This window comes from Helianthus annuus, chromosome 15 (assembly GCF_002127325.2).
Source record: "Helianthus annuus cultivar XRQ/B chromosome 15, HanXRQr2.0-SUNRISE, whole genome shotgun sequence".
Taxonomy (NCBI): Eukaryota; Viridiplantae; Streptophyta; class Magnoliopsida; order Asterales; family Asteraceae; genus Helianthus; species Helianthus annuus.
The window spans coordinates 34,887,974-34,960,062 of NC_035447.2; the positions used below are offsets into that span (position 1 = coordinate 34,887,974).

At 35.0% G+C, this 72,089-nt stretch overlaps 2 protein-coding genes across 2 annotated transcripts; both read left to right on the plus strand.

Moving 5' to 3' along the window:
- The first annotated feature begins 5,287 nt into the window (after positions 1 to 5,287).
- Positions 5,288 to 10,915, plus strand: LOC110913573 (protein FAR1-RELATED SEQUENCE 5-like). Its single transcript, XM_022158395.1, has 7 exons — positions 5,288 to 5,381; positions 5,809 to 5,886; positions 5,970 to 6,095; positions 8,614 to 9,421; positions 9,532 to 9,790; positions 9,996 to 10,418; positions 10,529 to 10,915. Exons 1-7 carry the CDS (start codon positions 5,288 to 5,290, stop codon positions 10,913 to 10,915), a joined length of 2,175 nt encoding a protein of 724 aa, XP_022014087.1.
- A 56,856-nt stretch (positions 10,916 to 67,771) lies between these two features.
- LOC110911350 (cytosolic sulfotransferase 12) lies at positions 67,772 to 68,965 on the plus strand. The gene has a single exon (XM_022155958.2). The coding sequence runs from the start codon at positions 67,794 to 67,796 to the stop codon at positions 68,781 to 68,783; it is 990 nt and encodes a 329-aa protein (XP_022011650.2). The 5' UTR covers positions 67,772 to 67,793; the 3' UTR covers positions 68,784 to 68,965.
- Positions 68,966 to 72,089: the final 3,124 nt, after the last annotated feature.

Genomic DNA, 72,089 nt, shown 5'->3' on the forward strand with positions numbered 1-72,089 from the left:
ACCATAAGAGAAGCAACAGAAATACCGGCTTAAAAATTCTTTCTTATATTGTCTATATAACATACTTGAAAGTTCATTTATAATATGTCGTACAGTACACTTCTTGAAAGGATTTACAACGATCATTCTTGATTAATACATAAATACAAGCTATGAGACCGTTCTTCCCGTACAATCCTTGCTGTTTCACTCGATCTTCAACCTCTTAGTCTCCACAATGATGTTTATTCTGTGCAACCTAAAGCGTCCGTATACGCATCCGCTTCCTTAGCTCCTTCCGACCCGTTAGCCTTTCATGCTTGAGTCCATCTCGACATGATCCCTTATGATCCCCTTGTGAAGGTGATAATTAACTCATGTTCATTTATAGGTTTGAGCTTCGATTCACCCTTCAATATGAAGATCTTTCATAACTAGGGTTTGGCTCCCCTTGTGTTCATCTGAACGTTCCAGACACATACATACACACACATGATGTTTGTGTGGTGTTGAATTCATGTTTTTATAAAACATGGGTTTTCCCATGTTACAATTTAGTCCCTCTAGTTTGAAATCTTATCCCTTCTCCCATAACTTTATTCCTTACTCTTAAAATTTGACATTCCATTTAACTAGGTTATTTATTCCTAACATCATGTTAAATTATTTAAACACCCACTTTGGTCAATAAAGGGGGTTGGGGGCGTTACATTGGTGCTGTATTTTATGCTTTATTTTATGCTTTATGATAGAGCACTAACAAATATGGCACCAAATGATGGGATTTGTTGGTGTTATTCAATAAGAGCACCATGAAATCTCCAAATACACCACCAAGAAATCAATGATGAAACACAAGTCCAGCACCATTAAATCTACAAAAACAACACCAGAAAAATTTACATAGGACAAAAAAATCAATGATGAAACACAAGTCACCATTAAATCTTTAAACACACCACCAAAAAATCAATATACACGTGTCAAATAATAACAAATCTCCATAGCACCAAAAAAAACAAATCTCCATAGCACCAAAAATAAAACAAGAAAAAAATATAAATTTTTAATATTTTTAATATTTTTGCAAAATTCCAGAATTTTCAGTAATATATCCCAATTTTATTCCAATTACACACAAATACACATGCTGACGACAAAAGTTAACTTGTATTAAATAACCCATTCAGGTATATCGAATTACAAAAGTATTAAACACAAACTAATGCTTACAATATCAAAACATCTTTTTAATAAATTCCAACAATAAATCTACCACTAAATTCTCAATTTGAGATTCTTCAAAATACCCTTCTTCATTCCAAATCTAAAAACAAATACAAAAGTTAGATTGCAAATATATAAAATTTAATACAACAGACAAAGTTTATGAATATTTACAAAAACTCACTCGGTTAAACAAATCATGTTGTACAAAGTCGATAAACTCTTTCGTATGTTTGATTACCATATACCCACATTCCCAATTATAATAAACACAATAATATACTTGACTAGATGCAGAGGTGGAGGCTAGGGTTCAACTGGATTCTCACTTTGGATGAAGTTAGGGAGGGGTTTGAGTTAGGGAGAAGATTAAACAGCACGAGGATGAAAAAGTGGTGGCGATTTATTTTTGGGGTTTGAATATTTTGATGGTTGTAGGTGGTTCCCCATTTAACAACTTCACCCTAAGAAAATGGTGTATTACGGTTCTATTAACAACTTCACCCTCAAAAAACCAATTTTATAGTGTTATATAACTTGTAAGCATTTAATGGTGCTTTATAATCTATTTTTTTGTGGTGTGTTTATTTAATAGTGTGGTAATATTGTTATTTGGTGCTTTGTATTACAAGGCAACACCAAAAAAATGAATTTGACACCACCAAAAAATGGGTTTGGTACTAGTGTCATAACCTTCACCTGACGACTCACACACTACCTCCTTGACCTACTACCACTTCCTCCACTTTCAACTATTACCACATCAACATACTCTTACTGGTTCAGAAAATCTTACTCGGTAGACCTTTTTATTGGTCCAACACTTAACACTTAATGATCCTTTATCTTGTTACATTTTTACCAATTTAAGTACACATGATTATGATAAAGTTATTCTATAACGGCTAAAATAACTAAGAAGAGTAAGAAGCCATTATAGAATGACAAATGTCTAATGAGGAATCAAGGGGGAATTAAGGGTAGTTTCGTTCAAGGGAAAAAAATCAATATGCACATGCCTCTCATATGCTAAGAAAAAGGCACATGCAAATCACATGTTATACCCCTCCCATTTTTTAAAACATATGTAATTTTGTATACGCCAGTTGTTTTTTAATATGTATATATGTGTATGTGTGTGTATATATATATATATATATACTATAAAATCGAGTGTCTTTTTATCCTTAAATATAACTAAAACTCGGTTGCGTAAAACACGATGGACATAGCGCAAAATATAATGAGTATCAAACAAAAAAAAAACACAATGGAAAGTAGAAAAAAACACAATTGATAGTAGATAAAACATTCAATGGACAACATAATAAAACAAAACGGATAACATACTAGAACCCAATGAACGACATATTAAAGCACCATGAACAATGGACAGCAGACTAAATGCAATGAACAGAACTTGACAATATATAGAAAACTCACCCAGTTGAAAAATACAATAATAAGAATCAATAACACAATGTATAGAAACCTAAATATAACATCATCTTTATTGTGTTATAAGTTTTGATAATAAAAACACAATGGACCAAACCCAAAATAGCATTGCATTATAGGTTCTAATAATAACACAATGTATAGAAACCTTAGTAAAAAACATAATGACCAAAACCCTGTTTGAAAAACACAATAACCAGAATATTTAACACAAAGTAGAGAAAAATATGTTTATAAATATTAAGAAAAATCCCAACTGGGACCTAAAAAATGATGGTTTAGCACCATTATTTACCTTGGTATACAAGTGGTAATACTCCTAGAGGTGTTTTAAGTATAGGGAAGAAGAAAAGTACAAGAAGAAAACCAAAACTCACTGTTTTGGTCTTTGATGGTGTTTGAAAGAGATTTTGGAGTGATGAAAGTGTTTAGGAGATGTTAGAGGTTGGTATTTATAAGTATGATTAGTGGTTGGGGCATTTAAGGAGTTAGTTGGGAGTTCAGATGGAACATACAAAAATGGAAGCTGATTTACGTATTCTGCTACAGATGTACCCCTTGCGGACTGCAAGGGGGTCAACACGGGCAAGAACCATCGGGATTTCAAAAAAAAAAACCATTTTGGTTTGTTGGGATGTTTTTTTGGTTATTTTATGCTATAAACTCATAGTTAGGCATATTTTTTGTTTATTTTAAGTGTATGTAAGTATGTAAATAATATAATTACTTTCGAAATAGCATTACAAAGAAAGTAGAATCTAGATCTATTGCTCGGTTTCGAATTAAAATGCGCATTCGTGAGTGTTTATGTATTATGCATGAATAATTAGGCAAAAATAATATAAAAACTAATTACAATTATGATTAAGTCTCGAAATTATAAGAAATAAAAAAGAGAGTATGATTTACATTAAAATGAAAAGAAAGAAATATACGGAACGTTAAAGTCTTGGTGTTGCATCTCGCAGATTTATGCTTTCTCTGTGTGTCAGATCTGCTCAAAATACATGAAGGTGTGGAAGGGTCCGTTGTTAAAAAGAAAATGATGCAAATAGTGATCCTATTATCATGTTGGATAATTTGGCGAATTAGGAACGACATCATTTTTAACTCAAAAGTGTTGGAGATTGGTAAATCCTTGATGAGCTTCGAACATTGGGTTTTCTCTAGGCAAAGAATAGATCCAAGCTTCTATCCTTGGATTGGGAAAAGTAGTACAGGTTTGATTATTACTGTTAAAATGTAAACTGTGGTCGTCATGTCTCTATATATTGGGCTAGCAAGTTGCTCAAGGTTTAATAACAATTTGTCTTTAAAAAAATAATGATAAATGAATACATCCTCCTTAGGTTATGGTTTCGAGATAGATTCAATACAGGTTGTTAATGAGATTACCATTGATATTAACATCTCTTAATGAATTTCTTAATGATACAACTATCATCTTTTTTTTTTAAATTACGGTTGAACTACTATGTTTTATTATATTTGATTAAATAAAAGTCTAATTAAATAAAAGTCTAACGTATAACAAAAATCTAGAAATGGGAACATGACAATGACATGATACTAAGCATCACCAAATACCAAAAGTTTATGAATATTGTTTACAATAATTTGTGATGGTTTTTGAGATTTAACATAATATATATATATATATATATATATATATATATATATATATATATATACATATATATATATACATATATCTGTGAGGTTCATCGGGGAACTCTAAAAAAGTGGGGAACAGTGGGGAACCGACTCAAACGAACTCCGATAGGACTCATTCCAGCGGCGTTCAAACCGGCTCGTCGAACCCTAACTAGGATCTCTTAACCCTAAACCCTAAATCATAACCCCTAAACCCTAAATATATTAGGGTTTGGCTTTTAGGGCTTAGCTTTAGGGTTTAGCCTTAGGGTTTACCTTTAGGGTTTAGCTTTAGGGTTTAGAGTTTCACTTTAGGGTTTAGGGTTTAGCTTTAGGGTTTAGCTTTAGGTTTAGCCTTTAGGGTTTAGCTTTTAGGGTTTATAGTTTAGATTTTACGGTTTCGCTTAGGTTTTAGCCTTATTTTTTACCTTTAGTGTTTAGAGTTTAGGGGTTAGGATTTAGGGTTTAGGGTTAAGAGATCTTAGTTAGGGTTCGATGAGCCGGTTCCAACGCCGCTGGAATGAGTCCAGTCGGAGTTCGTTTGAGTCAGTTCCCCGCTGTTCCCCACTTTTTTAGTGTTCCCCAATGAACCTTCCCCCATATATATATATATATATATATATATATATATATATATATATATATATATATAGTGTAAGTATATGGAGAAAACCAATTTTATTGAGAAAACTTAGCAAACTAGAATATGTGGACCACATTCATCCAAATCACCTCATCCATACCCATGCTTTAAAGGTATTTTGGTCTTTTTGTTCTTTTCTTTGAAGTATGTGCTTTCTACTTTTCACCAAACAAGACACTTCCCAACCATCCCCACTCGATTACACCCCAACCCATCATCCATCACCTTTTTGTACTTCTTATCTTCTTATAGAAACCATTTTTTTCAAAACTCCATTGTTCTTTCTTCAACTTTATCTGCATTAGAATGGGAGATCCACACCAAATAATGGAAGATCTTCCTACATACTCTCCCACCAATGTTATCCCGAACTGCTTTATCCTTGATGAATCTTCGACTCACGGTGGTTCATCTTCTTCAGGTGTGTGGTGTGTATGTGTGTGTTTTTTTTTTGTGTGTAATGTGTTTTAATGGTTTACTTAGTCTGTTTCTTTGTTTTGTTTCAAGCATAAACATGTATAAAGGTTTCCTTAGTTTGTTTCTTTGTGTTGTTCAAGCATAGTCTATTTTAATGGTTTACTTGGTTTTTTTTCCATCGGTGTTTATATGGTTTACTTAGTTAGTTAGTTAGTTTGTTATCTCCAAGCATAAATCTGCATAGGGATTATAATATAATGGACTGTTTTATCACAGTTACAATATTTTGATCTTTTTCTCATTTGAACTTTATGTTTTAACTTTTTGAATAGGTTTTATTGTTGATTTGTTTTTGAATATGTGTTTATATGATTTTGTTTTTGTTGTTTCTTTCACAACTTTCATCTTATTATTTTTCTAATCATAACCAGGTGTTAGAGATGTAGGAGGTAAAAACATCCGATCAGAAGTAGCTGCACACTTTCAGATCTATTCACCAACTGAAGAAGGTTCTACAGTCACCCATAAATGTTTGCTGATGTGTTATTTTTTCATTTTTTAGCGAATGTTTGGAAAACTCCTTTTTTTGTAGATATGTGGAGTAGTGATGAGTCCGGTGAGGAACCGCTGGGACCAGCATGCCCTAATGACAGAGGAAAATCACCGCTAATCATTCCTGACGCCCACAAGGTAACAGTTGGCGTTTTAATTCTGTCTGGTATGCAACGTTGTATATGTTTCATACTCAGGTCTATTTTTCACAAGTTACACCACTCAGCTTTGTCTTCTACCTAACATAGTACCCTGACACTTGCAACATGTTATATCACATGAACTTAATTTTCGAAATTAAAAAAAAAAGTTTGGGGAATCGTGTAGTGTAACATGTCTTAAGCGGGTTACTCAGTGTGACACTTGTTACAAGGCTTAACTTGTAACACCTGTCACATATGGTTTCCTAAGAATTTTAAAAAACATCCATCTGTAACACGTGCTACAAATAGAATCTCATTTGTTCAACAATTAAGATTTAAAAAAATCAGCTAGCATAAAAAACATCCATTTTGTACTACTGGCTATCGTCAGGCTTGTCACTTATTTGAAAGTTCTGTAAACAACCGTTGTAACACGTGTTACAACTTTTTACTCGGTCGTGCATTTTCTTTTTATAATCCCCCCCCCCTCAACGTAAAGATACATCAAATGTGCATTTTCTTTTTTATAATCCCATCCTCATCGTAAAGATACATCTAATGTAACACGTGTTAGATTTTTCACATGTTACCAAAGGAAATTACCTACTTACACGTCTCTGTTGCGTTGATTAAAACAGTTATTTAAAAACATCCACTTTTGCTATGTTTTGAAATGGAAGAGGAGGTGGAGGGGGTTGGGGCGACCGGGTAAAAAGTTGTGCACGTGTTACAATGATGGATCATTATAAAAACAAGCTTCATAACATACTAACTTTTTACTCATTAATGTTATCATGAGTTCACAAAAAACAATTAATAAAGAAAATAATTATATATCCAATGTAACATGTGTTACACGTTAAACCATATGACCTAGTGTTGCCTTAAAGGTTCACTACCGGGTTCAAAATTGTATACAATCTATGTAACACAATAATAAAGTAAAACATTAGGTTTCCAATTCAAAATTATATACAATCAAATGTAACACGTGTTACAGCAGGGTTTTACCTACTTACACGTCTATATTACGTTGATTAAAACAGTTTTCTTTTGTATAATCCCATCCTCAACGTAAAGATACATCCAATGTAACACGTGTTAGATTTTTCATGTGTTACCAAAGTAAATTACCTTCTTAAAAGTCTCTGTTGCGTTGATTAAAACAGTTATTTAATAACATCCACTTTTGCAACACTTGTTTATTTGAAAGTTCTTAAAACAACCGTTGTAACACGTGTTACAACTTTTTAAAGTTGTGCGTTTTCCTTTTTAAAGTTGTGCATCCACCTTGTAACACTTGTAACTTTTTTGAAAGTACTTAAAACAACCGTTGTAACACGTGTTACTTATGATGTTTTTAAAAAATTACTTATTTAAACCTATAGTGGTTTCTCAACCACTAGATCAGTTACAAAATTACTATATCAGTGGTTATAAAGGTTTACGTGGTTATGCTTTACATTTACAACGTAAAGGTTTACGTTTACCAGATGGCTACGTAGAGGTTTACAAAACGTTCATTTGTTACATGTATGCCCCTGTGTAACACGTGCAACGCCTGAGTTATGTACAGTGTTACATAAAAATAAACTTTAAGAACATGCAGTAGTAACACGTGTTACAATGATGGATCAATATAAAAACAAACTTGATAATATACTAACTTTTTACTCAATAATGTTATCATGAGTTCACAAAAACAATTAATATGGAAATTAATCATATATCCAATGTAACACGTGTTACACGTGAAACCATATGACCTAGCGGTGCCTTAAAGGTTCACTACCGGGTTCAAAATTGTATACAATTTATGTAACACAATAATAAAGTAAAACATTAGGTTTCCAATTCAAAAAAATATTAACAAAATAATTTTAAAAAACAACAGAGTTGTAACACGTGTTACAGAGTTGTAACACGTGTTACAGAGTTGTAACACGTGTTACAGAGTTGTAACACGTGTTACAGAGTTGTAACACGTGATACATCAAATGTAACACGTGTTACAGCAGGTTTTTACCTACTTACACGTCTCTATTACGTTGATTAAAACAGTTTTCTTTTTTATAATCCCATCCTCAACGTAAAGATACATCGAATGTAACACGTGTTAGATTTTTCACGTGTTACCAAAGGAAATTACCTTCTTACACGTCTCTGTTGCGTTGTTAGATTTTTCACGTGTTAAAAAACCACAGAGTTGTAACACGTATTACAAAGGTTTAGGTAAACATACAATGTAAAGGTTTACGTGTTACAAGGTTTGTGTTTGTCACATATAGGCCCCGTGTTGCAAGGTTTTACCCCATTGAATTGTCTCCAATGCTAGATATGAACTTTTCAAAGAACATACAGTTGCAACACGGGTTACAATGGTGGAAGTATAGGTATAACATAACACGTGTCCCATGTTTTTCTTGTGCTGATTTGCACAATTTATGTAGCACAGTAACAAAAAAATATAAATTCAAAACGCTAGTGGGTAACACATGTTTACATGGTGTCCGTATCTAACTTGCTTTTCTTCTTTTATAGATGATCAACAGGGAACACCCCGTTACTACGTAACTCAAACCCCAGAAGGAACCAAATTCTGGACTCCTTTTGTGGACAAGGAGTTCCTTCCTGTTCTTGGAAAATCATATGAGACTTTCGAAGAAGTAGTTGCAATGTATAAGGTGTACGGATATGAAGCTGGGTTTAACGTTAAAAAGGCTCAAACAAAGGTTCGTAACGGATGCCCCACGCACAAATACCTCAGGTGCTCGAAGGCTGCTAAACCGCAAAAGAAAAGGACGTTTGACACTCTCTTTGAGTCTTTGGCCATGTGCAGCAGGAACAGTACATTTACACTCACTGATTGTAAGGCCCGACTTCTTATTGTAGCAACTCAAGACCCTATACGGTTTGTTGTGCATAGCTGGAGTGATGTGCATAATCATCCGCTTATTGACACCTTCAACCGCGACTTATCAAAATTTTCAAGGAAACTCCCGTTTGCAGCCCAACAGTTTATTCACCAAATGAGCCTTAATCGCATTGGTCCGGTGAAGACCCACCGTTTCCTGGTTAGCATCAAAGGCGGCAATCACAACGTGCGTGGCACCACCGATGACTTTAAAAACTACAGCCAACAATTGAGGATTTTCATAGGCGACCGAGATGCTCAACTGCTTCTGGAACGTCTACGCGATCGAAGCGAGAATCTAGCAAACTTCTATTACGACTTTGTTGTATCCGAAGGGAAATTGAAAGCTGTGTTTTGGGCTGACGAGATTTCCAACCTAAACTATAAAGCGTTCGGCGATGTTCTAGCATTCGATGCCACCTATCAGACAAACAAGTTAGTAGATGTGCTACATACGTAACACCCGCACATAACATATGTAACAATATCTTTGTTAACCGGATTTTTTATATTCTTACACATGTGTCTTGTTTAACTGTTTATAGGTACAACATGATTTTTGTACCTTTCACTGGTGTCGACAACCACATGCATTGTGTCACCTTTGGCGCAAGGTTGCTTTTAAATGAAACAGTTGAATCTTACAAATGGTTACTCCAAGCATTCATGAAGGCATATCATACCGAACCCCGGTTGATCTTAAGCGATCAGGACCCGTCGATGAAACAAGTTATCCAACAAGTTTTCACCACTGCCCGCCACAGACTTTGTATGTGGCATATCATGAAAAAACTGCCAACCAAGGTATTATTCTGTATTTTTTTTTTGTTTGCTTACACTAACGTAAACCGTCTCATTTGTTTGCTTATGGCTATAAAAGATAGCTGGCGACGTATTGCAAAACACGGACTTGAGAGCTTGCTTTCACCGGCTCGTTTGGAATGTCTACATAAAGCCTTCTACCTTTGAAGAACGATGAGCAGCATTGCTGGAAAACTTTTCACTGCAGGACCACCAATGGCTCAATGAAATGTACGAAATCAGGGAACGTTGGGTTCTGGCATTCTTTAGGGACATCCCCATGTGCTGCTTGATGAAGACAACTTCACGATCTGAAAGCTCAAATGCATCTTTTAAAGTTAACTCCACCAGCGCAAATACCCTTGTTCAATTTATGCTATGTTATGAGGCACGGATTGACAGCCAACGTTATCGCCAAAGAGTTTCTGAATTCAAATCTTCGTCAATCGTGTACCAGGGGAAAAGTAATCTGCCCATTGAACAACACGCTTTCAGTGTTTACTCTCATTCCGTTTTCCATGTGGTTCGGAAGGAAATCCTCAAGGGAAAGTTTTGTTGCTTCATTACAAACCAAACGTTAGAAGCTGGCATGACTGTTTTCTCTGTCCAGCACGAAGACAATCTGTTCACGGTTAGATTACATAAATTCTATTTTCTCTATTCCACAGGAATGACTAACACATGTTACATCTTTATTTCGAAAGTCGCTTAGCCTCTAACCGATGGACCTAAAAATTGCAGGTAAAGTTTAACAGCATGGATAACACAGCTGAATGCTCATGTCGTGGCTTTACCCGAATAGGCTACCTGTGTCGCCATGTCTTCTGCGTTTATCGCCTACAACATGTGGACGCCATCCCATCCAAATACATTGCCAACAGATGGAGGCGTGATGTTTCGCCTAAGAGGGTGTTTTCAATTGATAGTCGCTACGGTGTGGACACACAACCGCAGGCTGTTATGCACAATGAGATTATCGATGTGATCACCGACTGTGTGGACGTTGTTAGAAATAATACTGAATCGCTTTCAACTTTACTTGAAACAGCTAAAAGTGATCAAACTGAATATGTTAACCAGGGGATCTATTTTGATGCCAGACCAAGTGTCAACAAAGGATGTCTTTGAAGAACTGATTGGCCCTTCAAGAGAGGACACGGTGGTTGTGAATAATCCTGATGTGGCGCGTAACAAGGGTTGTGGTAAACACCGTCGAATTACCGGTGGTAGCGAACAACCAGCACCAACTCAGCAAAAGGCCCCTCGACTGTGCCGAACTTGCATGAAGTATGTTACCAACCATGATTCCCGTAATTGCAAAAAATTCACAAATCTAGAGGTTATCAACTAGCCTGCCAACCCCAATGACGCGGGGCCGTCATACGCCCCTTAGATTTGGTAGCCGTGGAAACACACTTCACAGGTTTCAAGTTTTTGAGACGTGTTATAGACGTGTAACAGTTTGCATTGGCGCATCTATATGCTACAACAAACTGTTACGTATGTAACACGCGTTATCTGATAGTTGTTTTTGTTGACTTAACAAACTTTCCACAACTTACATTATTATCGCGGTCCTCGGTGTGTTGTCCCTATGTTAATTTATAACATTCCTGCTTTCATGCAACATGTATTTTGGTTTGTAATATGACAATGGCATGGTTGCCCTTATCTTATGTTAATTAATCCAGGGTTTGGACAACATATTTGTGAATGCAGTCCTAAACATGTGCCATGTTTTATCTTTTATTTTGTTACCTTGTTGAACTCTTTGTGCACCTTGGTCACTCACCCCTCTCCCCCCTGTTGGTGCATACATCTGTCGTCTTCGTCTTATATCGAGTCTCGGTTTACTACACTTGAAGACAAAAGTTTGAAGGCATAAAAGTTTGAGGAGTGCCATAAAAGTTTGAAGAGTGCCAAAAGTTTGAAGAGTGCCAAAAGTTTGAAGAGTGCCATTTCGTTTGAAGGGTGTCATGCCACCTTCAAACGGAAGGGTCATTTCCTATATATAGCCTTCATGTTCATTTCATTTGTAACTTTCCGGCTTGTGCAAGAAGTGCTGCCGAAGTGTTGTCAGGTTGTAAAACGTCTTTATATCAATCATACAATAGTTTATAGTGTGAATCTTGTTGAATTGAACTCTACACGTCTGTTTCCGCCTTTCGTTTAGAGATAAACTCTTCTGATCGACTCGTTCGGGTCTGAAAACTATCCTACAAGTGGTATCAGAGCTCAGGAGGAAGAGTTTATATCAATTCAGCCGCTAATTCTGATTTTCTACACCTTCTTTCAAAATTGAACAATTTTTCACGGTTAAAATCGGCTAAAACTTTCGCAATGTGTGCATAATTGTGTTTTAACAAACCCTTGAGAATATCAGATCTAAACTCTAAACTCGAAGTAAATGTAGTAAAAATGGACTGAAAATACCATTCCGTTTGAACGAAGCTTGGCACTTCCGTTTGAAAATTGACATATCGTTTGAAGTGTACCGTTTGAAACATGACTTTCGTTTGAAAATGACTATTCCGTTTGAAAATATCGTTTGAAGTAACCATCTCGTTTGAGGAAATGTCATACCGTTTGAAAATTCCGTTTGAATTTGATTATCTCATTTGAAGAAAGCATTCCGTTTGAAAGAGTTGGGTTATCTCGTTTGAAACAAGACTTCCATTTGAAATGTGTTCAGTGTTTGTTTTTGGGCGGCCTAATCAATATTCAAGATCAATTTCTCAGCCCAATAAGATTACACATTGAAATTCATAAGCTGACAAGTTTAATCAGACCCATGTGCTTTCATTTAAAGCAGAGTTGATTTTCCATGTGAATATTGTCAGGTGTCGACCATATATGAACATTATTTGATAAAGATATTGTTCTCGGTATAATCAATTTGAAAACACATTCAAAGTTTGACTTTGTATGTGATCTGATTCAATCTTTTCGGATCAAGAAGTTTAGCAATTGCATGTGATTTGTCAGTAACCATGTGATTTTAAAAGGAAGGTCCAATTAGATTCCATATAGTTGCGACTCATTGAGTGTTATTTGAGGACCAATCAGTTGAATTGAATACATGTGATATAGTTGAGTCTAAGGTGCTAATGCCCAAGTAATATATTCTCGGCCCAGTTAAATCGATTAGTTTTTCGGCCCATTCAATCAGATCACACGGTTTGGTTTCAGTTTGCTAAGTCATTTGAAAGGGTCAAGGTCTTGTGGTTTAGCCAGGTCATTGAAAAGGTCGTTTGAATTTGATCCGGGTCATAGCAGTCCGCACAGTGTGTCAACCTTCAATCCGCATAGAACATTCACCAGTTCGAGTACCAGTTCGTTTCTATTAATTGATAAGTCTTTAAACTGATTTTGTTTTGTTTGTTTGCTTGTCAGGTGACTCAGGTGATCCAGGTGATTCGAGGTGATTTGTTTACCAGCTCGTTTAAAGAACAGTTTGTGATTTCTTGAAAAGAATTATGGACAACGATTTTTACAACGCGTTTGCTACTCCATCTACTCCGGCTGTCATTGCTCAGAACATGAATCTTGAAAACGAAACCGGAACTACCCAAAAACCCCCTAAACTGATGAGCATTGAGGAGTATTATGGATGGAAAGACAGATTTGAGAATTGGGTGCAGGCGAATCATCTTAGATCGTGGGAATGTATCTTGAAGAAATATGTGTTACCGCGTACGGATTTGCAGGTTATCAAAGAGTTATCGGAGTTTAATGACAAAGAAAAAGATATGTACAGAGCTGAGAAAATGATGATCAGTCTGTTACAGCAGGCAATCAAAGAAGACATCTTCATATTGCTTCAGCATGACAAAACGTCAAAATCAATTTGGGATGCTCTACGTGTTAAGTTTGAGGGTAGTGAGAACATGATTAAGAGCAAGAAAACATTGCTCAAGAAAGAGTTTGATCTCTTTAGCAGTCTACCGGGTGAAGACACGAAGAAGCTGATTGAGCGATACTACCACTTAGTGCGATCCATGTCGATGTTGAGTATTACAAAACATCGTAAAGAGTGGGTAGACAAGTTAGCGGATGCGTTACCGCAAAAAGAGTGGGGAACTTATTTGATGATTCTGAAAAATACGGGTGTTTATGATGGGTTGACTATTTCTCAGTTTATTGAGAAGATTGAAAGTCCGGATTTGGAACAGCAAAAGATCGCGAGGATGAACAGTCCAAGTGGTCAACAGGATGTAAAAATGTATTACAAAGGGGTGTTCCGGTTCCAGAAGCTGAGAGAAGTCCGAAAATCCAGACTGCATTGAGTGATGGGGATTCAACAGAAAAAGTTGATCAGACTTCAAACAAAAGCAGTGGATTCTCATCATTTCCGAGTGTAAATCCGAAAGAGTCAACTACAGGCTTTCAGCATCAAAGCTCAAAAACGGGAAATGGTTGTGTGATCCAGTGTAACATCGCATTAAATCTTCCAGAGGGTCAAAGTTTTTCGGAAGAAGTCATGAAAGATCACATGGCTTTACTTGGTTCAGTGTTACTCTCATACGAAGGATTGGTTGCTGGTCGTATCGGAAATCCTATGCTCATAAAGGAGGATTACGATCAGATAGACGCTGAAGAAATGGAACTGATGGACATCAAATGGTGTCTAGCTAGTGTTCTTATGCGTGCTGAAAAGTTCAAGACAATTACCGGGAGAAATGACTTTCTTGATGCATATGTTTCTACTTTAGGTTTTGATAAATCTAAAGTTACTTGTTTTCGATGCAGGGAGAAAGGCCATTTCAAACGGGAATGCAAGAACAGAGAAGCTAGTGAAGCTCAGAATCCTTTTGGAAAAGACGATTACTACCGGAAAGCCATTTATCAGCAAGTTGGTCAACAGCAGCAGCAAGAACCGCAGGTGGCACATGGTAGAAGAATCGAGGATTCAAAGAGAGCATGTCTGGTGGATTTCAATTGGAATGATTACATATCACCTGAGAGCAAAGTCTGTTTAGTCAATCAAGATGATGAAAGACTACCTGAAGGCTTCAGCTGGGATATGTTTATTGATGAAAAGGGAGAATTTAAAGCATTCATTGCTAAGATTGTAAGAGAACCAGATATGTTTGCCACATGGATGAAGTCTATTGGTGAGACTGTTAAGAATGTGGAGAAAGAGTATGTTGTTTATGATGAAAGCTCAGAAAGTGCTGATGAAAGCTCACAGTGTCCAGACAAGTCTGTACAAAGTGATGCTAGTTCAGAAAAAGAAGTTGTCTTTGATCAAACACCATCTGATTCTGGTTCATCAGATAATAATTCTGAAAAATCTGTACAGTTTGATCAGTCACCACCTGATGACAGCAGTGACGATGAGGAAGAGAAACATATTAATATTGCTAAATCTCATCTTTCTCCTGAAAGCTTTCATTTATATTTTGCAGATCGCTTGGAGAAACTGAAGGAGAAACGAACTGCAAAAGAACAACAAGAAGTAAAGACTGAAAGTGTTGTTCAAAATGAAGAAATTATGGTTGATGCTGAAAAGGTGACTGAAACAGAAAAAGTGATTGAAGTGGTGAAAACAATCGAAGTCGAAAAAATTGTTGAAGTTATCAAGCCTTGCTTGAAGTGTCTAGAAGCTGGCAAAGAATGTGCAGCTAAAGATGAGAAGTTGGCAGAGTATGAGAAGATGAAGGAGCAGTTACTGTTCAATCTCAATTATGTAAAAGAATCTTATGATGTTTTGAACAGAACGGTAACTGGTCTTCAAAAGACAAACTCAGAAAGCGAAGACGCTTTGACAATGATGAATGCAGTGATGATGTCAAAGCAGAAAGCTATCAACTTCTACATCGAAGAAAGTGCCAGGTGGAAGCAAGAGTTGGAAACCGAAAAAACTGAGAATGAGAGAATTAGACGTTTATTAGAAAGTTATTCTAGTTCTGATTATCTCATTGACCGAATTTATCCAACTGTTGCAGGTATGGAAGCTTTCTAAGAGGACAAGCCAAAGAAAAATGATAGTGGTAAGAAACCGACTTTTAGCTATAACAAGTGTCCGCCTCCGACCTGGGAAGGGTATTCTCCTTGGAAACCAAACGAGGAACAACTTGAAAAGGCAGTCAATATAAAGCTAAAAACCGACACAACTGATGAATTACCAGAAAACATTGACGTCATTTTCACATCGTCTGACACTGATTATGAGTCTGAGTTAATCAAAAAGGTGGTCGATCAGGTGTTAGATACTGATGAGGAGTCTGAGTCAAAGTCTGAATCTGGAGGGTCAAGTTCGTCAGTCAGTGGTCCAAAATTGTCGGTCAAACGTTTAAACAAGAAAAAAAGGTTACAGTTCTGGTTCTGGTTTTCAAAAGAAACCAAACCATAATAGTAAGCTCATAAAGAAAGGTCTTGGTTATATTCCACCAGAAAATTATAAAAATGAGAAAAATTCTAAGATAAAAACAGAATTTGTTTAAGGTGGAAGTGCTGATGAAGAATAGAAGAAACCGTTCTGGAAACAATCGAACCAGGAGTTTCTTGCTGAGAAGAGAAGGAATGGAACTGGAGTGTTTCATCCAAAAGAGATTCGAACCTGTTACAAATGCAATGAAGTTGGTCACATTGCATGGAACTGTCCGAAAAATGCCAAGACAAAACAGGGAGTTTCTGAAAAGTTAAAAGAAAAAGTTGTTGATGTTGAACCACCAACCGAAAAATTTAAAATTTTTGAAAACTCAACTTATGAGGTTGGTGAGTGTTCTAAAAAGAATGTTTACAAAAAGAAAGCAAAGGACAACCAAGAGTGGGTTGTGAAAATGGTTGGTGAGAATGTTGGCGATGAATCTGGTTCCACAAAGCCAGATGAGCCACAAGTTGAGACAAAAGTTTCAGTGAATGGTGATGATTTTCCATCACTGAAATTTGAAGAAATTAAAAAGAAAGTTGGTAAAGTTGAGATCTCGGATCAGTTTTACTCCGAGAAAAATGAATTTGATGTCGAGAAAACATTCAATGGGAATGTTAAGAAAATTTTTGGGAAAATGCTTAATGGGAAAGCAAAAGGGGTTAAGGATTTTTATGCAACTAAAAAGGCAACATATAACCCTACTATGCGAGAATTGAAAACCCTTAAGTCTGAAAAGACTTGGGTGGAAATTCTTTTCCATTAATGTCTAAGGACTTTGCCGGAGATCCCAAGTTTGTAATCGTGGATCAGGAATCGGCATCATTCTGGTTTTGAATAGATTGTTTGAAGGATTTTAAGTGAGTTTAAATTTTACCAGTTGAAGGACTATGCCGGAGCTTCCAGGTTGGTTAGTGCGAAGCAGGAATCGGCATCTTTGATTGGTAAAATGTTGTGTGTAGATGTTTGTTTCCTACACATGATATAGGTGTTTGTGTTTTTACAATTGGTACAAAGGATTCGTCAAGGTCATTGAATTGAACTTGATGTAATCTTCATTAAATTGGTTGATGAACAGTATGATGAACCATACCTCTAACTTTCAAGTGAACCTACAAGTGGTTATAACAAACTTATTTTCCGGAAAAATCATTTTGATTAAAACAAACTTAAGTGTTTTGAAATCTAAATGAGAAAATAGTTTGTTGATAGGGGGAGTTCTGATTGTTTATGCCAAGTGAGTGGCGATTTGATGCGATTCGATAACAGTTGTCACTTTATTTGTATAGTTTGTTTTCTAATTTCCTTTGAAATGTGTTTGCATTTTAGGGGGAGTAGAAAATTTTAAAAAATCCAAAAATATTAGAAAATTTGAAAAAGGCAAAAACATGATAAAATCAAAAATGAGTTATTGTGTCAAAGAAGAGGAAATGATAGTACATCAGTAGACAGTTACAGTATGCTAAAGAAATGTAATGTTTAAATAGCATTAAACGGTCTCACTAATGATATGCTGATAGGTTTTTACACATTTAGTAAGCTTTTTCGGGATATGAACTTAAATTCAAACTTGCTTATTTCGTGGGGAACACTACTTGGATATATAGGTAACCCCTGAAATCTTGTTTGAAAGGTCCCTCTTTCTGAGATACTAGGTCTTTATACTCAATGATATCCGGGGTATTATCCCGGGACTTCTGCTGAATGGAAATTCTGACCTAGTCCCCGGAGAATACTTTCCACTTGCTTGAAATATAGCGCCGCCCTCAGCAAATGATGAAACAATAAAATTGATAGTCATTGCTGTTGAAATTCAAAAGATCCTCTAAAGGGGACCCACCCAAGACGAGCCGTCATCTTTCTGCTGAACGGAAGTTCTGACATGAGCTCTCACGGTTTCGTACTCTTTCATAATTTATTCCCTTACAGATATCATTTATGGTATACTCACCTGTAAGACTGAATATTGGGATCTGGATACGGGAGTATATTCAAGAGGTGGGACACATGAATGAGTTTAAGTTCTTAAAACACCTAACTCATATCCTGAATTAGTTGAAATTTGTATGAGAATTTAAGTGGATCAGTATATCGGCAATCTAAGTGAATTGTTTAATTCTTAATGTGTAACTAAGCTCAACGGTACTTGTGACTTGTCAAAAACTAATATGATCCTCTTGCACAAACTCACAAAAATATTGTCTGTAAATATTTCTTTACTGCATTTCTTTACATTAAAAAATCCAAAAAGATTTTCAGTGTGTTTTAGCATAAACTTTTGAAAAACTCGTAAAGATTTTCGACAATTGATGTTGGAGAGCTGATTTTCAAAATTCCAAGTGCTAAACATGATGACATTTTGGTGAAAAGAAGTATGTGTTTGAAAATCAAATGTATTTTGATCAAATGTTAAAGTGGTTCATCAAGAATATTGAGTTATTTTTGAGGGAGAGTCAATGTTAGTGCATACATTGAATTGTTAAATTTAGAAAATTTACTTCTGGGTTAAGAATGTGCAGGTGTAGCCAGGTTTCGATCTTGAACCTGAAGATAGTGTGCCAGGTTCTGATACCTGAGGTCTCTGTGATTTTAACAAGCCAGGCTGCGATCCCAGCAAATCGAGAGGGGGAGTCTGAAGACATCTAAAGGAAGGAATGTCTTGGTGCAGATAAAAAAGAGAAGAGAGGAGATTTGAGGATACTTACACTGTAAGACATTTCAAAGAGTTCGAGAGGAATGATAAAGACTGAAGATGCGAAGACTCGACACTTAAGACTCGTCAACATCTGAGGGGGAGTCTGTTGGTGCATACATCTGTCGTCTTCGTCTTATATCGAGTCTCGGTTTACTACACTTGAAGACAAAAGTTTGAAGGCATAAAAGTTTGAGGAGTGCCATAAAAGTTTGAAGAGTGCCAAAAGTTTGAAGAGTGCCAAAAGTTTGAAGAGTGCCATTTCGTTTGAAGGGTGTCATGCCACCTTCAAACGGAAAGGTCATTTCCTATATATAGCCTTCATGTTCATTTCATTTGTAACTTTCCGGCTTGTGCAACGAAGTGCTGCCGAAGTGTTGTCAGGTTGTAAAACGTCTTTATATCAATCATACAACAGTTTATAGTGTGAATCTTGCTGAATTGAACTCTACACGTCTGTTTCCGCCTTTCGTTTAGAGATAAACTCTTCTGATCGACTCGTTCGGGTCTGAAAACGATCCTACACTCCCTTTATCAACGTGTAGTTGTTTGTGTGCATTTAGTGAATGCTACGTGTTCACCGGTAACCAGTTTAATACCACCCACTGCCTACCACTAACCTTAATTGCGCAGAGGGTAAACGTGATAGAGCTATGTTTACCGGGAAACTGAGTATATCACCATAAGGTACTCACATACTAAGTCCCAGAGCTGAGTGACTTAACGCAAACCACTTTGCGAGGGCAATCATGGTAAACTTCTTACAATTCACCATAACACGCCAACCATCAAGATCATGTTCAATGTTGAGGAGTAACACACGTTACAAACTATGTTACATACTTATGCTTGTTTTCAGATGCTTTTTTTGGGAGGCACTCATGATACACTGGTTAGAGTTGCACGCATGTCGTTTTGTATTAATCCATCAACGTAACTAATGTTAGGGAACTTTAACATAGACACACATGTACCACATGTTACATAGTTCCACTTTAGATACCAATCATACATCCAGCGATTACATTTCACCATTTGTTTTGGTACAAACAAGTGTTTACAAATCGACACCAATAAGTGTCATATGTATCTGTTCGTCTATGACCCTAAATCAAAAACTACATAACTTTAGATAAACAACATATGTGGTGTCCATGATAACTACAAAAACCACCAACAGTTGGATGCGCGCGACATGACGACAATAAACAAAATGGTTTGCGTAACGAGTTAAATCCAAAAACCACTTGCCGTGTGGACCACACCAAAAAGTTCAATTTAACATTCTACGCCCTAGACATGGCGCCTTGTATCTTACCTTTCAAAGTGTTTGACGGTGACAATAAAATATGACTGCCATACTTCATCCGTAGGTGTCTCACCTCTTTCATTTTCCTGCTACCATTCAAACTAAACCCAACATCAAATGGCACGTGGCTGCCCATGTACTTTTCCATATGCCGCATCAAGAAGACACCGCAGTCTGTGCGGTTCCCATTTGTCGCCCACTCCAGCTTCCGCTGCTTTATTTCCAAGCTTTTGATCACCGCAGCCTTCGAATGGTTTACCTCCTCCAAATAATGTACAAACATCTCCTTCTGTTTACATATAACATCAATCACAGTCAAATAATATTCTACCAATGCACACTCCAAATACAAGCATTTCATACTTGCATATTTATAGGGTACTGATTTGTTGATGTATGAATCGCTATCCAAAACACGGCGTGTGTAGTTTTCAGCACCGTTGTCAATCAATGTAATAGCTGGGTTTTTCAACTCAAAAGCAAGAAGATAGAAGTGTCCTGCCACCAATACCGGAAACAACACCATATCGAAACTTCGCAGGTCAAACAACTTTTGGTTGCCATACACTCCTGCACGCATATTCTTCCTAAACCGGTCCATACGTTTTTCATTTTGCATTTGTTGATCCATCAGCATCCACTCAAACTGAAGCGCAATTCAATTACCAGTGATTAATCTTACTTATGCTCCCACAAAGCATTCATGAATATAAATAAATAAGAAAACTTACAACCACCCTTGTTCCCATGAACAAACGGCTAAGCGACTCTGGTGCTTTGAACCGTTCTTCATAGTTCAACACCTCAGACCAGCAATCAATTATCTGATCAACCACGAGAGCCCCAGCCGACAAAGTCTTCAACTGCCTTCAAGTTGCCTCTACATAGGCACTGCTACGGTATAACAGCTCCCTATAACACAAAACACAGTTAGACCAACACGTGTTCTACTCATGTTACCATTTAAACTAACTAATTTATCTTACTCTGCTCTAGGGTTAGCTCTATATTCCTCGTTGGTAAACCCCTTAGCCCACGCCTGTCCTCGCTCTCTCCTGTCACATCGCATTATCGCCTGTTACCCAACATAGAAAGGAAAACAAAAACTATTTACAATGGTATAGGGGCACTTACAGATTGACTTTCATTACTTCTCTTCTACTCGAATCACCATGCAGGTTATAATATGTGGTTTCATTGTTGCGGATGTACTCCCAAACACACTTATCAACTTTACTTATTTCTTCATTAATGTCAACCCCCCTTCGGAAATAAGGAGATCTGTTAACATATGCTATCGACTTATCTCTTGCTGGGTTTCGCCGCCCCGCTTCCAACTCTGCTAAAACCCTTTCCTTGTTTGTCATTATTGTCTCTTCTCTGTAAAATCCCAAATTCTCTACGAGACTCGTCCCGTCAAAGATGCTAACGGGGTCTACCATCATTGGCTCGACAGACATATCCACGGTGCCTGATGTACCAGTCACTTTTTCGGGTATGGAACCTAACATGAAGAAATGACACATATACCATCAATGTGTTACACATGTTACACGTGTTAGATATTCGGCGACACATGGCATGCCTCACCGACAACCATGTAAAACAACAATGCTTTATGACACCTACCAGATGGTTTTTCATTACTCGTGCCCCCATCCTGTGCTTTAGTCTGCTCATCACGGTTTGTACCAGCTGCCAAGGATAACATAAGTTACATTTTTTTTTTGAAAACTAACAGTGACAGTCATAGAGAACACGTACCTGTACTATTGTTACCCCTATCATCTCCCACTTAGGTCAACTGGGTCAAACCAAGGCTCCAGTTAGGCCATCATAAACAGCTATCTGCAAGATATCTTTTCCAACATCCTCATTCCCAACATCATTTTTTGAATCAATGGTCTCTTTGGTAGCCTTCCCTTCTTCAACATTATCCGGCAAAGGGGCCATATTTCCATGAGGTTCACAATCAGAACCTGTTCCCACATCAAACATGCGGCAGAAAGCCGCATCTTTCACTATTGGTTTCGGGGCTGTGAGAATCAACAAGTTACACAAATGCCCAATAGTTAATATCTCTTATTACGTACGTTATCTTTATTATGAAACGTTCAGTTTTCCTGAAACACACATACCAATATCACAGCTTCCCCTTACATGTGCAACCTGGTCATCATTAGTTTCACCTGCTGCCAATTCCTGTCCGCTAGCTGAACATCCTACCTTCGGAAGTTCCTGGGCGAGCACCATATTGATGTCATCCGCTGGCTTCTCATTTAGCCTTCTACCTCCTGAACAAAGAATAAAAACAATTTAGTTAATGTAAAACAATCCCCCAATACCAAATTATGTTAATACATTGATTTTTAGGCGGCTGTGGCCGTTACACGTGTTACTTTTACTATGTCTCTAAATCTTAATACACATACCAATATCCTTTTCGTTACAACTCGTTACAATACCCGCATCAGCATCAGCAGCCATACTACAAACTTTTTCGTCTTGGGCGGCCTCAAAGTGTTCAGTTTCTATTGCCACTACCTCATCACGCTCTACCACTGCATCACAAACCTCTGCTGTGCCTCCTACAAAAAAAAATTGAAAATTTGGGGGAAAAAATTTTCAAAACTCTACACTTTATCAGGTGGCAGTGTTGTTTCAAGATCATTTTATAGGCGACGGTGGCCGTTACACATGTTACTTTTATCTATGTCCCTAGATATAAATACACCTACCAATATCTTTGTCGTTTAAACTCGATGAAACACCCGCAACAGCATCATCTTCCCTACTCCCAACTTCTTCGACTTTGCCGGCCTCACATCCATCTATTGTACTCACTATTTTTAAAGGCCCATCACCTATAGCATGATGCTCACCGCCATCAGAGACAGCCTCTTCGAACTCCACTGTTAGATTTCTCGTCGTTTCCTCAATGTTCTCTATCATCTTCGGGGATTCAACATCTGTCATATCATTTCTCGCAACCTCGTTGCAACCTAGCGAAGGAACACCTTTTCAACCGTCAAAACAAATATCAACTATATCATATGTTACACATCTTTTCTTTTGTGTAAAAGGAACAGAGATTGTCCAGTTTTTTACCTTTCTGCGCTTCATTGGTTGGCTCCATTGAGGTCTCCATTGCGGTATCACTTAGGATGTCTTCGGTACCCTGCAAAGAGATGTTTTTACACATGTTAAAAGTTTTTGCTTCAAAAAACTATTTCTGTACCTAAATATAGTTTACTAACGGACATACCTATCGACTTACTTGATTTGAATTAATCCTACTTTTAGCCTTACATTTTGCTTTACTTTTCAACCTATCTTGCTTAACAAGCGTTTTCCGATACAGGCTTGAAACTACTGGACTTATAACAGCAGGACTCGCAAGCTCCACAACTCTTTCCTCTATTTGACTTATCAGACATTAGAAACGTTTTAAATTGAACAAACAATATGACATGTTAGTTTTCTATATTACCTTCACACGCGGAATCATTAACAGTCTCGTCAGCCATCGCCAATTCCGCTAAAACAGTATTAAGCTCTTTTGTTGCCTTTGCAGCCCCCTTTATCTCATCTTCAAACCACGTTGCTTTCCGATCAAACAGGCTCTCATACCGAGCTTTTAACGTTTGCACTTCTACATCTTCTGGGCGCTTAGTACACATTTGGCCCAACATGTCTTTGATTCTTCGATTTGTTCTCTCCACAAAATTTATTAAATTATCCACCAACTGTAGCTTCTCCTACATTTTCCACATAATGTATAAACTGTTAATAAAACAAGCAATATCCACACAACGATATCTAACTAACGTTTAACTTTTATGCCCATTTACTTTTGCACATACATGTACAGTTGTTTCATCATCATCCTAAATTTCTTCACAGACTGTTTGAGCTTTTAACTTTCCAGTCCCAAAAGAACCCTTTCTAATCTCCAACTGTTGCCTTTGCTTAAGCTTTTGCTTCGTCCAGAACGTCACGGGATAGATATTGTAATCTACATCCATACCCTCGCACCTCACTGTCCACGTACAGCAGCTGCAATTTTCACCCACAACGGTTACATATGTTAGGTATTCAAATGAACGTATTACATACAAATACACTAGTACAAATGTACATCACACAAACACTTACAACTAGGATTGTCAACGCTCCGGTGAACGGCCTATTCGGGTCATTGCTTTTCCATCCATTCTTGCACTTCTTTAACTTCTCTAACATAAACTGGCACCAATCGATTTTTGAAAAGTCCATGTCACTCGTTATGCGGTCTAATATCCAGGGCCGAAGGCATCCTTGTTTGTGGAAATCGATCATCAAGGTAACAAAACACATCAGGAAGTCCATCCGGAAATTAAAGTTGTCTTCCCCATCCGACGTCTCAATCATGTCGACCATTTTCGTGGGTGGAACATAGCGTCCTGAGAACCTGTCTCTCCACTTTGTAACTACTTCATCCTTCGGCTCTACTTTAGGCAGAGAACTTAAATGCACACCACCACGTGGTATGCCAATTAACTTATGAATAGCCTTAGCGTCTACCTTGATCTTCCCACACGGCAAATTTATCTCCATATCTAAAGGATTAAACCTCTCAACCACATAATTTACCAGCTTCGCTGGAAGCCCGTCTACCTTGAACTTAAGCAAACGTCCGAATCCCATCCTCTTGACTGCTATTCTTTGTTCTAACGACAACACATTAATGCATCTCGCAAGTTGTATTAGCGAAGATCTGGTTCTAATGCCTGGCCAATTATCCTTCTTTGCCCTCTTCCTCACCCTACCAACCACATTTCCTGCACTTTCCTCATCTTCCTCATCCCATTCTTCATCTGTTTCTTTGCCGTTCTACTTTCGCTTATTAGCCAGCCTACCCGTCACGGACCTGGTCATTCTCCTCACTCCTGCAAATACAACCGCCATATTAAATACATAATAGCACAAGTAATATTTCTGGAGTTATTTAACACAACAAACAGGTACGAGATAGGTAACACATCTTACCTGAAACTGTATTCTGCACCGAAACTACACAATCTTCAACATGTATCTTCTTTTCGTCAAGCAATGCCCTCGCTACAAAGTGTTATAAATCATTTTAACACATGTTAGTATGACAGTTTGGGGGTTTTGTTGGTTCGACGCGTCAAAATCATACGCATACCTCTTCGTTTTCGAGTCTTTACGCTTGTACTGCCCACTACAATTGTCTCGTTCACTATAAATAGAAAAAAAAAAAAACCCAAACGTTACACACATTATAGCGGGCGAGCCTACTATATTCAATACAATAAAAAAATACACACCATTTGGTGTTTTACGCTGGGTCCTTGTGCTGCTTAGATCAATTAGCACCATGCCTATATACAATTTAGAAAAGTTACACAAGTTACTTTCTAAAAAATATATATTATAAAAACAGCCACAACTAGTAAAAGGTCAAACCATTCTTCCTCCTTTGAATTTCGGCGATTGGTGTGTCTGAATCCCAGTCATTCAAATCTGCAATATGCTCTTAATATATCAATCAAAATCTAATAATTCCAATGATAAAATCATTGGCATTTTACGAATCAAAACATATCACTCGCCTACGGTTTGTGCGATCGCCCCAACCCCCTCCACCTCCACCTCCTCTTCCATTTTAGAATCTCCGTCGGTGTCATCCAACACGATCACACTCTCTGATGCACTCGGGACGCTGCATTTTTTCTGCACACATCTTTCCACCCTACGCCTTCACATTTTAACAAAAAATGCCCACATTCAGGTAATCCGACACTAAAAACCCAATCTCAATACTAAATCTAAAAACATTACCAAACCAAACCGCTTAAACAGAGAAAAAATAACATTTGAACAGTCCTAAACAAGCAATAATCACAAATTAAGTAATCTTCACGGTTATAATATCCAGAGAATCCAAACCAAATGACACCTAATAACTAATGTTCACGGTTATAAAAAAAAATAGATTTAAACTACATAAGATTCTGATTCTGAAGCAAACAATAATCACAAAAAACTTTCCCCCAAAAAAACAAACAATCAAATTATCGTTGAAATTTAGGTGATATATAAACTGGACTTACTTTGAACTTGGTTTCTTCCCTTTCCGGCGACCTTTACCGGAGGATAGCAGCCGGAATGTTGCCCTCATAACTAGGTTTTTTTCGAAACAGATGGTTGCCTACGTAAAATCTCTCCCCGATTACGATCGTACAGCCTACTTCCACCTTTGCTCACTTTCTCGCCGGCGTTTGCGAGTTCTCTGTTGGGGGTTGCTCTGCTTGTTCAGAGAGAGAAGGAAGAGAAGGAACCAGATGTCTCTGTTTGTGTGAGTGAGCAAATGAAATTTGAAAAGGGTTTCTGTGTTGATATCTTGGATAGCTTAACTTGTTTTCCCTATGATTTGACGTACCCTGAACATGCAGTCATTCCATCAAATCCAAACAATATTTTAATATATGGTTTGTACTTAGCTTGACTTGTTTTGGACAAATATACCCCTCTTTGCATTTCCATAGGAATAAAAATAATGATTTAAGTCTTCTTTTTCCTCAACCATTAGATTACCTAGATCAATGGTGAAAAAGTTGGTTTCCTTAGTTTTCTCACTAATAAATGGTTTCCTATATATCCCTTCCCTATATATATATATTTATATATATAGAGAGAAAGGTTAACATACTTCACAGCTTATCATACTTCACGTAGGAGACAATAGTAACCGTTGGATCAGGGGTATAATCACGCATGGAACATATAATCACGCATGGAACCACATAATCACGCATGGGACCACATAATCACGCATGGGATCCAAAATCACGCACGTTATTTTGGTCAAAAAAAAAATTACGCATGTTATATATTTCGTGAAGTACGTTAATGTACGTTAAGGCGTGAAGTACATTATACTTTCTCTCTCTCTCTCTCTCTCTCTCTCTCTCTCTCTCTCTCTCTCTCTATATATATATATATATATATATATATATATATATATATATATATATATATATATATATATATATCGTGTGTGGGGATCCTGCGGAAAGTGTGTTTTCCCTAGAAAGTGTAGCAAGCGATCTGGGCCATCAGATGAGTGTGTTTAATGGTTGAGATCATTCTTGTGGCATTTTGGTAATATACGTGTCTTTAAAATAGGCTAATTTAATTGATTGGGGGTAAATGTGTCATTTAAGTTGTTTTAAATAAGAAAATAACTACCAATTATAAAACTACCTCCAAAAATGTCGAAATTTTTTTTCTCTCTCGAATCCCTCACATTTGAAAACACCAAATTATACAAAAAAATAACGATAAATCAGATCTAGATGTGTTCATAGTAGTGTGTTTTAGCGATAAAACACAATGTGACGAACTAATGACTGACTGCTAAAACACAACATCAAGAATGCCAACTGATAAAACACAACGTGAACCAGTAACTGATAAAACAGAACATCAAGAATGCCAAAATCATATCAACCAGTAACTGATAAAACACATTGTGATGAAACCAGTAACTGATAAAACACAACATCAAGAATGCCAAAAATCATATCAACCAGTAACTGATAAAACACATGTAATTAAACAATAGCTGAAACTAGTAACTGCTAAAACACATTGTGATGAACCCAGATAAAACACAACGTGAAGAAATTGTTAATGATTTGAACTTCTTAGTTTAAAGTAATTGCCCTTTTGAAATCGTAATAATTTGAAATTGTTAAAGAGATATATGTTTCCATAAGTATCTGGATAGTTATTTTAGGATATATAATATTCTAAAATTAAATTAATAATCAAATTACTATCATGCCATTTTGAATAAAAAAACTAAAAAGCCACATGTCACCACTCACTTCCCTATTGCTTCCTAGACTTTCTAGGAAACTTAGGCTTTCTAGCCAACTCCCGCTATATATATATATATATATATATATATATATATATATATATATAGGGGCAAGATTTAGAGAAAACTGTAACACCCGTTCTTATAATTCAAGGTTTAACGTATATTTTAAGAAAAACAATCATGTAATTATGATTACAAAAACATCGGAAATACGGGTTTATTAAAACTTTTACAAATCATAAGTTATTTGATATAACGTGATCAGATTCGTCACTTAAAATTTATGACGAGGCGAAGTGCGGAAGCATATTTCTTTATCGTGTTCGGTTCTTCGTTGAGCTTGATTGTCATCCGGAGTTCCAAGTTATACCTGCATTTCATAAACCATGAAATGATTAGTTATACGAGCTTAAACTGAGTTTAGAACGAGTCCGGATACGAAAAAGGACAAGAAAACTGAATTTGCCAGCATTTAGTTCTCACGCGTGTCGCGACAGAGACACCCTTGTCTCCCGCGTATCGCGTCATAACGTCGCGTGTCGCGACGTATTTCATGTCACCTGTCGCGTTGCGCGGCAGGTACGAATTTCCAGCGAGTTCAGGTCTGGGTCCTGCATTTTCAGCTATGCCTGTTTTTACGGAAACGGCCATAACTCTTTCGTTATTGATCCGTTTTACCCGATTCTTTTTCCTACGCGACTGTAATTTAATTCTCCATCATATGGAGTTAAAATCTAACATCCGACATAATAAACTTTCAGACTTCAAATCTTCGGCTTATTACCCTTTTTACCAAATTTTGACCCGTTCATAATTTAAACATCAAACATGTTTATTTGGTCCTTGTTCTCATGATATTCATAATTTCTATAATTCCTATCATATTAAGTTCAAGTTACGGGTCTCATACGTATCTTAAACCCGTTTACGCTCATATGCATATTTTGACCGTTAAGGGTATTTATGCATATTTTGATCATGAAACGCTCTCATTCGTTTCTAGCATTAACATACAACATTTCTTATCAAGTGATCTTCCACCACAACTAAGTTTGTGGTGGACTTAAGGAGGTAATCTATATAATCCGAGTTTTTCTCGTCGGAATACTAAATTTACGACAAAGACTCATATAGAGTCATTTGACCAAAGGTTTACATCTTTTGCTTCTTATACTTATTTCAATTACTTACTTCTTCATAAAACTCGTTTCAAAACTACCTTTAAAGGTCGTTTGTCCAATTTAGCTTATAAGGGCGTTTTAGTCCGTTTAGCCAATCATTTACGATGAAGGACTTTTGAAAGTATATTTGACCCATAACCCCTCTTTTTACTCTATGATTTTTGTTTGAAAAGTCACTAAACTTTCCAAACGCAATGTTCATTATTCAAAACATTCGGTTTACTTATCAAGTAACCAAATGTTTATTTTGACATCTTTTAACACTCATTGAACCACATATTCGAAATGAGTGTTACCCTTTTTCACATACCTGGCGCGGATCAATATATGACCCGTTTTTGAATACCTTGCTTTTATAACCGCTAATCCATAGCGTTGCTAATACCATTTGACACTTACTCCTGAAATAATATAACTCGACAATGATCATTAGTCGTTAATGTCAAAAGGTGATATCTTCACCTTTTGACCCATTTGGTCTAAGTGACCGATTATGTTGGCGAGATGATGTTTATTACCATCTCATCTATATGACTCGCTCCGGTTCACACCGTGCGGTCATTTCATTTATTAATCGTTTCTTAACGCTTTTTAGCCCATCATTGCTTACGTCATACATTGCCTTTCAAAACCAATAGTTATGGTCAACGCGTGACCAATTTACCGTTTTACCCTTGTTGTTTGTTTTGGTTTACCCTATAAGGTACCCATTCAAAAGTTTCATTTTCCATTTGTCATAAAATGATCGAATTACCGATTTAGCTCCTTTTAAACCATCAACATGGTTTCTTGTCATGCGCGACTATCTTGTTCCGTACGTTTAGAACATCATAGCTCAATTATGTATTTATCTTATTCGTAACTAATACAATAAGAGAATATTCTAAAATATAAGACTAGTGTAAGCTATACTTACCTTACCTCCAAATTATGCTTTTCCGTCATTCTTTCTTCGATTGACCCGCTTTGTTCCCAAGCTTTCACCTAGCTTGTTAATCGTCAAACTATCATTGTAAATTGTAAGATGGTTAGATTAGTCATAATCATTCACGACTATTCCATCTCACTTATTTCATACGTCGAAACTACTATTCGACTTCATGATTAGTTAACTTAGCTTATTAAAGTTAACCATTTTAAATCACAAGGTTCACTACATTAAGCCTAAATCAACATTATATTTAGAACCCTTCTCACTTCATATTACGCGTAATCACCATATCATTCAAATGCGCGTTTTCGCTCTAATTTCAACACTTTAGTTTTCACTTAGGCATTTTAACAAACACCTAATGTGCATACATTTTTACACATTTACAACTAGTTCATAACTAGTTATTTTTACCAAGATTAACCTCAAAATTCACCACTATCACTTATAATCAAATACTCAAACTTGCAAATTGTTTAAGTATTTCCCGATTACTAACATGCATGATGATCCTAATCACAATCATATCATCAAATTCATCATATGATTAAAACCCACATAACCTAGTGTGGTAAATCATTCAATCATTCAATCCATAGCATGTTATGTATGATTTTCACTTAGGGTTTTGTTCCTAAGCAAATATACATCACTAATCTAGCCATAGCTTCTCTAATCCATGCCTAATTCGCGATTAGGATGATTATCCAATTTTTACAACTTCAAGAATGTTAGGAATTCGACATACCTTACGATCCCCTTGACTTGGTGACCGTTTCTATGTGTTCAAATCCGAATTTGACCCTTGTTTGATCCTCCAATTTGAGGGTTTTGTTGAAGTTTAGGGTTGAGCTCCATGGGAGCTTTCCTGAGATCGATCCAGAACACACACTTGTGTGTGTGTGTTTGTGTTTTGTTTAGTTAAATAACTTTTCTAGTTATCCCACTTTAACCCCTCGTGTTTGGTTCGTTATTAAGTAGGCCACAACCTACTTATTTTTAACAATATTCCCACTTATTAACTAGGTTTAATATTCCTATTTAACTTAGCGGGTTCAGGAATATTTATGACTAAGTTTATTTTAAGTCCCGTTAAGTCGGGCCTTCTATAAACTTTATTTCCTCAAAAGCCTTTATACTACTTTCATTTAATATTAGGTTTATTTATTTAAAATCCTAATATTCACCGGGTTACTCTTACCACTAACGGTACTTTACCCGTCTTTTAGTTTTAACATGGGTTAATTACCAAACCCGTTTTCGGGGTGTTACAAGTCTACCCCCCTTAAAGAGGTTTCGTCCTCGAAACCTTTTCTTACATAATTCATTGAGTTTAAACTCAATGTATTTGATCCGAGATATCATTTAAACATTACTTATACTTTTAACCAATTATTAGTATTACCAGATAAGCATGGTAACATCTTTTTGGTCACTAATTGTCTACGCATCTCATATGACTTAGTGCAACTTAAAATAACGTAATCTCGTTATTTCCACTAGTTTAGTTAACTTAGCGATATCCATCGCTTTCATATACTATCGAATTCCTTATGAATCCGTTATTTTGACTAGTTTAAAGGCCTTTAGTGAAATCTTTTCACTTTTAGCAGCAATTTCTTTTGTCTTCAAATTTATTTATCCGGTTCAGTCATACCGAACCTACCGCTTACAAGCAAACAAATTTATTTAAATGACCTTGACCGGTCTCACTAATTAGACTTACTAGTCCAGTTACTTTTTACTGCTTGCTTGGTTATAATGTGATTCTACTTCACATTACATTTCTTGACCGTGATCGTGTTACATCATGTTTAATTTATAACAAAATTTCCTTTTCGAAATATCACTTTTTGAATATAACGTCTTGCGCCTATCAGTGTCAAGACTTGAACCTTTCATGCTTAATATTCAATTTCCTATCAGGATTCACATTCGTAAAAACGTTATTTCTTACTAAAACCAAGGTTTTAGTTTAGGATCTTCTCTTTATCTTTCGTCAATTATCCGTAACAGGACATTGACAGTCTGTAATTTATTCTTTTACAGACTTAGTTTTATGCGGGGATTTTCAACTGGTTCTCTCGCTTTGTTAAGTAACCCGTAGGTTCTTTCACGTAGCCTCGTAGGCTATTTCCTTAGGTCTTCACCCCCTTTTTACTGAAAACACTAAGGTTTATTTCCTTTTCTTTTCGTGACCCAAGGGTCATTCTGGTCCCGTAGACCTTAACACTGTGTTTAATCCCGTAGGTTATGATGATCCCGTAAATCATCTTTTATTTGTATCTACATTCAAATGTATATATATATTCATATATAGCTTCAAAGCATGTCTTGCTATGTTTAAAATCGTATATTCTCGCTTATGAGCTTTAGTTGACCTTGACCGTAGTCTAAGGTTTCATTTGTTTATTTCCGGGCGAAATTTTCTGACTTTATGATTTCTCACATCATTTATGCGTCGGTTTATCTTATACTTACCATTATCCAGTTTACCTACATACGTATTTGATTATGTCCCATTACCGGGCTCGTTAGTCTTTTTGCTCTTAACGCTACTATTATCCCGCTTGTGTTTACTCATGCCGTCCGGCATGACATTATTTTCGACCCGTTCAACTTTAAAATAGTTGAACATAATTTATTAACAATCCCTATTTACATTATCTTGTCGTCTTTTAGTTATGACTCAAAACCCGGGTCTTTTAACTTTCCATCCGAGTTCTCGTTTCTCGGTTTATGCATGTGTTTAATTCTTACCCATCACCCGGGTGTTTTACCGAAGTCATTATTGTTGCAACCCTCCCGGTATGCATTAAGACCTCGCTTCATTTTTTTATATTCCGACTTTGTCCTTAAGTTTGACGTTTTACTAAAATGACCCGTTAAGTGACATATTCGCATTTTCCGGGTTCGAGTGTAAGTACACTCCCTCCCAATGCATATCTTGATCATTCTACCTGTTCATATTCTTCGGTTTCGAGTTCAAGTACACCCCCTCCCAATACATGTCCTTCATTTTACATGTTTGCATTTTCCGGGTTCGAGTGTAAGTACACCCCCTCCTAATGCATACCTTAATCGTTTTACATTAATCTTTGTTCCTTCACTCGGGCTCATCATCCTAATGTAATGTTAACACATGACATACACGACCTTTTTATAGTTTTCACACCACGCCCTATGTAAGTAACGCCTCTATTTGGTTTCTCTTGGAAACAATATCCCGGATAGATTTTCTATTCGGGCTTTTTCCAAGTTTTTAATCTACATATGCAACTTTCAACCTCTACGTATTTGTTGCATATTACTATTCACGTAATAACTTAAAATGCGCACCTGTAAGTGCTTGCCCTAACGGGCTTTTTATGTCGTTAACCTTGTTCGCGATCGTCACGTAATTTAGGTCCTTGATGAGTATGCTCCTCTTGTCATACTTCGGACCGCTCCTCTATCATATCCTTGATTTGTTCAACTCTTGTCATTTTTGAATGCAAGTGTCCTTCAATCAAGACATTCACAAAAGTTAGTAATGTCAACTTTACTAAATGCCCGTATCGTAATACAAGGCTTTTCTATTATACGCGTCAACGCGCGCAATTTCATCAACTATATTCATCATTTAATGTAGGTATCGTGTGTCACACGATATCCTTATGTGTTGTTTACAACATTTTAGCGTGCTTAAACTTATTAACATACATGTACTTACCGGATTTGCGATCAAGCCTCGAACCGAACACTAATCTTTATCAAGAACGTAAGGTTTAAGTCCAAGCATAGTTTTCCCACCATACTTGAATCTCTTAAACCAGGGCTCTGATACCAACTTGTAACACCCGTTCTTATAATTCAAGGTTTAACGTATATTTTAAGAAAAACAATCATGTAATTATGCTTACATAAACATCGGAAATACGGGTTTATTAAAACTTTTACAAATCATAAGTTATTTGATGTAACGTGATCAGATTCGTCATTTAAAATTTATGACGAGGCGAAGTGCGGAAGCATATTTCTTTATCGTGTTCGGTTCTTCGTTGAGCTTGATTGTCATCCGGAGTTCCAAGTTATACCTGCATTTCATAAACCATGAAATGATTAGTTATACGAGCTTAAACTGAGTTTAGAGGTCGTTTCAAAACTACCTTTAAAGGTCGTTTGTCCAATTTAGCTTATAAGGGCGTTTTAGTCCGTTTAGCCAATCATTTACGATGAAGGACTTTTGAAAGTATATTTGACCCATAACCCCTCTTTTTACTCTATGATTTTTGTTTGAAAAGTCACTAAGCTTTCCAAACGCAATGTTCATTATTCAAAACATTCGGTTTACTTATCAAGTAACCAAATGTTTATTTTGACATCTTTTAACACTCATTGAACCACATATTCGAAATGAGTGTTACCCTTTTCACATACCTGGCGCGGATCAATATATTGACCCGTTTTTAAATACCTTGCTTTTATAACAGCTAATCCATAGCGTTGCTAATACCATTTAACACTTACTCCTGAAATAATATAACTCGACAATGATCATTAATCGTTAATGTCAGAAGGTGATATCTTCACCTTTTGACCCATTTGGTCTAAGTGACCGATTATGTTGGCGAGATGATGTTTATTACCATCTCATCTATATGACTCGCTTCGGTTCACACCGTGCGGTCATTTCATTTATTAATCGTTTCTTAACGCTTTTTAGCCCATCATTGCTTACGTCATACATTGCCTTTCAAAACCAATAGTTATGGTCAACGCGTGACCAATTTACCGTTTTACCCTTGTTGTTTGTTTTGGTATACCCTATAAGGTACCCATTCAAAAGTTTCATTTTCCATTTGTCATAAAATGATCGAATTACCGATTTAGCTCCTTTTAAACCATCAACATGGTTTCTTGTCATGCGCGACTATCTTGTTCCGTACGTTTACACGCCGGAACATCATACCTCAATTATGTATTTATCTTATTTGTAACTAATACAATAAGAGAATATTCTAAAATATTAGACTAGTGTAAGCTATACTTACCTTACCTCCAAATTATGCTTTTCCGTCATTCTTTCTTCGTTTGACCTGCTTTGTTCCCAAGCTTTCACCTAGCTTGTTAATCGTCAAACTATCATTGTAAATTGTAAGATGGTTGATTAGTCATAATCATTCACGACTATTCCATCTCACTTATTTCATACGTCGAAACTACTATTCGACTTCATGATTAGTTAACTTAGCTTATTAAAGTTAACCACTTTAAATCACAAGGTTCACTACATTAAGCCTAAATCAACATTATATTTGGAACCCTTCTCACTTCATATTACGCGTAATCACCATATCATTCAAATGCGCGTTTTCGCTCTAATTTCAACACTTTAGTTTTCACTTAGGCATTTTAACAAACACCTAATGTGCATACATTTTTACACATTTACAACTAGTTCATAACTAGTTATTTTTACCAAGATTAACATCAAAAATCACCACTATCACTTATGATCAAATACTCAAACTTGCAAATTGTTTAAGTATTTCCCGATTACTAACATGCATGATGATCCTAATCACAATCATATCATCAAATTCATCATATTATTAAAACCCACTTAACCTAGTGTGGTAAATCATTCAATCATTCAATCCATAGCATGTTATGTATGATTTTCACTTAGGGTTTTGTTCCTAAGCAAATATACATCACTAATCTAGCCATAGCTTCTCTAATCCATGCCTAATTCGCGATTAGGATGATTATCCAATTTTTACAACTTCAAGAATGTTAGAAATTCGACATACCTTACGATCCCCTTGACTTGGTGACCGTTTCTATGTGTTCAAATCCGAATTTGACCCTTGTTTGATCCTCCAATTTGAGGGTTTTGTTGAAGTTTAAGGTTGAGCTCCATGGGAGCTTTCCTGAGATCGATCCAGAACACACACTTGTGTGTGTGTTTGTGTTTCGTTTAGTTAAATAACTTTTCTAGTTATCCCACTTTAACCCCTCGTGTTTGGTTCGTTATTAAGTAGGCCACAACCTACTTATTTTTAACAATATTCCCACTTATTAACTAGGTTTAATATTCCTAGTTAACTTAGCGGGTTCAGGAATATTTATGACTAAGTTTATTTTAGGTCCCGTTAAGTCGGGCCTTCTATAAACTTTATTTCCTCAAAAGCCTTTATACTACTTTCATTTAATATTAGGTTTATTTATTTAAAATCCTAATATTCACCGGGTTACTCTTACCACTAGCGGTGCTTTACCCGTCTTTTAGTTTTAACATGGGTTAATTACCAAACCCGTTTTCGGGGTGTTACAAAAACGCTCAAAAGTGTGTGAACGGATAGAATGCTTATGGATCGTCCGATCAAAACAATCTATGGACTAGATTGGCGCGGTGACATTTTAGTAAATAACACCAATTTTATTACGTGGACGCACGTCAATAAGGTTAAAAAGGTAAAAAACTATTCCTCACATAAAACGCCATTGAAAAATAAAACGCTAAACAAATACAAAATGCCAATTTTATCACTAGGTGCTTTTTTCTGTGTTTTTATTTAAGCTCTCTGGCTACAAAAACGACATAAAATATGAAACGCCATTATATACAACGCCAAACTTTACATCCGAATAACTTTTATTTACATTTTGGGTTATAAAAATAACATCCCGCATAACCTACGCTCCAAAAAAATTCTATAAATAGAAACGTCTCACCACCTTCAGTTTATCACAACAAAAAAACACACAGTGGTTGCTAAAAAAAATTTACAACTCAATGTAAAACGTCAAAAAATACAACGACAGCAAACATCTTTTTCTTTGATCCTCAGTAAAGTTCTGCATGAAGCTTCATTTAATGATTTTTTACGCGAGTGAAGAAAAGATTTTGCTGCATGAGATGGACAAAAATGAAAAAAGAGGGACTGATGACACCCATATGTCATACTGTCATCTTTGTTCCTGAAGAAGGTTTGGATGATAAGAAGAGACCTATACCAGTGGCAGATAGCGTCCACCCACAGGGGGACGCTCTATGACTCAAACATCAACAAAGACAATTCAACACATGAACAAAGAAAATAAACAACGCCAAACCCAAAACGCCATTTATTTGTCACATTTCTTGTAGTTTCAAAAGAATAAAGAGACTGATTACTCTGAAGATTTAAAATAATAAATTGCTTCTACTTTGTTTTTTTTTTTTACTTTTTTTTTTAATTTTCTTTGTCTATTGTTTGTTTTGTAATGTCAGTTAATAAACAACAAAATAATATTAATGCTATAACAAAAAATATAATAAAACGCCAAAACTAGCAAATACGTGTAAAACGCCATAATGCCATACAAAAGCCCCCCAATAAACTACCAAACTATAATAAAATTAATTTGAACAACTAATATTATAAAAAAAGAGTGAAAAAATGTGCAAAAGAATATAAAACAAAAGAAGCCCAATAGTTATCTAACCGCCATTGGAAAACAAAACGCCATAATTACAGCCGTCAAAAAAGATTTGACGTGTTACACCATTAAAACAATTGAGTCTTAAAACAAAACACGGTAAACTGCAAAAAACAGTAAAATGAAACGACGGAAAACATAATTACTAACATTTATTATATTAAATTTATTTATCTTTTTCAAAACGTCATTTACCTTACATACGCGGGAAAAAAAAAGTCAATATAAAAGAAGACCATCAGAACCCAAGTTCAAACACGCCAAAAAAACTAAAACGCCACATATTCTCCAAAACGCCAAAAAAATTAAAAAATGGCGAAGGTTATTGCATGGAGGTTTGAAAGGAAAGAAAAAAGATTCATCATAAAGTTCGCTGACAGGAGAAGAGTTAAGGTAAGAACAATAAAAGCCATGATGGGAATGAATGAAAATATTCAAAAGGATATCCTGGCACTTGGGGTTCCAAGAGACAACGATTGTGAAAGAACAAGAACTATAATAAGAAGACTGGAGAGAAAGTTTCCAGCAGAAGATAATGAAGATAATGATGATGATGATGATGATATTGAAGATACACAAATACCAAAACTTCGGAGTTGGGTATTGCATGAGGAAGAAGGAACACTTGAAGTAACTTATGAAAATGGGGTGCAATATTCAAGACCAATGGAAGAAATGTTGAAGACAGGGTTGCTATCTATCATTGAACAACTCTGTGATTTAACACCTTCAAACGATCCAAAATCCAAGGATGCAGAAATATTCTTAAATTGGCTGCAGTAAAGAAGAGACGAGCTAATGGCGTTATACGCAAAAATGAAATTTGATGATAAAGAATCTGAAGAAAGTAAAGAACAAAGCGACGGGTACATCTCCGATGTAATACCACCTACGGAAAACTATTAGATTATTTTGATTTTCGACTTATTGTAGTTTTTTGAAATATTAATCTATGGTAATGAATTATTAACACAAAGATACAAAACGCCAAAAAAAAACATGGAAAAAGCCATAACGCCAAAATATTAACTATGTGACACAAAAAGAATTACCTCAAAGAGAAGAAATCTGAGAAAAAAAATAAACGCCAAATAATTAATAAATCTACAAAACGGCAAAATTATATTGCACGCAAAAAATAAAGAAGCTTCTCAAACGCGAAAACCGTGAAAGAAGAAGAATACTAAAAAGACAAAAAAAAAACCCTCGGTCCCTGATCAAGCCCCACGCCACGTGTTCGGCCAGGATGCGTTCTCACCGTTCTCACACTTTTAAGCGTTTTCTCCTGATCCCGTTTCTATATATATATATATATATATATATATATATATATATATATATATATATATATATATATATATATAGTGGAAGGTTCAAATAAGAAGAATTTTTTTGTAAGAAGAAAAAAAAAGAAGTTTCAACCAATAATAATGTTTCATTTTACTTCATTTAATATTTGCATTTAATTTTAATATAAAGGTATATTGGTAAACTCATATAAATCATTAATTTGAATTCTTCCCCTTTAATAACTAACTAAATTAAATTTGTAACTCCTTTTTAAAATATATATACTTATTCCAAACTAAAAAAAACAACAAAATTTAAAGTGTAGAAAAAATTACTAATTGTGTAGGATAAATTACAAGTTGCGTAGGATATATTTCGAGGTGTGTAGCATAAATTTTGGCTGTGTAGGATAAAATTCTATAATGTGTAAGGTGTGTGTAGAAAAATTTTGATATGTGTAGATTTTGTAGATTATATGTATAAAAATTAATGATAAGTTGACTAATTAATTAAAGAGAGAAAAATTAATGATATGAGTCATAAATGAAATACTATTTTACTAATATGCCCTTTCTTTTTTTCTTCTCGCATTAAATTTCTTCTCAAATGAACCTTCCCCTATATATATATATAGGGGACCGCTAAAATAAAAACCACCTTCAGTTATAAGAACCATGAGAACTACACCGTACGGGGCGAGTTGGACCAAAATATTTTTTCATAAACGTTGATGCGTGTATTATAAACACATTTGTAAAAAAAAATTCAAAAAAAAATGTCGTGTGTGTAGTTTTTGAGCACCACAAGTTTGTGTTTACGGTACCGTAAATTTTATTTTAAAATTTACTGTACCCGTAAACACAAACTTGTGGTGCTCAAAACTACACACACGAATTTTTTTTTTTTTTTTTGGAGTTTTTTTACAAATGTGTTTATAATACACGCATCTACGTTTATGAAAAAAAAAATTTGGTCCAAATCGCCCCGGATCAAAAAGTTCTCATGGTTCTTACAACTGGAGGTGGTTTTCCTTTTAGCGGTCCCCTATATATATATATATATATATATATATATATATATATATATATATACATATATATATATATATATATATAGAATTGCGCTAAAATAAGAACCACCTCGAGTTGTAAGAACCGTGAGAACTTTTTGATCCGGGCCGAGATGGACCAATTTTTTTTTTCATAAACGTAGATGCGTGTATTATAAACACATTTGTAAAAAATAAATCAAAAAAAAAATGTCGTGTGTAGTTTTGAGCACCACAAGTTTGTGTTTACGGTACCCGTAAATTTTCCGGTTAGATTTATGGTACCCGTAAACACAAACTTGTGGTGCTCAAAATTACACACACGACATTTTTTTTTGAATTTTTTTTTACAAATGTGTTTATAATAAACGAAACTACGTTTTTGAAAAAAAAAATTGGTCCACCTCGCCCCGCACGGTGTAGTTCTCACGGTTTTTACAACTCGAGGTGGTTCTCATTTTAGCGGTCCCTTATATATATATATATATATATATATATATATATATATATATATATATATATATATATGCGAATTATAAGGAGAAAACTCATTCCAGTTGACTAAACCCAGGAAACTGTTACATGTGGCTAGAATTGATCCACGTTGCTTGTTAGTTTGAGAGGAGACAAGGGCATTTTTGACATTTTCCTTTTAACATTTTGACTGATGAATGTGTAAGTGTGTAAGAGACTTGATGGCACATACTTCTTTTCTTCTTTTCATTAGTTTCATTTAATAGCTTTGTACTTGATGTATCTCTCTCATCTCTCACATAATCTTCATCAACTGGACATCTTCAAAAGTCACCAAACACTCACTCTCTCTCATAATCTTCATCATACCCTCTCAATATTCAGACAATCGCCACACAAAAAAGACGATCGCTGCAGATCTTCAAAAATCACTGGACAAAATTAAACATGGCTGAGTTTAACAGCCAAAAACCTCGGAGTGTTGCCGGTGGTACGGCGAGACTCAATGATCATCCGGGTTCACCCTTAAATGTTGTCCCACATAATCTTTTACCTGATTTTGCATTTAATGAAGATGAAGATGCATTGGGTGAGAGTAGAGTTGTTGATGATCCTGAACCTATTTCTTCAGAGTTTCCAAGTGAGTGATATTTTTTTACAGTTGTTGATTTTTTTTTGGTTTTTTGGTATTTTTTTATGTCTAGCCTCATATCTACATCAAAATGGCACAAAGGATGATGAGGATGGTGTTCAAAATTGTACTTTTACAGAGCTGCTATCCACAGGTCATTGTTTATGTGAAAGCATGAATTTTTTTCTATAGGGTTATTGTAACACCCCTAGTTTTAATGTTTGTAGTTTGTTATTATTATTATTTTTTTTTTGTTGGTATAGGAGGAAAAAAAACAGAGGATGTGTTGGTTAGTTTGGTTGAAAATGTGGTAAACTTGTATTAACAATACCATTTTTATTTTTTATTTTTATGAAACAAGCTTTTATATTTTGTAGAAGGTAAAAACATGTGTGGTTACACTTGTATTAAGTTTTTATATTTTTTGGAAGGGAAAAACATTCGAAATTACATTTTTGGATCACATAAAAAAAATGCACCATCATCTACACTTTTTCGTGACACCAAAAAAATGTACCACCATGTTTTGTTTGCATTGTAGCAAAATGTGTTAAACTTGTATTGACAATACAGTAAAATGCATCAGTTTGTTAGGTTTCATGTTACAAGTAATTTTTTTAACTTATACGTGTTAAAATTTATTAACAATATAATGTTTTCTAAAAGACTCGTGACCTTTTTTGTAGGTATTCATGCGGACGAGGAATTTTATGTTCACCACACACCCAATGGCACTAGAATGTGGTGTCCTAATGTTCCTATTGTTTTAAAGCCTGTTGTTGGTTGTGTATATGAAACGTAGAAGGACGTTACACATAATGTAATACTTATTGCTCTTTTTTTTGTTTACTGGGTGTTTACATTTTTTGAGAATATACAGAAAATGGATGTTTACACGTGGTGTAACTTCATATATATGTATAATATATGTAACATCTTTTTTTTTAGTGTACGTACCAACATGTAACATCTTTTTCTACGAAGACGACTTTTGTAACAATGTGATGTACTATAACACTTTGTGTCGGAGGAGAAAGAAAAGAAAACGCCTAACACTATTATGTATGTGGATATCCTTTAAATGGTAAAAAAAAAAAACAAGCATTTTTTCTTGTATACTGGGTGTTTACATTTTTTGAAATTATACAGAAAATGTAACGTTATTTTTTGTACTTTTTTTTGTAAAATGTTACATATAATGTAATACTTATTGCTCATTTTATAGAATGTAACCTTAATAAGATGGTACATATAAAGTAACATTTTTACTCATTGGTTACATTTTTTGTTTTTTTTTTTTTAAATGTTACATATAATGTAATATTTATTGCTCATTTGTAGAATGTAACCTTAATAAGATGGTACATATAAAGTAACATACAATGTGACCTTATTCAACGTGTATATCCAGTTTTTCACCAAACACTTTTACATTTATTTGTTATATACAACACCAGTGGCCCAAACACCGATAAATTAAAAAAAAGTATCGTAAAACAACTTTATGAATAAAATACTTAAGTTACAAAATTTTGCCCCCACAAATGTTAAGGTGCAACATTATTATATAACCTAACAACGCATACAACACACTTGTTCCCTAAAAAACAAAATACTTAAGTTACAAAAATACCTTTTTCTTTTCTTTCAAATCCTTTGCTGGTGTGTCCGATTCACTGCCTTCCAACACTATTACAAAATAAATTGTCAAACAAAAATGTAACAAATCATCTAACAATTTAATGTTACATACCAATTAGTTTCTTTATTTCAAATTAATTGTCAAACATAAATGTAATCTTTTCTTCCCAATGGAACAATTTTTGATCATGTATTCACCCAAAAAACTGTTGTATCCAAGCGATTAAGAAGTGAGATTATTCAAAAGAAAGTAAAGAGGAACAAAGAGGGTCAAAAGATTTCTTGTCATTGATATTGAATGCAAGAGAATCCGAGACTGTTTCCAAGAACTTGTTCACATTATTCAAAACTAACTATTTTGAGATTATTCAAAAGAAAGTAAAAACCCTAACTTAACTGATTTAAGGAAAAAATTCCAATCAACTGAATAAAACCGTATAAAACCAATAAATCGAACAGCAATAATTAATACCCAAATCACCATCTATAATCATATTCCTCAAAAAAAACTCAATTCGCTTAAAGATCTAAAACGAAAATAAAAATAAAATAAATAAAACAAGAATTGAACAAATTAAAGAAACTAACCAGCGTTTTTTGCTGAATATTTCTGGCGATTTTTTAATATCTCCGGCGATTGTTGAATATCTCTGGCAATTGTTGAATATGTCCGGCGATTTTTGCTCAGTATTATGGTTTTTGTTGAATCTCTCCTGTGAATTTGGGTATGGATGAAGACGGGTGGATGAAGATTGTGAAGGAGAGAGAATGTGTTTTGGGATTTTGAATAAATGAAGACTGATAGGTTTAGTGTAATGATGAAGCAGGATGTGATGTTTCTTACACATGAAGAGTTTTGTTTGTTTGTAAGAGAAGTTGTATCATTTTTCCAATATTACCCTTAACGTACATGAAATGTATTAAAAAATAGAAATAAAGGGATACAAAAGCATCTGATGCCTCAAAGTGAATCTCAACCATCAATCAAGTTTGATCAATGGTTATTAATGGGTTTTCAGGGTTTAGTCAACTCAAGTGGGTTTTCAATTTATTCTTGCCCTATATATATATATATATGTATACGTATAGGGCAAGGATATATAGGAAACCATTTTTAGTGAGAAAACTAAGGAAACCCAATTGTGACCATTGATCTTGATCATCTAAGGGTTAGGGAAATTTGATGTTTATCGATTTAAATTTAATACATAACATATGTTGATGAGTGGGCCAGGAGGGTATTTGTGTCAAAAAGACTATATATCATTCTCTCTCTTCTATATAGTTGTCACCATCACCATCAAAGCATCATCATTGTCTCTCTTTCTTCTTTGAGAATTCAAAATATCTTCTGTACATTCACCATCAAACCATCATCATCCATTCTCTCATCCTCTCTCTTTCTTCATGTTTCAATCACCAAGAACACACACACACAAGTGTGTGTGAGAGAAGCAAGCCTGAATCATTATTGTTAAAGAAATAGAAACACCAAAAGCATACACACAAGTCTGTGAGAGAAAGAGAAACAAGATTCTCCTTCGTGTTCATGAAGAACACCAAGAACACACACACACAAGTGTGTGAGAGAGAAGCAGGCCTGAATCATTCGGTTGCATGTGTTTCTAGAGAAAGAAAGTTATTAGAACACCAAGACCAAGAACACACACAAGTGTGTGAGAGAGAAGCAGGTCAGAAATCATTTGGTTCATGGGTTTTTAGAGAGAGAAAGTTGTTAGAACGCCAAGAACACACACACAAGTGTGTGTGTGTGAGAGAAGGTCAGAAATCATCATCACCCCCATTCGATCTCTCCAACACAGTACGGCGGTACAAATCTTCATCATGTTCATCTAGAACACACGCACAAGTGTGTGAGAGAGAATCATTTTTGAAGATCTTCATCGTGTTCATCGGACAGGTCTAGATACGGTAAGTGTTCTACTAACAGCAAGAACACACTTGATTTTTTTGTTAAAATGGTTGTCAATAACTTTTGATGTGCTCAAAGTGTTCTAGTAATGGGTTAATGTTCATGTATTTTGCAGGTTTTTGTTTTTATGTTAAAATCATTTTTAGTTTTTTGATATTTTCAGTTTGTTGGATAATAATTTATGGGTTGGGTTTGTGTTAGGTTTTATGAATTGGATTTGCTTTATTTTGTTTTCTGTTTTTTGTTTAAATTGGGCATCCCAATTATTGGTAGATAATTAGATTGAAAATCCATAATTGTTACAGTAAAGGTTTCAAAATTTTGTTGGTTAAGTTGTTCTTTTTTTTTATAATTAGTGTTAAATGTTTCAAATTTTTGCAGGCATAACTAGTTACGTATGTTACATTTCTGCCAGCTATATTTCTGCTAGTTAGATTCTAAACTGTTTGTCCTGTATGTTGTAACATATGTTACACTTTCGGACAATGTATGGTGCATACATTGTGTTACACATTTTGTTTTGATATGAGTGGATATTGAAATGGTGAATGGTAATTGTTGTATCCTCATCTTAGCAAGTACTCTTTTGCTGACTACTAATATTTGTGTTTTTCATTTCTTGGGCAGGACTAGGACTGGGAAGAAACCTAACAAAACATTACGTGTGAATTGATGCAGATAAAAACTCAAAATTTAGGGAGTCTTCAAGTTCAGGGCATAATTGGGTAGAAGGTAACTAGTGTTAGTTATGTTACTACTATTTTTTTAATTAATAGATTAAAAATACTAGAGTGTAACTTGTGTTATTACGACTTGACCATAGCAGTTGCAACCAAACGAGAAGGGATCTTGGCAGGAAAAAAAAGAACTACAATATCGGATACGACAAAAGGTGGCCATAAAGCGAAAGAAGGTAGATGGAGAAACCAATGAAGAATGGGAACAAGAAGTCGATGAAGGGCAGGTGGTGGGTACCTTTGACGTTGCACAGAAGTTACCCTCTAGTGTAACACATGTTACAAACATGTGTTACGCATGTTCAACCCCTTTGTTACCAAAAATCGAGGCTGCACATATGAAAGACATGTTTGTAACTTATGTTACACTAGAGGGTAACACATGTATGATCATTTTTGGATCATTCGTATATATTTAAGTCTGTATAAACCTACAACATCAAAACCCCTAAAAAGGTTACACATGTTATGACAGAATGGGAAATGTGTAGCAGCGTTTAATACTGTTGTTTCGATCTATAGTATGTAACATGTGTGACATGGCGTTTGTCAGCTAAACATATAACTTGTAAGGTGATACGGTTGTATCTTTAAAACATGTTTACCTATAAATACTTACATGTTACAGGTTGTATCTTTAAACTGGAAACTGGAAACACTTACAAAATATAAAGCAGAGTCACATACGATGTAACATGTGTAAACTGGAAACACTTGTGTAACATTTCGGTGTAACACATGTTACATGTTGTATCTTAAAAAACATGTTTACCTATAAGTACTTAAAAAATATAAAGCATAGTAGGAACAAAACTTTTAAGGATGTTACACACGTTGTAGAGAAGATGTTACATGTGCACACACAATTAACATGTGTAACGTGGCGACAAGTGTGATGTGTGATCTTTTTTTGTTACCCTAGGGTGCTAAACGCATTACAACGTTCATAACGCACGTAAACTTATACTAACATCCATCCCTATGTCCACAGATGATCTAGAACATACTCCACATTACCATCTTTACGAGTTTTCTAATGGCACTAAATTGTGGACATCGAATGTCAACGAGCAATATCATCCTATTAATGTTAAATCATACGTCACACTGGAAGAACTTTTTGCCATCTATAAGACTTATGACCAATAAGCTGGGTTCAATGTAAAAAATATACGTTAATGCAGTTTTTTTATCTACTAATAACATTGTTAATAACAACTCTAGGTACATATGTAACATGAAGTGTATCGTTTATCCCTTTAATTCGTTACGCTAGTCTCATATACTTATAGTTACATATATTACTTGTTTGTTCATTGATATGACATTTTGGATGATGTAATGTTGTTACATATGTAATTTTACTAAGTTTAAATTGACACCAAAGGGACTGACATATGTAACACATGTTTATGACATATGTTACACTATGGGGCAACATATGTAACACATGTATAGCCATCTTACACATGTTACATATAGGTGTTACATGTGTTACAACGTCAAGGTTACACATGTTACATATAGTTGTTGCATCCAAAAAGGGGCTACACATATGTAACACATGTTTGTAACGTGTGTTACACAGGAGGGTAACACATCTAACACATGTTTGTAACGTGTGTTACACCGGAGGGCTACACATATATAACACATGTTTGTAATGTGTGTTAAAACCAGCCCTTTCTTGGACACAAAAGGGGCTACACATATGTAACACTAGTTTTATATCAATAGCTGGTGTTAGTAACTTTAGGAGTTCACACTAATGCACTTGTTTTGTTCAAAGGTGAATGGATGTTTGTGTTCAAGATAAAGATGGTTATCAAGACACGAAGCGTAGCTAGATTTTTGTTTCCTTATGATATTTTTTGGATCATTTTTATATATATTGAAGTTTGTATAAACATTTTTGTTACGTTTAAGTTTAATTGTAATGTGTGCAAATACTAAAAACCCATTATGACATAAAACTTATTAACACCAGCTATTGATATAAAACTAGTTAGTTTTTTAAGCATTACAACTATTGATATACAACTAGTTAGTTTGTACGATACTAAGCAGGTTCTAGCTGTTGCTTAATCAGGTTACATATATTACACAAGATGTAACATGTGTAAAATTGGAAACACTTGTGTAACACTTCAGTGTAACACATGTTACAGGTTGTATCCCTTAAACTCCAAAGTCAACGTAAGTCATTGTGATTGAACAAGAAATTTAACTCAAATCCAATGTCAACACAATATCATCCAACTTCTCTATACATGTTACATGATGTAGCAAACCTACAACATCGATAGTGTGTAACATGTATAACATGGCGTTCGTCAGCAAAACATGTGTGACATGGCGTTTGTCAGCAAAACATATAACTTGTATGGTGACACAGAACCAACAATTTCTTTGATTTTGAAACGATGTTACACATGTTACGAAACAAAAATGTAACAGCGGTGACACAGAACCCACTATTTCTTTGCTTTGGGAACGATGTTACACATGTGTAACATCGATCAACCTGTTGCATCTGTTGTATAACGCGTGTGACATAGCGTATATCATGTGATTGGTGACTATTACACATAAAATGTTACATGTAATGTATTTTATATATCAGGCTGCGAAAAAAAAAATTCAAAGCATTGGACTATTACACATAAAATGTTACATGTAATGTATAATGTGTGTGACATAGCGTATATAATGTATTTTATACAAGTATAGACCAACTCATCACTAAATAATCATTCTTCCGTCGGATCTCTTGTTTTAGTTCTTCAAGTTTGTCGTCAATGCTAACTCATCAGTAAACAATCTCTCCAAAACATTAGCTTTCTTTCTCTAAAACACATAGCAGCCAACAAAAAATACACCATCTTTACCACGAAAACCTGATGATGCGTTGTAATCCTTCGGCGGGCTTTGCTTCTTAATTAGCATCTTCATCTTGAACACAAAACATCTATTCACCTATGAACAAAACAAGTACACCAGTATTAATCTTCTATAGTTAAATTTATTGATCTCCTATGTAACATGTGTATGTGTAAAGTTTTGTTGTAACACCTGTAACAACTATATGTAATATGTATAACGTGGCTATACATGTGTTACCTCACTAGTCTAACACATGTTATAAACATGTGTTACCTATGTGCAGCCCCCATGTGTGTCCAAAAAAGGCTGGGGTATCTATAAGTTACTTGTGTAACGTTGTTACTACATATGTTGCTAATTATCCCACAAAAAAACACGACTTTTTATTGGTAAAATTGACGTGATATTCTGAATAAATTATGAAGTTTATACATTTTAACATTTAACAGCCCATCTAAAAAACATTTTAACATTTAAACTTACTATTACATTATGTATAACTGTGTAAAACCCTGTATGCAATATATATTACCCCGAAGTGAAACACATGTTACAACATATAGGACAAACAGTTTAGAATGTAGCTAGCAGAAATGTAACATATATAGCTAACATATGTTGCAATATATAGGTCACATGTGTAACCTATATATGTAACATAGGTATACATCTTTAACCAACTTGGTGTAACACATGTAACACCATATATGTAACACATGTTACCCGCAGGGTAACATGTGTTACAACATATAGAACTTTGTCAATAAAAAATGTAACACCCTGTATGTATCACATGTAACACATATAACACCCTATATGCTAGTCATCTCCACACATAATTGCAAACTCAAAAATTAAATAAATCTACAACTAACTAGAACTTTGGCAATAAAAAACCTAGAAATCATTAGAAAAATCCAAGGAAAGCATGAGTTTAAGTAAATAATTTATGGAAAAACTTAGAAAGAAAAATAACAGAGTTTAAAACACATGAGTTTAAGAAAAACAAAATCAAACACATCACATATCGCAAACCCTTTTCAAACAAAATAAAGGAGTTTAAGATTACCAAATATATAAATAAATAAAGAAAATACAATTTGGAAGTTAAGAAAAACTCACTAGGCAATTCCCATGGCTTAGTTTTGTTCATATCCACCTCTGCAAATTAGAATCCATGAGACATATCTATATGATCTTCCTATTAACCATGACCAGAGAGCTTTTTCATTATCTAAATGCTAGATACTTGAATCTTTTTCTTTTTAAATTGAAGTTTATCATCCAGAGTTTTCATCTTGCCAGGTCTCTCTGTTCTTACTGGATTCTGGGACAAACATAGATCTGGAACGATTTTGACCAGACTTTCATCCTGAGAAAACCCTAGCCGACGTACCGAATCATCGACTGCCTTAGCCATACATATTTGGAACGAACATGGATCCTGAGAAAACTCTTATTAGTATCTTTGAGTCTCATGAGAGAATATCATGGGTTTTTCTTCAGATCTAGAATTGAAAGTATTGAAGATGCGAAGAAGAGAATCTTGAAGATCTAAGAGAGAATATTATCTTCAGATAATCTTGAAGATGTGAAGAAGAAAGAAGATCTTGATATATGAGAGAGAGAGAGTGTTGAAAGGTGTGTTGAAGATTTTGGATGTATGAGAGAGAAAGTGTTGAAAGGTGTGTTGAAGATCTTGGATGTATGAGAGAGAAAGTGTTGAAAGGTGTGATTGATTTAAGACAAAGAGAAAGAGGATAAAAATTAGTGACAAAAATACCCTCATATGGATGTAACTGAATTGATGAGATGGATGCATATGGACCACAAATTCTAGTTTCCTAAGTTTTCTCAATAAAATGAGTTTTCTCCATATACTTACACTATAACATGTGGGGCTTGGCTATACAAGAAACCCCATCTTTTTTAAAAAACTATGCAAACCCAATACCATCCATTGATTATGTTTCATCATACTTGATCAATGGCTCTCATAATTTTGGTAACAATTAGATTTAAAAGAAAATGTAATAATACACATTAGTCAACTAGAAGGGCATTTTGGGTAGTATATTTCTTCTCTTTCCACTGTCTAGTCCTATCATCTTTAATGCACCTCTCTTTCTCTCTCTTCATATCCAATTCAAAATCACAATCTCAGCTCTCTCAATTCACTTTCTCTTTCTCTTACCTCTTCCTCTTTCCCATTTCTTCAACCCAATCTTGAAGACAACAACCACCACCAGCAACCACCTCCTCCGGCGAAATAAACAACAACCACCACCAGCAACCACCTCCTCCGGCGAAACTCACCGGGCTTCTTCTCCGGCTCTCTCTCTCCTCAATCTTTAGAAGCAAATGAAGGGTCTGAATGTTGTTTTAGAGAGAGAACGATGACAACAATCTTCATCATGTTCATCTATAACACCAAGAACACACATACAAGTGAGAGAGAGAGAGAGGAAGTTTGAACACACATACAGACGACTCGGGTCAGATTCATGTTCAGGTTCGGTTCTAATTTAGTTCGGGATTCACTCCAGATTTATTTCGGTCTGTACATGATTGTAGAAGGTGGTGGAGGGTGGGTGGTTGGTGGCGACGGAGTTCGGAACATCGTCAGAGTGGGTGGTTGGTGGCGCCGGAGTTCGGAACATCGTCGGGATTCATTCTGGGTTGTTGGTAGTTGATAGCGGCGACAGTGGGTGGTTGTAGAAGGTGGTGGATGGTGGGTGGTTGGTGGCGCCGGAGTTCGGAACATCGTCGGAGTCAAGATCTAGTAATGGTTAATGTTCTCTCTCTCTCCTCTCCTCTGTCTTCAATCAAGATCTAGTAATGGTTAATGTTCATGTATTTTAAATAAATCGAAAACTTTAGGATGAGATTTTGAACGGGATTTTTTGTTGGTTTGGTTGCTTGTTTGGGGATTTTGATCTTAACAATAATTGTTTTTTTTGTTGGTTTAGTTGCTGGTTTGGGCTTTTGATCTGAACAGTAAGTGTTTTTTTATTGGTTATTTGATTTACAGAAACAGACCCATAACATGTGTTAAGAAGCACCTGTTAGAATAATATAACGTGTGTTGATTTACAGAAACAGATCCATAAAGATATTCAATTGACAAGTTGGATGGATGTAGGCGACGTTAATGCGGGGACATTGAATAAGTCAACTCTTTTGGGAAAGAATTTTCCGTTCGTTTATAACATGTGTAACAGATCCATAAAGAAGTTTTCATGCTGTAACAAGTTTTCGTTCGTTTCTAACATGTTTTGCACATTTTGGAATGTATAACATGTGTTAAGCCTCTGTTATAATCTTTTTGTAACCTGACATGTATTCATGTATAAGCTAGTGGTTTACAAAACACCATGATGTGTATATACTGATCTAAGATGTGTTACAATGTGTCTGTTCGGAACATGTAATTGATTAACATGTGACAAGGGTGAAAACAGTCGACGGGGGCGATGAGTTTAATGGTGAGCTTAGTTAATATCGTAATCTTGTTGTAACCCCACTTGTATACATATGATAACATGTAAGCATCCATTATAACCCGACTTGTATTCATGTATATCAAAAGTGGTTTTGCAAAACACCATGATGTGCATATACTGATCGTAACACGTGTACAAGTTAATATGGAACATACAAGTTAATATTGTAACACCGTATAGCTGGGATAACATGTGTTAAGCCTCTGTTATAATATTGGTTTAACCCAACATGGTGTCATGTATAAGCTAGTGGTTTCCAAAAGACTATTAACTTGTATAATCTTGGAACATACAAGTTAATATTGTAACACCGTAACCCGACTTGTATTCATGTATATGAAAGTCACATCCTTTGGGAAAGAAGTCTTCGTTCATTTATAACATGTGTTGGTGGTTCATGCTGTAACAGAACACCATGATGTAACCTGACATATTTTCATGTATAACATGTGTTAAGCCCCTGTTATAATGATATATAACGTGGGAAAGAACTCTTCGTTCGTTTAAAACATGTGTTTGTTTTGCACATTTTGGAATGTATAACATGTGTTAAGCCTCTGTTATAATCTTTTTGTAACCTGACATATATTCATGTATAAGCTAGGGGTTTACAAAACACCATGATGTGTATATACTGATCTAACATGTGTTACAATTTGTCTATTCGGAACATGTAATTGCTTAACATGTGACAAGGGTGAAAACAGTCGACGGGGGCGATGAGTTTAATGGTGAGCTTAGTTAATATCGTAATCTTGTTGTAACCCCACTTGTATACATATGATAACATGTAAGCATCCATTATAACCCGACTTGTATTCATGTATATGAAAGTGGTTTGCAAGTTAATATGTGTACAAGTTAATATTGTAACACCGTATATGGAACATACAAGTTAATATGGAACATACAAGTTAATATTGTATAACGTGTGTTAAGCCTCTATTATAACGTGTGTTAAGACTTCCAGAATGGATGCATAAACTCCACTAGTAACTTAATAACATAGTATACCTGATATAACGTGTGTTAAGCCTCTTTTATAACGTGTGTTAAGACTTCCAGAATGTGTTAAGTCCATACCGTTTTAACATCATGTACTAGACAAAACAAAATAAGAGTCTCACATTACATATTACTAGTAAATGGAAATACATAGCACTAAGAAAATGGTGGAGCTTCCTTTGAAAGTTTGCCTTAGCTTTTCAGCGGCTACCTTTGCTGCCTTAGCTTTTCAGCGGCTACCCTTGCTTTATTGTTTGGGTCGGTCTTGAAACGGTTTGTAAACATGTGGGTGTGCGTATGCCAGGGAAGTTATAAAAAAGTGTTTTCATGTCACACGTTACACGTGTTACGTTGTACATGAGTTTCATGTCACATGTAACACATGCATGTCCGAGAAGTTCAACCTATAACACATGCATGAGTTTCATGTCACATGTAACACATGCATGTCAGATAACATCACAAAAACAGTTACTATTCAAATCAAAAAGCCCCAAACAAAGCAACCAAACCAACAAAAAACAGTTACTATTCAGATCAAAAGCCCAAACAAGCAACCAAACCCTAATACATGTCTCTAATACATCGTCATACCCTAATACATGTCTCTATAACATGTTACTATGGTTTAGCTGTGAAACAGGAGTTTAGACTATAACACATGTTACGTTGGTTGTGCTGTAAGACAAACTTGGCTTAGCTGTGAAACAGGAGTTCAGACTATAACACGTGTTACGTTGGTTGTGCTGTAAGACAAACTTGGCTTTTCGTTTCTAAAAACAGATGTGCCGATTATTAGATGTCTAAAATTCAGCAACTAACAAAGTACACATAACTAAAAACAACAAGATTACACGTTAAAATACGAAACATTAACGGTCTATAATTTGTAATCTATACGAACATTAACGGTTGTTCGTGTTTCACAATAACGGTTGGAATTATACAAACTGTAACTTGTAATCTATAAGACACATTTACAGTCTAATTACGAACATTAACATCCACACAGTCCCCAAGCTCAAAATTTCAATCATCTAACAAATATTACCCTCGCACATAAAAAAAAACCCCAAAATTAATCCAAACAAATTTTAAATCAAAAAACAAACAATTAAACCTTTGTAGTTGATATGAGTTCAACATTCAGATGGAGATCATTCCCCCAAATATAATCTTTGGATGGAGAACATTCGGGTGCAGATTGATACGATCTAAAGAGCTCGTCGACATCAGTGACCTTTGAGCAGTAGTTGATGATGGCAACATTCAGATCTGGTGCCGTTTTGAGTTAAATATATTCAGTTCCACAACTGAATATAGGAACTGAATATATGGGTTGGGGTTGGGGGATGGCGGTGGTGGATGGGCAGTGGTGGGGGTTGTGCAGCGGGGGGCCGGCCGACGGTGGTAAAGGTACAACGGTGGTGGGGGTTGTGCAACAGGGTTGGAGGTGTTTACGGTGGTGCCGGAGGTACAATACAGATGGTGGTGCGGTGGTGATCATGGTGGTGGTGATGGTGGTGTGGTGGAAGAGAAAGGTGTACGATGAGAGAGAGATTTGATGAAGAGAGAGAGAGAGAGAAACTAATCAGATTAAGGAAGAGAGAGAGGTTTGGGAACATACTCCACATTACCATCTTTACGAGTTTTCTAATGGCACTAAATTGTGGACACCGAATGTCAACGAGCAATATCATCCTATTAATGTTAAATCATACGTCACACTGGAAGAACTTTTTGCCATGTATAAGACTTATGACCAATAAGCTGGGTTCAATGTAAAAAATATACGTTAATGCAGTTTTTTTATCTACTAATAACATTGTTAATAACAACTCTAGGAACATATGTAACATGAAGTGTATCGTTTATCCCTTTAATTCGTTACGCTAGTCTCATATACTTATAGTTACATATATTACTTGTTTGTTCATTGATATGACATTTTGGATGTTGTAATGTTGTTACATATGTAATTTTACTAAGTTTAAATTGACACCAAAGGGACTGACATATGTAACACATGTTTATGACATATGTTACACTATGGGGCAACATATGTAACACATGTATAGCCATCTTACACATGTTACATATAGGTGTTACATGTGTTACAACGTCAAGGTTACACATGTTACATATAGTTGTTGCATCCAAAAAGGGGCTACACATATGTAACACATGTTTGTAACGTGTGTTACACAGGAGGGTAACACATCTAACAACTATTAACACCAGCTATTGATATAAAACTAGTTAGTTTTCTAAGCATTACAACTATTGATATACAACTAGTTAGTTTGTACGATACTAAGCAGGTTCTAGCTGTTGCTTAATCAGGTTACATATATTACACAAGATGTAACATGTGTAAAATTGGAAACACTTGTGTAACACTTCAGTGTAACACATGTTACAGGTTGTATCCCTTAAACTCCAAAGTCAACGTAAGTCATTGTGATTGAACAAGAAATTTAACTCAAATCCAATGTCAACACAATATCATCCAACTTCTCTATACATGTTACATGATGTAGCAAACCTACAACATCGATAGTGTGTAACATGTATAACATGGCGTTCGTCAGCAAAACATGTGTGACATGGCGTTTGTCAGCAAAACATATAACTTGTATGGTGATACAGAACCAACAATTTCTTTGATTTTGAAACGATGTTACACATGTTACAAAACAAAAATGTAACAGCGGTGACACAGAACCCACTATTTCTTTGCTTTGGGAACGATGTTACACATGTGTAACATCGATCAACCTGTTGCATCTGTTGTATAACGCGTGTGACATAGCGTATATCATGTGATTGGTGACTATTACACATAAAATGTTACATGTAATGTATTTTATATATCAGGCTGCGAAAAGAAAAAATTCAAAGCATTGGACTATTACACATAAAATGTTACATGTAATGTATAATGTGTGTGACATAGCGTATATAATGTATTTTATACAAGTATAGACCAACTCATCACTAAATAATCATTCTTCCGTCGGATCTCTTGTTTTAGTTCTTCAAGTTTGTCGTCAATGCTAACTCATCAGTAAACAATCTCTCCAAAACATTAGCTTTCTTTCTCTAAAACACATAGCAGCCAACAAAAAACACACCATCTTTACCACGAAAACCTGATGATGCGTTGTAATCCTTCGGCGGGCTTTGCTTCTTAATTAGCATCTTCATCTTGAACACAAAACATCTATTCACCTATGAACAAAACAAGTACACCAGTATTAATCTTCTATAGTTAAACTTATTGATCTCCTATGTAACATGTGTATGTGTAAAGTTTTGTTGTAACACCTGTAACAACTATATGTAATATGTATAACGTGGCTATACATGTGTTACCTCACTAGTCTAACACATGTTATAAACATGTGTTACCTATGTGCAGCCCCCATGTGTGTCCAAAAAAGGCTGGGGTATCTATAAGTTACTTGTGTAACGTTGTTACTACATATGTTGCTAATTATCCCACAAAAAAACACGACTTTTTATTGGTAAAATTGACGTGATATTCTGAATAAATTATGAAGTTTATACATTTTAACATTTAACAGCCCATCTAAAAAACATTTTAACATTTAAACTTACTATTACATTATGTATAACTGTGTAAAACCCTGTATGCAATATATATTACCCCGAAGTGAAACACATGTTACAACATATAGGACAAACAGTTTAGAATGTAGCTAGCAGAAATGTAACATATATAGCTAACATATGTTGCAATATATAGGTCACATGTGTAACCTATATATGTAACATAGGTATACATCTTTAACCAACTTGGTGTAACACATGTAACACCATATATGTAACACATGTTACCCGCAGGGTAACATGTGTTACAACATATAGAACTTTGTCAATAAAAAATGTAACACCCTGTATGTATCACATGTAACACATATAACACCCTATATGCTAGTCATCTCCACACATAATTGCAAACTCAAAAATTAAATAAATCTACAACTAACTAGAACTTTGGCAATAAAAAACCTAGAAATCATTAGAAAAATCCAAGGAAAGCATGAGTTTAAGTAAATAATTTATGGAAAAACTTAGAAAGAAAAATAACAGAGTTTAAAACACATGAGTTTAAGAAAAACAAAATCAAACACATCACATATCGCAAACCCTTTTCAAACAAAATAAAGGAGTTTAAGATTACCAAATATATAAATAAATAAAGAAAATAAAATATGGAAGTTAAGAAAAACTCACTAGGCAATTCCCATGGCTTAGTTTTGTTCATATCCACCTCTGCAAATTAGAATCCATGAGACATATCTATATGATCTTCCTATTAACCATGACCAGAGAGCTTTTTCATTATCTAAATGCTAGATACTTGAATCTTTTTCTTTTTAAATTGAAGTTTATCATCCAGAGTTTTCATCTTGCCAGGTCTCTCTGTTCTTACTGGATTCTGGGACAAACATAGATCTGGAACGATTTTGACCAGACTTTCATCCTGAGAAAACCCTAGCCGACGTACCGAATCATCGACTGCCTTAGCCATACATATTTGGAACGAACATGGATCCTGAGAAAACTCTTATTAGTATCTTTGAGTCTCATGAGAGAATATCATGGGTTTTTCTTCAGATCTAGAATTGAAAGTATTGAAGATGCGAAGAAGAGAATCTTGAAGATCTAAGAGAGAATATTATCTTCAGATAATCTTGAAGATGTGAAGAAGAAAGAAGATCTTGATATATGAGAGAGAGAGTGTGTTGAAAGGTGTGTTGAAGATTTTGGATGTATGAGAGAGAAAGTGTTGAAAGGTGTGTTGAAGATCTTGGATGTATGGGAGAGAAAGTGTTGAAAGGTGTGATTGATTTAAGACAAAGAGAAAGAGGATAAAAATTAGTGACAAAAATACCCTCATATGGATGTAACTGAATTGATGAGATGGATGCATATGGACCACAAATTCTAGTTTCCTAAGTTTTCTCAATAAAATGAGTTTTCTCCATATACTTACACTATAACATGTGGGGCTTGGCTATACAAGAAACCCCATCTTTTTTAAAAAACTATGCAAACCCAATACCATCCATTGATTATGTTTCATCATACTTGATCAATGGCTCTCATAATTTTGGTAACAATTAGATTTAAAAGAAAATGTAATAATACACATTAGTCAACTAGAAGGGCATTTTGGGTAGTATATTTCTTCTCTTTCCACTGTCTAGTCCTATCATCTTTAATGCACCTCTCTTTCTCTCTCTTCATATCCAATTCAAAATCACAATCTCAGCTGTCTCAATTCACTTTCTCTTTCTCTTACCTCTTCCTCTTTCCCATTTCTTCAACCCAATCTTGAAGACAACAACCACCACCAGCAACCACCTCCTCCGGCGAAATAAACAACAACCACCACCAGCAACCACCTCCTCCGGCGAAACTCACCGGGCTTCTTCTCTGGCTCTCTCTCTCCTCAATCTTTAGAAGCAAATGAAGGGTCTGAATGTTGTTTTAGAGAGAGAACGATGACAACAATCTTCATCATGTTCATCTATAACACCAAGAACACACATACAAGTGAGAGAGAGAGAGAGAGGAAGTTTGAACACACATACAGACGACTCGGGTCAGATTCATGTTCAGGTTCGGTTCTAATTTAGTTCGGGATTCACTCCAGATTTATTTCGGTCTGTACATGATTGTAGAAGGTGGTGGAGGGTGGGTGGTTGGTGGCGACGGAGTTCGGAACATCGTCAGAGTGGGTGGTTGGTGGCGCCGGAGTTCGGAACATCGTCGGGATTCATTCTGGGTTGTTGGTAGTTGATAGCGGCGACAGTGGGTGGTTGTAGAAGGTGGTGGATGGTGGGTGGTTGGTGGCGCCGGAGTTCGGAACATCGTCGGAGTCAAGATCTAGTAATGGTTAATGTTCTCTCTCTCTCCTCTCCTCTGTCTTCAATCAAGATCTAGTAATGGTTAATGTTCATGTATTTTAAATAAATCGAAAACTTTAGGATGAGATTTTGAACGGGATTTTTTGTTGGTTTGGTTGCTTGTTTGGGGATTTTGATCTTAACAATAATTGTTTTTTTTTTGTTGGTTTAGTTGCTGGTTTGGGCTTTTGATCTGAACAGTAAGTGTTTTTTTATTGGTTATTTGATTTACAGAAACAGACCCATAACATGTGTTAAGAAGCACCTGTTAGAATAATATAACGTGTGTTGATTTACAGAAACAGATCCATAAAGATATTCAATTGACAAGTTGGATGGATGTAGGCGACGTTAATGCGGGGACATTGAATAAGTCAACTCTTTTGGGAAAGAATTTTCCGTTCGTTTATAACATGTGTAACAGATCCATAAAGAAGTTTTCATGCTGTAACAAGTTTTCGTTCGTTTCTAACATGTTTTGCACATTTTGGAATGTATAACATGTGTTAAGCCTCTGTTATAATCTTTTTGTAACCTGACATGTATTCATGTATAAGCTAGTGGTTTACAAAACACCATGATGTGTATATACTGATCTAAGATGTGTTACAATGTGTCTGTTCGGAACATGTAATTGATTAACATGTGACAAGGGTGAAAACAGTCGACGGGGGCGATGAGTTTAATGGTGAGCTTAGTTAATATCGTAATCTTGTTGTAACCCCACTTGTATACATATGATAACATGTAAGCATCCATTATAACCCGACTTGTATTCATGTATATCAAAAGTGGTTTTGCAAAACACCATGATGTGCATATACTGATCGTAACACGTGTACAAGTTAATATGGAACATACAAGTTAATATTGTAACACCGTATAGCTGGGATAACATGTGTTAAGCCTCTGTTATAATATTGGTTTAACCCAACATGGTGTCATGTATAAGCTAGTGGTTTCCAAAAGACTATTAACTTGTATAATCTTGGAACATACAAGTTAATATTGTAACACCGTAACCCGACTTGTATTCATGTATATGAAAGTCACATCCTTTGGGAAAGAAGTCTTCGTTCATTTATAACATGTGTTGGTGGTTCATGCTGTAACAGAACACCATGATGTAACCTGACATATTTTCATGTATAACATGTGTTAAGCCCCTGTTATAATGATATATAACGTGGGAAAGAACTCTTCGTTCGTTTAAAACATGTGTTTGTTTTGCACATTTTGGAATGTATAACATGTGTTAAGCCTCTGTTATAATCTTTTTGTAACCTGACATATATTCATGTATAAGCTAGGGGTTTACAAAACACCATGATGTGTATATACTGATCTAACATGTGTTACAATTTGTCTATTCGGAACATGTAATTGCTTAACATGTGACAAGGGTGAAAACAGTCGACGGGGGCGATGAGTTTAATGGTGAGCTTAGTTAATATCGTAATCTTGTTGTAACCCCACTTGTATACATATGATAACATGTAAGCATCCATTATAACCCGACTTGTATTCATGTATATGAAAGTGGTTTGCAAGTTAATATGTGTACAAGTTAATATTGTAACACCGTATATGGAACATACAAGTTAATATGGAACATACAAGTTAATATTGTATAACGTGTGTTAAGCCTCTATTATAACGTGTGTTAAGACTTCCAGAATGGATGCATAAACTCCACTAGTAACTTAATAACATAGTATACCTGATATAACGTGTGTTAAGCCTCTTTTATAACGTGTGTTAAGACTTCCAGAATGTGTTAAGTCCATACCGTTTTAACATCATGTACTAGACAAAACAAAATAAGAGTCTCACATTACATATTACTAGTAAATGGAAATACATAGCACTAAGAAAATGGTGGAGCTTCCTTTGAAAGTTTGCCTTAGCTTTTCAGCGGCTACCTTTGCTGCCTTAGCTTTTCAGCGGCTACCCTTGCTTTATTGTTTGGGTCGGTCTTGAAACGGTTTGTAAACATGTGGGTGTGCGTATGCCAGGGAAGTTATAAAAAAGTGTTTTCATGTCACACGTTACACGTGTTACGTTGTACATGAGTTTCATGTCACATGTAACACATGCATGTCCGAGAAGTTCAACCTATAACACATGCATGAGTTTCATGTCACATGTAACACATGCATGTCAGATAACATCACAAAAACAGTTACTATTCAAATCAAAAAGCCCCAAACAAAGCAACCAAACCAACAAAAAACAGTTACTATTCAGATCAAAAGCCCAAACAAGCAACCAAACCCTAATACATGTCTCTAATACATCGTCATACCCTAATACATGTCTCTATAACATGTTACTATGGTTTAGCTGTGAAACAGGAGTTTAGACTATAACACATGTTACGTTGGTTGTGCTGTAAGACAAACTTGGCTTAGCTGTGAAACAGGAGTTCAGACTATAACACGTGTTACGTTGGTTGTGCTGTAAGACAAACTTGGCTTTTCGTTTCTAAAAACAGATGTGCCGATTATTAGATGTCTAAAATTCAGCAACTAACAAAGTACACATAACTAAAAACAACAAGATTACACGTTAAAATACGAAACATTAACGGTCTATAATTTGTAATCTATACGAACATTAACGGTTGTTCGTGTTTCACAATAACGGTTGGAATTATACAAACTGTAACTTGTAATCTATAAGACACATTTACAGTCTAATTACGAACATTAACATCCACACAGTCCCCAAGCTCAAAATTTCAATCATCTAACAAATATTACCCTCGCACATAAAAAAAAACCCCAAAATTAATCCAAACAAATTTTAAATCAAAAAACAAACAATTAAACCTTTGTAGTTGATATGAGTTCAACATTCAGATGGAGATCATTCCCCCAAATATAATCTTTGGATGGAGAACATTCGGGTGCAGATTGATACGATCTAAAGAGCTCGTCGACATCAGTGACCTTTGAGCAGTAGTTGATGATGGCAACATTCAGATCTGGTGCCGTTTTGAGTTAAATATATTCAGTTCCACAACTGAATATAGGAACTGAATATATGGGTTGGGGTTGGGGGATGGCGGTGGTGGATGGGCAGTGGTGGGGGTTGTGCAGCGGGGGGCCGGCCGACGGTGGTAAAGGTACAACGGTGGTGGGGGTTGTGCAACAGGGTTGGAGGTGTTTACGGTGGTGCCGGAGGTACAATACAGATGGTGGTGCGGTGGTGATCATGGTGGTGGTGATGGTGGTGTGGTGGAAGAGAAAGGTGTACGATGAGAGAGAGATTTGATGAAGAGAGAGAGAGAGAGAAACTAATCAGATTAAGGAAGAGAGAGAGGTTTGGGAACATACTCCACATTACCATCTTTACGAGTTTTCTAATGGCACTAAATTGTGGACACCGAATGTCAACGAGCAATATCATCCTATTAATGTTAAATCATACGTCACACTGGAAGAACTTTTTGCCATGTATAAGACTTATGACCAATAAGCTGGGTTCAATGTAAAAAATATACGTTAATGCAGTTTTTTTATCTACTAATAACATTGTTAATAACAACTCTAGGTACATATGTAACATGAAGTGTATCGTTTATCCCTTTAATTCGTTACGCTAGTCTCATATACTTATAGTTACATATATTACTTGTTTGTTCATTGATATGACATTTTGGATGATGTAATGTTGTTACATATGTAATTTTACTAAGTTTAAATTGACACCAAAGGGACTGACATATGTAACACATGTTTATGACATATGTTACACTATGGGGCAACATATGTAACACATGTATAGCCATCTTACACATGTTACATATAGGTGTTACATGTGTTACAACGTCAAGGTTACACATGTTACATATAGTTGTTGCATCCAAAAAGGGGCTACACATATGTAACACATGTTTGTAACGTGTGTTACACAGGAGGGTAACACATCTAACAACTATTAACACCAGCTATTGATATAAAACTAGTTAGTTTTCTAAGCATTACAACTATTGATATACAACTAGTTAGTTTGTACGATACTAAGCAGGTTCTAGCTGTTGCTTAATCAGGTTACATATATTACACAAGATGTAACATGTGTAAAATTGGAAACACTTGTGTAACACTTCAGTGTAACACATGTTACAGGTTGTATCCCTTAAACTCCAAAGTCAACGTAAGTCATTGTGATTGAACAAGAAATTTAACTCAAATCCAATGTCAACACAATATCATCCAACTTCTCTATACATGTTACATGATGTAGCAAACCTACAACATCGATAGTGTGTAACATGTATAACATGGCGTTCGTCAGCAAAACATGTGTGACATGGCGTTTGTCAGCAAAACATATAACTTGTATGGTGATACAGAACCAACAATTTCTTTGATTTTGAAACGATGTTACACATGTTACAAAACAAAAATGTAACAGCGGTGACACAGAACCCACTATTTCTTTGCTTTGGGAACGATGTTACACATGTGTAACATCGATCAACCTTTTGCATCTGTTGTATAACGCGTGTGACATAGCGTATATCATGTGATTGGTGACTATTACACATAAAATGTTACATGTAATGTATTTTATATATCAGGCTGCGAAAAGAAAAAATTCAAAGCATTGGACTATTACACATAAAATGTTACATGTAATGTATAATGTGTGTGATATAGCGTATATAATGTATTTTATACAAGTATAGACCAACTCATCACTAAATAATCATTCTTCCGTCGGATCTCTTGTTTTAGTTCTTCAAGTTTGTCGTCAATGCTAACTCATCAGTAAACAATCTCTCCAAAACATTAGCTTTCTTTCTCTAAAACACATAGCAGCCAACAAAAAACACACCATCTTTACCACGAAAACCTGATGATGCGTTGTAATCCTTCGGCGGGCTTCGCTTCTTAATTAGCATCTTCATCTTGAACACAAAACATCTATTCACCTATGAACAAAACAAGTACATCAGTATTAATCTTCTATAGTTAAACTTATTGATCTCCTATGTAACATGTGTATGTGTAAAGTTTTGTTGTAACACCTGTAACAACTATATGTAATATGTATAACGTGGCTATACATGTGTTACCTCACTAGTCTAACACATGTTATAAACATGTGTTACCTATGTGCAGCCCCCATGTGTGTCCAAAAAAGGCTGGGGTATCTATAAGTTACTTGTGTAACGTTGTTACTACATATGTTGCTAATTATCCCACAAAAAAACACGACTTTTTATTGGTAAAATTGACGTGATATTCTGAATAAATTATGAAGTTTATACATTTTAACATTTAACAGCCCATCTAAAAAACATTTTAACATTTAAACTTACTATTACATTATGTATAACTGTGTAAAACCCTGTATGCAATATATATTACCCCGAAGTGAAACACATGTTACAACATATAGGACAAACAGTTTAGAATGTAGCTAGCAGAAATGTAACATATATAGCTAACATATGTTGCAATATATAGGTCACATGTGTAACCTATATATGTAACATAGGTATACATCTTTAACCAACTTGGTGTAACACATGTAACACCATATATGTAACACATGTTACCCGCAGGGTAACATGTGTTACAACATATAGAACTTTGTCAATAAAAAATGTAACACCCTGTATGTATCACATGTAACACATATAACACCCTATATGCTAGTCATCTCCACACATAATTGCAAACTCAAAAATTAAATAAATCTACAACTAACTAGAACTTTGGCAATAAAAAACCTAGAAATCATTAGAAAAATCCAAGGAAAGCATGAGTTTAAGTAAATAATTTATGGAAAAACTTAGAAAGAAAAATAACAGAGTTTAAAACACATGAGTTTAAGAAAAACAAAATCAAACACATCACATATCGCAAACCCTTTTCAAACAAAATAAAGGAGTTTAAGATTACCAAATATATAAATAAATAAAGAAAATAAAATTTGGAAGTTAAGAAAAACTCACTAGGTAATTCCCATGGCTTAGTTTTGTTCATATCCACCTCTGCAAATTAGAATCCATGAGACATATCTATATGATCTTCCTATTAACCATGACCAGAGAGCTTTTTCATTATCTAAATGCTAGATACTTGAATCTTTTTCTTTTTAAATTGAAGTTTATCATCCAGAGTTTTCATCTTGCCAGGTCTCTCTGTTCTTACTGGATTCTGGGACAAACATAGATCTGGAACGATTTTGACCAGACTTTCATCCTGAGAAAACCCTAGCCGACGTACCGAATCATCGACTGCCTTAGCCATACATATTTGGAACGAACATGGATCCTGAGAAAACTCTTATTAGTATCTTTGAGTCTCATGAGAGAATATCATGGGTTTTTCTTCAGATGTAGAATTGAAAGTATTGAAGATGCGAAGAAGAGAATCTTGAAGATCTAAGAGAGAATATTATCTTCAGATAATCTTGAAGATGTGAAGAAGAAAATATTGAAGATCTTGATATATGAGAGAGAAAGTATTGAAAGGTGTGTTGAAGATTTTGGATGTATGAGAGAGAAAGTGTTGAAAGGTGTGTTGAAGATCTTGGATGTATGAGAGAGAAAGTGTTGAAAGGTGTGATTGATTTAAGACAAAGAGAAAGAGGATAAAAATTAGTGACAAAAATACCCTCATATGGATGTAACTGAATTGATGAGATGGATGCATATGGACCACAAATTCTAGTTTCCTAAGTTTTCTCAATAAAATGAGTTTTCTCCATATACTTACACTATATGTATATGTATGTATGTATTGTTTTCAAAAGATGACAAATAGTAAATTTATTGTTATAATAATCTATAGCTTTTTATTATTTTATTACTTAATATATTATAATATAATAGCTTAGTAAATTTAATTTTATAATAATATATAGTTTTTATTATTTTATTTTTTAATATATTATAATATAATAGCTTATTATTATATTTACTTTTAATAACATATTTTCTTTTTTTAAACATATATTTCCTTTACCTTTTTTTAATTATTATTTTTTTCTTTTTTAACATATATTAATTTATCGATTAATTTGATATTTTTTTAATAAGTTACGTTTATAACTTTTTTTTAAAAAACTGATGTACGTAGTTGTGCTTGATTTCTTTCCCTAACATTCTGTTATAAGTTTTGTTAAAAATAAGGTTATACTCAAAATAAAGTATTTGTTTGGTATTATAAAACAGTACGATGATAAATTAAATCGTTTTAATGGTTTGACTTTTTAAACAACATGCTTTATTTTCAAATCTCGTTTGTTTTACATCATTATTTACCCGATTTCGGCGCAACGCGCGATATAAAAAAACTAGTGATATTTAATATACTGTTGATTATAGATACGTAAGTATAAAGCTTTTTAAATTTAAACATACATGGGTTGTTTATGTAAAATCTTATCTAAAAGATTTAAACTTCTAAACTATTTTAATAACAAGTAGAGTAAACTGCCATTTTGGTCCCTGTGGTTTGGTCACTTTTGCCACTTTAGTCCAAAACTCAAACTTTTTACATCTGGATCCCTGTGGTTTCAGTTTTATTGCCATTTTGGTCCAAAAATATAAACATGTCATATTTTTCTTATAAAATCTTGCAATTTTGTCATTTTCCTCAGGAGCAAATCAGGTCATATTTGTCTTATAAAATATGGTATTTATTTATAAAAAAGAAATGATCATTTTGCACCTGCGGAAAATGACAAAATAGCAGAATTTTATAAGACAAATATGACCTGATTTTATTTTTGGACCAAAATGGCAATAAAACTGAAACCACAGGGACCCAGATGTAAAAAGTTTGAGTTTTGGACTAAAGTGGCAAAAATGACCAAACCACAGGAACCAAAATGGCAGTTTACTCTAACAAGTATATGTGCATAAATTAAATTGATTGTAAAACTCTACTGATCAATTACAGGTATATGAAGAATAATTAAATTACATGCAATTATTAAATATGATTAACTGAAACTTTCATTGATATTCTTTTCTTTTTTTTACCGCAAAAGATAATCTCATTCATTACCAAAATAGTTTGATACAAATTACATGGTTAGTAAGCAACTAAGCTAATCACCCAATACTTACAAAAATAGAAAAACATCACCAAAATACTGATAAGAAACATGGATAAAATATACATACGATCAACTTACCATATCAAACCGCACTCATTTATTCCACTCCATTTGGCGGGCTTCGCTCTCCCTTTGTTCTATACAAAGGTTGTTACTTGCATCTCACCGAAAATAACATCTATATTGATTCTTTTTCTAGAGAAAATACATTCATTCCTCGCTTTCCAAATCCCCCATTGTGTTGCCAAAACGATGAGTTGAACATATTGCCTTTTCCATTCTTCCATAGCCGTTTTTTTGTGATATTCCAATAATTCTTTCATTGTAAATGCAAAGATTTGTGAGTTCTAGCTACACCACGTACTTACTTTATGCCATAGAATAGGTGATCCACGTCCTCGTCTTGTTCAGCACATAATTTGCAATTTGTAGTTCCTATTAGCAAGTCTTTTTTTTCAAACCTTTCATTGTAGCTAAACGGTCTTGTACCCCACGTCACCCAAATACATTCACCTTTTTTTGTTTACTAGTCAAATGATGAAGTAACGCATTCGGTTATGGTATAGAGTCAGAATTAATACAAGTTGTCAAGAAAATTATTATCATTGATGAAGAGTTTTTCTACAACATCCCACAATGAATTTCTCGATTATACAAGTATCATTATTTTCAAAATTTAAGGCTGACCTATTTTCCTTTATTGCATTTGATGAAAAAATTGATGGAAAAGAAAATTAAGGACAAATACTCCTCGTTCATAAACTTACGCATGCACTACTTTGGCATTCACGTGGCTTCCTTATGCTTTTTTAAACTAAGGCTTTAACCCCACTCTCTCATCCCCTCCTCTCTCTCTCTCTCTCTCTCTCTCTCTCTCTCTCTCTCTCTCTCTCTCTCTCTCTCTCTCTCTTTCTCTCTCTCTCTATATATATATATATGTGTGTGTGAGAGTAGAAATCTTGATCCATGCATAAAAAAGAAAAACTGATATCTATGGAGACATCCCCCCTTCCTAAGCCAAAATATTTAAAAGAAGATGGACTGAGTAAGGAATGCGAGACCCTACTTTCCACTCTGCCCACTAAAAGTGGATGGACTATAGCTTTATACAATTATCAAGGTCATTGGCATTATGCTAGGCAATTGCAAGGAGTCCTTTCATGTCAAAAACACTTTCAAGCTCTACACAACGATATTCTTCTTGTCACCATTCCTAAATCAGGCACTACCTGGTTAAAAGCAATCTTGTTCAGCCTATTAAACCGTACTCGTTTCCATCCAACCCAAGATGACCACCCGTTACTATCAAACAACCCACATATGCTCGTGCCTTTCTTGGAACGTTGGCTCTACATGGAGGAAGAGAACCCAGATCTTTCATCGTTCGCATCTCCAAGACTCTTTGCCTCTCATTTACCGTATGCATCTTTACCAAAATCCGTCCAGGATTCAAAATGCAAGATTGTTTATCTTTGTAGAAACCCTAAAGATATTTTTATATCTTTGTGGGCGTTCACAAACAAGTTGAGGCTCCAGGAAATGGGGACTAATTCAATTGAAGAAGTTTTTGACAAATTTTGTGAAGGGGTTACCTTGTATGGACCGTTTTGGGATCACATGTTAGGTTATTGGCGTGAAAGCTTGAAGATTCGAGAAAAGAATTATTTTTTAACTTATGAGGAGATGAAAGAGCAACCTGATCTTCATTTGAGGAAACTAGCTGACTTTTTAGGGTGCCCATTTTCTCCACAAGAAGAGAAAGAAAATATGGTTGGGGCTATTTTGGAAATTTGTAGCTTTAAAATGATGAGTAATCTAAAAGTCAACAAGGAAGGGAAGCTTTCATATTCCGAAGTAAATAACAATACATTTTTTCGTAATGGTGAAGTTGGTGACTGGAAAAACTATCTGACCACCGAAATGGTAGAGCGCCTTGACAAGATTTGTGAAGAAAAGTGCGACGGTTCAGGGTTAAAGTTTTAGTTCCCTTTTGTTTGTGTTCTTTTTGTTCTTGAATAAGCTGTTTGCATAAGTAGTCTGTTGGAAAAATTGGTGAAAGTGTTTTCTTCCCCAAGTGGAAAATGTGGTTTCCACTAGCTTTGTAGACAAATAGTTATATGTAGTTGTGACTAACATAATTATTATTTAAGGGGTTTGTGTTTTAATATTGAGTGCAAAGATAAATAGGATATTGATGCACGAAATTATAAGCTTGAACTAGTGAAAGTTTTGAAACTTAGAAAAAAGAAAAAAAGTACAATGAGTGGCCGGGAACATTTCGTAGACGAGACAAATCTTGAATTAGCTTACAAGGAAGAGGACGTGTTAGATATTCCTTAGACAAAGAAAGTATTGGATAGCCTAGCTGACTTGCCCTCAAACACATCTCATTATAGTTTATTTCAAGTTATAAGGTTTTAATAATTGGTGGAAACTAATATGGCTTTCAATAATTAACCAATGTATAATTTATTTACTCTTAATTCAACTTTCAAACAATGACTAAAACCTTACAATTGATCACATAATTTATCAATACTAATATTTAATACCCGGCCAAATCAACAAAACTAAATATAAGAATAAAGTCGGTGGCTTTTACGTCACCAACGCCCCAACTTTCAACATTTGTCACAACCACCCATGTGCTTTGAATTTCCACACCAACACACTCGTCTTTCAGACTTTACGACCAGCACCCCTCTACTTTGCTTTTTCACCTATCACCCACTCAGCTTTTACGTATTTTCGTCACCACCCCTCTACTTTTACTTTTTCACCATCTCTCCTCATCTTTTACACATTTCTGCCACCGCGCCTCTACTTTTACACTTTGCATTTTTACTCTTTGCACTATTACTCTATTTTTACACTCGCACGACTTTTTACTCATACTTTTGCAAATGTCATTGCATTGTGTTTTACGAAATGTGTTAAGCATTGTGTTTTACACTCCGTCACACCTTTATGTTATACACTTTTTCGTAATCGTCTTTTATGCATTGTGCTTTACCTTTTTTATAATTGTTTTTTACACATTGTGTTTTACAAATCGCGTGTTGTATTAGTATACATTTTCACCTGCCGCGTGCTGTCGCAACGCACAACGGGCAAAATACTAGTTTATTTATAATATGATAATTGACTACTGAACAAGTTTAGCATATTGTATAGTAATCAACAAAATAAGACAATATTTAATACGATAATAGACTAGTCAACAACTTCAATATACTGTATAACGATCAACAAAGCAAAACTATAATGAATATTTATAATACGATAACAGACTAGCCAACAACTTCACTATGTTGTATCATACAAGTTTAGGTGATGTACATAAAGATATAATCATATTATAGGGTATATTAATTAATTTCTAGAAGAGTAAAATGTGAAAATCGTCACGGAGGTTTAAACATTACTGGTTAATATGTCCAAAACAATAAATTTTTGTAATAAGAAAATGATTCATTTTTATCATCATTTCTATCAAATCACCAACTTAGTTAAAATGTATCGTTAACTAATGGACTGTTTTGGCAATTTATCCGTTTATTTTTTCTGTTTTTTTAATTTTATTAAATTGCTTTTTATCTTTAAATAAAAATAACTAAAAATATAATATACATACATATACACACAAATATATATATATATACACACACATATTTATATACACGCACTTATTTTTTTAATTTCTTTTTTACCTTTATATAAAAAATTAAAAATTTAATTATCATACACTACTAGAAAAGTGGTCATTTTGCTACGGAAATTTCCTACGCAAAAAAATGCGTCACAAATTCTAACACATTTACTACGCATTTCCTACGGAAAGAAGACCTTGATTTTTTTGGGTAATTTGTGACACAATATTGACAAATATACTAATTCTAAGTATTGTGTCAGAAATGCGTAGCAACTTGCTACGCATTTCCGACGGAACCATTATTTATTTGTTGGAATTAGATTTATATGTTAAATTCATTTAAATATTAATTGTTGCGTCAGAAATGCGTAGCAACTTGCTACGCATTTATGACGAATTATTTATTATTATACTTAGATTATATTTTAATGTTTAATCAGCATTATTATTAATTATTGCGTAGGAAATGTGTAGCAACTTGTTACGCATTTGTGATGAAAAATTTATTGTGTAGGAAATGTGTAGCAACTTGCTACGCATTTGTGATGGAAAATTTATTACCATATTGTGTAGGAAATGTGTAGCAACTTGTTACGCATTTGTGATGTAAAATTTATTGTGTAGGAAATGTGTAGCAACTTGCTACACATTTGTGATGGAAAATTATTTGTTTAAATTACACTTCATGATGGTTCCGGTTTTGTTTCGGCTCGGGTCACGGTCCGGTTCATGTCAGATTTAACGCGGGTCAATCTGTGTATACCCGTGTTATACATATGTATTGTTAAAATGTGTAGCAAAATGCGTAGGAAAATGCGTAGAAAATGTGTAGCAATTTGTGACAGCCCTTTTCTGTCAGAAATGGGTAGGAAAATGCGTAGAAAATGCGTAAGAAACCAGTTTCCTACGAGTGGTTTTCCTACATACGCATTTCGTCACAAATTCGTAGAAAATCGCAAGTTGTGACGCATTTCCTACGGAAAATGGTGTCAAAAATTTTAATTTTTCTAGTAGTGATATACAGACATAGATACACATATTTATAATTTTATATATATACACCCATCATACACACACTTTCTCTTCTATCTTTCAATCTTCTCTACCTCCACCTCAATCCCCGCCACCTCACAACCATCTCGTCTATCTTGGCATTTGTACCTAATCTTCTCTTGTTGACCCGTCATACCAAACATCAGTACCACCCGTCTTTCCCTTCGTACCAAATATCATTAATTTATTATTTAAAGTTAAAAATGAAAATTAAAAAAATATGTGTGTGTATATATAAATGTATCTCTATGTATGTGTGTGTATATATATATATTATGTTTATAATAATTTTTATTGTTTTTTATTTAAAGTTAAATAATAAAATTTAAAAACAAAAGAATAAATGTGCAAATTGCCAAAATCATCCCTAAGTTAATGAAATTGCCAAAATCGTCGCTGAGTTAACGATACTGTTAGGGCCTGGATTTCATACTAAGGATCATTTATCCTGAGGCTGAACCTGGATCACAGATCCTTAACAAATAATGCAGGGAGTCTGAGGATCAAGGATCCTTACTAATGTTTATGTTTTTAACAATTGTTCCTCGTGTTTTTAGTTTACGTTTGCAGGTGTTATGTGAGCT

Coding starts and splice junctions, on each gene's coding strand:
- LOC110913573 (XM_022158395.1), top strand. CDS start 5,288: ATGGAAGATCTTCCTACATACTCTCCCACCAATGTTATCCCGAACTGC. Junction 9,791..9,995: donor TGAAAAAACTGCCAACCAAG/GTATTATTCTGT, acceptor TTTTCACTGCAG/GACCACCAATGGCTCAATGA. Junction 10,419..10,528: donor ACGAAGACAATCTGTTCACG/GTTAGATTACAT, acceptor TAAAAATTGCAG/GTAAAGTTTAACAGCATGGA.
- LOC110911350 (XM_022155958.2), top strand. CDS start 67,794: ATGGAGACATCCCCCCTTCCTAAGCCAAAATATTTAAAAGAAGATGGA.